The sequence below is a fragment of the Thalassophryne amazonica genome, chromosome 6 (assembly GCF_902500255.1).
Source record: "Thalassophryne amazonica chromosome 6, fThaAma1.1, whole genome shotgun sequence".
NCBI lineage: Eukaryota > Metazoa > Chordata > Actinopteri > Batrachoidiformes > Batrachoididae > Thalassophryne > Thalassophryne amazonica.
The window spans coordinates 43,494,060-43,556,736 of record NC_047108.1 but is presented as its reverse complement, the minus strand read 5'-3'; the positions used below and the strand labels follow the sequence as shown (position 1 = coordinate 43,556,736).

Sequence of the window (62,677 nt, the reverse complement as noted above, 5' to 3'; positions counted from 1 at the left end):
TCTCTCAAGATTATGGCAACTCAAATAAAAAGTCAATTAACTCCTGCTTTTTAGGGGAGACCGTTCGGACTGTGACACCGGATTAGGTGTCCAATATAAAATTACCAATTGGTTACACATATTTACCTCCGCCAGGTTATGTTTTCGGTCACGTTTGTTTGTTTGTCTGTTTGTCAGCAGGATAATTCAAAAAGTTTTGAACGGATTTTGATGAAATTTTGTGGAGTGGTTGGAAATGACAAGAGGAACAAGTGATTAAATTTTAGTGGTGATCCGGATCATGATCCGGATCCAGGAATTTTTTAAAGGATTCTTCACCATTGCGGGATAGGGGGAATTTTGACATTCTAGTTTCTAACTCCACAAAAACAAGGCAGAAAGGTTTAAAAAAAATTAGGGTGTAACATAGTCAAATAGCACATGCAATATCAATATCAGTGCTCAGATGACAGTAGCTTCTGGGAAAGATGCAAGTTGCAATGAACTGTGATGCCAAGCGCTAAGGATACATGCTATCCAGTCACAGCAGATGAAACTTTTTTACTACTGAGCAAACATCATTGTTAGACTTTTTTAGGTTTAATGATTCCACAGCGTGTAGATGTTATGGCGTCAGTGACCCCATGGCCTTGGCGGAGGTTTGCACTCTATGAGTGCTTCTAGTTTAAAATGAAGTGCATTGCAAAGTGCTTGTGGACTGACCAGAATGTTTGTTAATGTTGCCCCTGCAGAGGAATCAGTGTCACTCATGAAGCTTCATGTGCTGCTGGGACTGACTGAAACATCGGCTGTGATGCTGTGTCACCAAGCAGAAAGCCTATCTCGGCTTTCAATGCTTACCAGCCCAGTGAGTATAAGAGAAATTGTGGAGAGCTGGGCATGTCCCAACTTGTCCCCTGGCACTCTGAAACGGAGGTGTTCCTTTGTCTCGCTTGATCAGCGAATCGGTCCTGATGCGCGAAGTCTCCGCGCGGCTTTCCATGACAAAATCTCTTGTTAAAAGTGAAATCTGCTGGAAAATGGCTGATGTCCAGCTCTTGTGATAACCAAAGAAATTGCTCACGATGGTCCCAGCTCCACACAGCCATCCGTTTAGAATTGATGTGGTGGTTTCTGCCTCTCGATGGCGGCTTGGAGCGCGGCGCGCCGTGCGCCATTGTGGGGTGTCCTTAAAGCTATAGTAACACTCCTTATTCTCTGTGAAGCCCATAAAATTTTCACCGAAAGCCAGATAAATTTTTCGAATGGTTTCCAGCTGCTTGTCTCTAACAGTTTCTGAAAAAATTCTGATGGAAAAAAAGCCCAAATCATTCTGCCATTTCCTGACAATGAAAATCCGATGAGGGGGCTGGACCACTCCTCCCACAAGGCGTGCTCACAGGCGAATGACGCAACCGACAGTCGTGGAAAAACTCACGCATGCACACAAAGGTTCAAGCTTGGCTGATGTAAAAACATATGAATCAAATCCATATGGTTTTTGAAAAAAATAATAAGGTTGGATACTTTTCTAATAGACCTTGTATTATGTCCAAAGTTTAAGGATCCAGTTACCAATTTCATATTTATTTACATAAGAAAGAGAACAAAAATGGGCTTTAAGTCTTGACTTAAAAATGTCCACAGACTCCAACTGCCTCACGGTCGCAGGAAGACCGTTCCACAGAGCGGGTGCACTTTAAGAAAAAGCTCTTTGACCTGCAGACACAGAAAACCTGTAAAGCCTATTTTTAGTACACAAAAAAATCACAAGAGGTATAGATAAGGGAACTGATAAGGAATCGGATCGATAAGCGGAATCGATAATGGTATCTATTGCTAAATCTTATCTTATCGATACCCTAATAAACACAGGGGCAAAGTCAAGGTTTCATCGACATGCCTGTCTGCAACATCGGCACTGGCGAGGCAATTTTTGATACACTTGATGAAGTTCTGAGGTATGTTTTATTTTGTTCATTATATTCGATTTATTTTTCGTGATTTTAATAATGCACTTCCATGAGTGACATACAGTTCTTGTTTCTGTAAAAAAATAACAAAAGTTGACGCATTCAGTTCTATAAAATTCAGCTTGACGCATGAATACTAGATCTCCATTGTTTGAAATTCAACTGTGGAGGAAATACTAATGATCCTGACTTTAATGTCATTGTGGCAACTCATAATATGTGGACAAAAACCCAGTTATGTGATACCACTATGCGGTTGTGTGTACTGTAATAAAACTGATTTTGGTGTGATTTGGAGCAGGTTATAAGGCTTTTTTGTTGATTTTATGGATTTTCTCACTTGGTTATATAGGTGGACCCTCAAAGGGGTTGACATGTATGTGAAAAAAGTCGTGTTTTCATCCAGAGACACCACTGATTACTAGTGACTGCAACAAAGTCAGGCCGATTTGTCATGAGGCATGTCCGGTAGGCTTTTTTGCAGTTGCGCACTTGGGGGGTGTTTGTCAGGAAAATTATAATTTCTCTACATTGATTACAAACCTGCAGCGGGTCTGTAATCAACTTTTCTGCAGCGCAGCTTTGCTTTGAACCTTGAACCAATCGAAGCAGTGCTTCGATCTACGATTCGTGGAGTCATTGTTTTTCCCCGATAAACCCTGAAGAGCATATGTCTGTGAGTAATATTTAATATTTTTATGTTAAACCGACCTGTTATGGTCTTCTGAAACAGTTGATAGATGTACACTCAACAAAAATATAAACGCAACACTTTTGGTTTTTCTCCCATTTTGTATGAGATGAACTCAAAGATCTAAAACTTTTTCCACATACACAATGTCACCATTTCCCTCAAATATTGTTCACAAACCAGTCTAAATCTGTGATAGTGAGCACTTCTCCTTTGCTGAGATAATCCATCCCACCTCACAGGTGCGCCATACCAAGATGCTGATTAGACACCATGATTAGTGCACAGGTGTGCCTTAGACTGTCCACAATAAAAGGCCACTCTGAAAGGTGCAGTTTTTTTTTTTTGGGTGGGGATACCAGTCAGTATCTGGTGTGACCACCATTTGCCTCATGCAGTGCAACACATCTCCTTCGCATAGAGTTGATCAGGTTGTCAATTGTGGCCTGTGGAATGTTGGTCCACTCCTCTTCAATGGCTGTGCGAAGTTGCTGGATATTGGCAGTAACTGGTACACGCTGTCGTATACGCCGGTCCAGAGCATCCCAAACATGCTCAATGGGTGACATGTCCGGTGAGTATGCCGGCCATGCAAGAACTGGGACATTGTCAGCTTCCAAGAATTGTGTACAGATCCTTGCAACATGGGGCCGTCAACATGCCATCAATAAAATGCACCTGTGTTCTTCGTCCATAACAGATGCCTGCCCATACCATAACCCCACCGCCACCATGGGCCACTCGATCCACAACATTGACATCAGAAAACCGCTCACCCACACGACGCCACACATGCTGTCTGCCATCTGCCCTGAACAGTGTGAACCGGGATTCATCTGTGAAGAGAACACCTCTCCAACATGCCAAACGCCAGCGAATGTGAGCATTTGCCCACTCAAGTCGGTTACGATGACGAACTGGAGTGAGGTCGAGACCCCGATGAGGACGACGAGCATGCAGATGAGCCTCCCTGAGACAGTTTCTGACAGTTTGTGCAGAAATTCTTTGGTTCTGCAAACCGATTGTTTCAGCAGCTGTCCGAGTGGCTGGTCTCAGATGATCTTGGAGGTGAACATGCTGGATGTGGAGGTCCTGGGCTGGTGTGGTTACACATGGTCTGCGGTTGTGAGGCTGGTTGGATGTACTGCCAAATTCTCTGAAACGCCTTTGGAGACGGCTTATGGTAGAGAAATGAACATTCAATACACGAGCAACAGCTCTGGTTGACATTCCTGCTGTCAGCATGCCAATTGCACGCTCCCTCAAATCTTGCGACATCTGTGGCATTGTGCTGTGTGATAAAACTGCACCTTTCAGAGTGGCCTTTTATTGTGGACAGTCTAAGGCACACCTGTGCACTAATCATGGTGTCTAATCAGCATCTTGATATGGCACACCTGTGAGGTGGGATGGATTATCTCAGCAAAGGAGAAGTGCTCACTATCACAGATTTAGACTGGTTTGTGAACAATATTTGAGGGAAATGGTGATATTGTGTATGTGGAAAAAGTTTTAGATCTTTGAGTTCATCTCATACAAAATGGGAACAAAACCAAAAGTGTTGCGTTTATATTTTTGTTGAGTGTATTTTATAACTTAAAAACAGGACCGATGCTAACGAGTTAGCATGTCTATGGCGTTTTCAATGTTAAAGTTAGCATTAAGCTGTTCACATCAGCATGTTTGTGTTGATTTGTTTTCTGTATAATTAATGGCTCAGCGTTTGTTGTCGTAAAAGAGTCAAATTGTAATTTTTTTAATTTATTTTATTCATATACGAGGTCTGTTAGAAAAGCATCGGACCTTTTTATTTTTTGCAAAAACCTGATGGATTTGAATCATGTGTGCTTGCATGAGCCAACCTTGAATGTTCGTGCATATGCGTGAACTTTTTCACGCCTGTTGATTGCGTCATTTGCTGGTAAGCAGCTTTTGTGTGGAACATGTGTTGTGCTCTCGGCGGATTTTCATTGCAAGGAAAATGGCGGAACGACTGGAGCAGCACTGCATCAGATTTTGCCAGAAACTGGGCGACAGCCAGGTGGAAACCATTCGGAAGATTCAGACGGCTTTCGGTGACGATGCTATGGGCATCACACAGATTAAGGAGTGGTACAACCAGTTTAAAGACGTCCGCACAACGGTGGAGAGCGAGCCACGCTCCGGTCGGCCATCAACATGCTGAAATGACCAGATCATTTCCAAAGTGAACACTGTGGTGATGCGGGACCATCGTGTGACTATCCGAGAAATTGCGGAAGAGGTGGACATCAGCAATTTTTCGGCACATTCCACTGCGACAGAAGATTTGGCCATGAAAAGAGTGGCGGTGAAATTCGTGCCGAAGCTGACGGCGGAGCAAAGGCACCTTCGTGTTGAAGTCTCACAGGACATGCTGGACTCCAAAAAATGATGCCCACCTCTTCCACAATTTCTCGGATAGTCACACGACTGAAAACCCACCGAAAGCCGTCTGAATCTTCCGAATGGTTTCCACCTGGCTGTTGCCCAGTTTCTGGCAAAATTTGATTCAGTAGCGCTGCTCCAGTTCCGCCATTTTCCTTGTAATGAAAATCCGACAAGAGCGCTACACATGTCCTCACACAAAGGCTGCTTACCAGTACATGATGCAATCGTCAGGCGTGAAAAAGTTCACGCATGCGCACGAAGGTTCAAGGTTTGCTCATGCAAGCACACGTGATTCAAATCCATCAGGGTTTTGCAAAAAATAAAAAGGTCCGATACTTTTCTAACAGACCTCGTATTAATAATAATAGCAAAAACAATAATAGTCTACATAATAGACAATAATAGTCAATAATAATAGACTAATAATGTTACAATACAATTTTAGAGAAAGAGACAAAAAGAACCTAATGAAACAAAACACAACAGAAAAGATAAAACCATGTAACAATGAAAATAACTACAAATAACTGTTTCCTGTGAACACCTAGTGAGGAGTATACTCTCATTTAGGTTTTGAAAACTTGGTTCTGAAGTGTTTTTGTGTGATGTGCACAATTTTCAGTATTTTGACTAACACTACCAGTCATTTACAAGCCTAGATGAACTTTGTAATATAAAAAAATCAGTCCGTTTTTGATTATTAACATTTACTTGTACTTTTACTTTCAATACTTGAGTACATTTAGTTGTACGTTACTTGTCATACTTAAGTATAATAAATACTAGATACTTTAAGACTTTTACTTGAGTAGCATTTCAGTCAGTGACTTGAACTTCAACCAAAGTAATTTTTTAAATGGGTATCTGTACTTTTACTTAAGTGTGATTTTCCGGTACTTTATACAACACTGGTCCTGGAAGGATGCACAGACCTCTACAGGCTAGACAATGGCATCCTGACTGCTATTAGGTATCGGGATGAAATCCTTGGAGCCATTGTCAGACCCTACACTGGCGCAGTGTCTCCTGTGTTCATCCAGATGGAGCAGATGCGCGCCTTGCAGTGAAGTTGAAGATTTCAGAGGCCGGTGAATATTCTTAATTCATAATTGGGAATATTCTTAATTCATAATTGGGATTTGGTTGCTCAAGTGGAACTGTTAAAAGTGTTTTTCACTGCTCAAAAGACAAGCCTGAAGGTCAAATTGCCCGACTGTTTTCCTCCAGAGGAATATCTTTGGTCTGGGGAACATTTGGCTGTTTCTTATCTCAACTCACAAAGACAATAAACTGTTTTCATAGGAGTGCAGCATGCTCCATTCCCTCCCCCCACACCCCTCCTACCCCCATCAAACACCCCCCACTCCAGCTTCTGCTCACGTCATTTCTTCCCCCTTCTGCGGGGGCGGTGCATTTTTAGCTGCAGCTGGTGTTATGTGTCGGACGCAGTCGGAGATCCGACCAGCGTTTGAAGGACGCAGCATAAAATAAGCAGAGCACGGTTCAAAGGATAACAGAATTTAATAACATAACAGTGAGTGCTAAACAAATAAGTGCACGGTCTGGCGAGGTGGAAGAACGGTGCGCTCCCAGCAGCACAAACGGTCCAGAGCCAGAACAGTTCGGACCCAAGGACCCCGCCGACACCCCCCAGGTGGCCGCGACAAACCGAGTCTGTGAAAGAAGAAACCATCATGTGAGTCCACCACTCCACACACAGAGAGACCACTCAAAGGTGTACATAAACAGCAAACACTTCCTGGCTTAATCACCAATCAGCTTCCCACCCTGCAGGCATGGAACACCCAGTTCAATTCTCCACTGCAGTGGAAGCTGATTAAACGACTAACATAACAGCTCAATATAATAAGGTGTGAGGGACACCACATCTACTGACTGTACTCATGTTAGTCACAAAACCTAAAGTACCTCAGGAAGTGTGCTGACGAGCGTGAGACCTCACCCCCTCCTCTTTCACAGACCATGGCATCAAACCTGATACGGTCTCTGCATCCATGATGATGAGATGGTTCTCTAGACGTCGATCTCACCCGTCTGGTCACAAGGTCGAGTCTCTGGCAAATACACACTGTGTACTCCAGACTTAAATGCAACCATGCCCCAATCCATATAGATGCACCACAGCTGTGAGTCCTGACGAGCTGCACATGACCAGCCTCAGGTGATCAGGGTGAGGTCCTAATAACTCAGCCACAGAGCCACTCAGTCCTGAATGCATGCCACCTGGAAGGAAAAACAAAAGACAGAAAACAGAAGACAGAAACAAAAGCCAGCCAGGCACCCCAGCCACAACAGCACCCCACCCTCACGGGAAGCCTCCCGGCGACCACACAAACCTGGCCCAGGAAAAACACCCCCCTCCAGGGACCATGGCTGGAAACAGTATCTGCATTCATCTTCCAACTGAATCTTCATTTAACAGAACTGTTGACGTCTTCACCTCTGACTGCATCTTTGCCTTTGTTTCTGTCATTCAATTTGCACAGGTGTGGCCAGGAGTTCTTGAACCTGTGCGGTCAGCCTTTGTCCGACCATGTTTAAAGTCTGTGTAGTCATAAAACAAAAAAGACAAACACAAACAACCAAACCACCCCCCCCTCCCCAGAGGACCGTCCCATCAAACCCCGGGAAGAGGAGAAAAGAAAAACACAACCCAAACTTAAGCTTGCAAACAAAAGAAAAACGCTAACACCCCCCCCCCCCCCGGACGACATGTAGGGACCAACACCCCCCAGAGGACATCCCGCCAGCTCCAGGAGTAATAACCACAGCCGAGGTCCCTCTGGGATCCAAAGTCACCCACGGGGACTCCCAGCGCCTCCCAGAGGACCGTTCCATCAAACCCCAGGAGACGCCCCCCCTCATGACTAACAGACCCAGCACCGGCCGTCCATGGCTAGATGGACCCACAGCCCTTTCCCCCCCAGAGGACACCACAGTCACACCCTGAGGGTGGAAACTGGGGGGAAAAACGAAAAAAAACAAACAAAACAACCCCAACCCCACCCCCTCGGCGCAGTGGAAACTGGAAGTACGTCCAGTGTCACCAACCACGACTATACCCCAGAAGTCAACCGGGAGGAGTGGAACAGCGGTAATGGCAGACGGCATAAAACGGCGCCACCCCTCCGACTTCCAAACCAGCCACCAGCTGCGGGTATATTCCACTGCCCCAAACCTCAGCTACGCCGATGGCATACGGCTCAAAGGCGCGCTGAAGCCGGAGGTGGAACAGGGAATCAACAAAAAAAAAAACAACTGCTGTCTGAGGTAACTGGAGTGTAAACATAATTTCTCCACTGTGAGATCAATAAAGTACGAGGTCTGTTAGTATCGGACCTTTTTATTTTTTGCAAAAACCTGATGGATTTGAATCACGTGTGCTTGCATCAGCCAACATTGAGCCTTTGTGCGCATGCGTGAATTTTTTCACGCCTGTCGATTGCGTCATTTGCTGGTAAGCAGCCTTTGTGTGCGGACATGTGTAGTGCGCTCGGCGAATTTTCATTGCAAGGAAAAAGACGGAACGACTGGAGCAGCGCCGCATCAAATTTTGCCACAAACTGGGCGACAGCCAGGTGGAAACCATTCGGATAATTCAGACGGCTTTTGGTGACTTTTCAGTCGAGTGACTATCCGAGAAATTGTGGAAGATGTGGGCATGACACAGCATGTCCTGTGAGAGTTCAACATGAAGGTGCTTTTGCTCCACCATCAGCAGCTTCGTGCTGAAGCCTTCGGCAGGAATTTCACCTCCACTCTTTTCATGGCCAAATCTTCTGTCACAGTGGAATGTGCCGGAAAAGTGCTGATGTCCACCTCTTCATGAAAAAATTCACGCATGCGCACGAAGGTTCAAGTTTGGCTGATGCAAGCACACGTGATTAAAATCCATCAGGTTTTTGCAAAAAATAAAAAGGTCCAATACTCTTTTAACAGACCTTGTATATCTCATTTCAACTTTCTACACGTAAGCGGCAAGGCCGAAAACCAACATTGAATGCCCGTGACCTTCGATCCCTCAGGTAGCACTGCATTAAAAACCGACATCATTGTCTAAAGGATGTTACTGCTACTTACTTACTAGTCAACACATGCTGCCATCCAAGCAAAGTCTTTTTCAGGGACGTTCCTGCTTATTTCAGCAAGACAATGCCAAGCCACATTCTGCATGTGTTACAACAGCGTGACTTCGTAGTAAAAGAGTGTGGGTATTAGACTGGCCTGCCTGCAGTCCAGACCTGTAGGACACTGACAATGTGTGGCACATCATGAAGCGCAAAATACGACAACAGAGACCCCGGACTGTTGAACAATTGAAGTCGTACATCAAGCAAGAATGGGAAAAAAATTCCACCTACAAAGCTTCAACAATTAGTATCCTCAGTTCCTAAATAGACCACCAAAATATAGCTTGATGTTTGCCTTGCACTCCTTTTAATCTGAGCACAATGAGTAGGTGACTGACCAGGTGGAGAGGCTCTGGACCAGATTTCAGAAGAAGATGAAGACGCAACTGAAGTTGAACCAGAGGTAGAGGAGGATGTCTCGGAAGTGGAGTACAACACCGATTTTGATCCAGAATTTGATGAGACTGACCAGTCAACAGATGGAGAGGAAAAGGAACCTGAAGAACAGGCACCTGAGGTCCAGTCCAACAGTGGAGACTTGCTCTGGTCTTCATCACCCCAGGACAGAGGAGGTAGAGCAAGAGTGGAAAACATCATAAAGATGACACCAGGGCCAACACAGTATGTAAGATCTCGTGTGGATGACATCAAGTCCAGCTTTCAGTTCTTTTTTTTTACCAGAGTCCACTGAGGGAATTATACTGGAGATGACAAACCTGGAGGGGAGGCGTGTGTTTGGGACACCTGCAGACAATTAGACCTGGTAGACCTCCAAGCCTACATGGTTCTGTTGATTCTAGCAGGAGTATATCGCTCAAACGAGTCAAACAAGTTTCAAATGCCACTCATGTGCATGAATTCACACACACACACACACACACACACACACACACACACACACACACACACACACACACACACACACACACACACACACACACACACACACACACACACACACACACACACACACACACACACACACACAAACGCACATGCTGAGTCAATAATTGTTCTGACGGTTTGTTTCACTACAGTTACAAATGTTCAGGCACAGGAGAACAAAAGACGGTTAAAGCCTCCATTCTTCCAAATGCATGCACCCATCTGTTAGCCAGAAATGTCTCTTGTGTCAGTACATTGTGTTGCCATCACACTGTTCTTGGTTTATCTGTTAAAGGAAATACAGAGCATCTGGAAAGTATTCACAGCACTTCACTTTTTCTACATTTTGTTACAGCCTTATTCCAAAATGGAGTAAATTAATTTCTTTCCCTCAAAATTCTACACACAATACCCCATAATGACAATGTGAAAAGGTTTTTTTTTTTTTTTTTTTTTTACTTTTGCAAATGTATTTAAAAAAAATCTAAAAAATCACATGTACAGTTGTTGGTAAAGGTTTGGGCACCCCTGATGATTTCCATAATTTTCCTTTGTAAATCATTGGTTGTTTGGATCAGCAATTTTAGTTAAATATATCATATAGCAGACAAACACAGTGATAGCTGAGAAGTGAAATGAAGTTTATAGGATTTACAGAAAGTGTGCAATCATTCTTTAAACACAATTAGGCAGGTGCATAAATTTGGACACCCCAACAGAAAAAAATACATTAATATTTAGTAGATCCTCCTTTTGCAGAAATAACAGCCTCTAAATGCTTCCTATAGCTTCCAATTAGAGTCTGGAATCTGGTTGAAGCTATTTTGGACCATTCTTCTTTAGGTTGTTGGTTTCCGAGCATGGACATCCCGCTTAAAATCACACCACAGATTTTCAATAATATTCAGGTCTGGGGACTGAGATAGCCATTCCAGAACATTAATCATCTATATATTAAAAGTGTGCATTTATGCTTTTATTTAGTAAGGTCAATGTAAATACATAATATAATTGTAACTACGTTAAAAATACATGGATGACACAAGAAACTGAAAACATTTATTTTCATTGTGGTCCATTTACACAACCCCAGTTCCAATGAAGTTGGGATGTTGTGTAAAATGTAAATAAAAACAGAATGCAATGATTTGCAAATCCTATCCGACCTATATTCAATTGAATACACAACAAAGACAAGATATTTAATGTTCAAAATGATAGACTTTTTGTTTTTGTGCAAATATTTGCTCATTTTGAAATGGATGCCTGCAACACATTTCAACAAAAGACTGGGAAAGTTAATGAATGTTCAAAGAACACGTTTGGAACATTCCACAGGTGAACAGGTTAATTGGAAATAGGTGAGTGTCATGATTGGGTATAAAAGGAGCATCTCCAAAAGGCTCAGCCATTCACAATCAAAGATGGGGTGAGGATCACCACTTTGTGAACAACTATGTGAAAAATAGTCCAACAGTTTAAGAACAATGTTTCTCAACATTCAGTTACAAGGAATCTAGGGATTCCATCATCTACATTCCATAATAATCAGAAGATTCAGAGAATCTGGAGAACTTTCTACATATAAGTGGCAAGACCGAAAACCAGCATTGAGTGCCCATGACCTTCGATCCCTCAGGCGGCACTGCATTAAAAACCGGCATCATTGTGTAAAGGATCTTACCGAGTGGGCTCAGGAACACTTCAGAAAACCGTTGTCAGTTAACACAGTTCATCGCTACATCTACAAGTGCAAGTTAAAACTCTACCATGCAAAGCGAAAGCCATACATCAACAACATCTAGAAATGCCGCAGCCTTCTCTGGGCCCGAGCTCATTTGATGCAAAGTGGAAAAGTGTGCTGTGGTCTGATGACTCCAAATTTCAAATTGTTTTTGGAAATCATGGATGTCGTGTCCTCTGGACAAAACCATCCAGATTGTTACCAGCACAAAGTTCAAAAGCCAGCATCTGTGATGGTATGGGGGTGTGTCAGTACCCATGGCATGGGCAACTTACACATCTGTGATGGCACCATCAATGCTGACAGGTACATCCAGGTATTTCAGCAAGACAATGCCAAGCCACATTCTACACATGTTACAACAGCGTGGCTTCTTAGTAAAAGAGTGCGGGTACTAGACTGGCCTGCCTGCAGTCCAGACCTGTTGTCCATTGAAAATATGTGGCACATTATGAAGTGCAAAATACGACAACAGAGACCCCGGACTGTTGAACAACTGAAGCAACAACGTCAAGCAAGAATGGGAAAGAATTCCACCAACAAAGCTTCAACAATTAGTGTCCTCAGTTCCCAAACACTTAGAGTGTTGTTAGAAGGAAAGGTGATGCAGGCATCCATTTCAAAATGAGCAAATGTTTGCACAAAACCAATAAAATTTATGTTTGAACATTAAATATCTTATCTTGTATTCAATTAAATATAGGTTGAAGAGGATTTTCAAATCATTGTATTCTGCTTTTATTTACATTTTACACAACGTCCCAACTTCATTGGAATTGGGGTTGTAAAAATCAAACACTTCCTGGATTGTTGATGAGATCTTGTGGAATCTCGAGGGAACTCAGTGGAAAGTTCACACTGAAACAGGAAGTGCCAAATTTTGAGTCCACAGTGAAACAGGAAATCTCATTGCACACAGATGATTGACAGTGAGAATTCCCATGGGATAAAAAAGCTTTTTAACCTACCATCCCTGGTTCTCAAGACCAGACACCTGAGTGGCTCTACTCTACTCTTTTCTACTCTTCCTTTTTAGATATTTAGATATACCTTTGTATACTGGCATAGTTCCACCTTAGAATTGGAATACAATATATAAGATATACCTTACTGAATTTTCATGTCACGTCACCGTGCGTCTGGCTGAACAGAGCTGCATTTTGAAATCAGTGACACATATTGACTGCTAGCTTCCTCCTAAAATTTCTAAAATTATCTTCCTTAAATTCAAACTGAAAGTAAATCTCTCCAACTTGACATAAATTAATTAAAAATATAAAATCCAGCTTCCTGATGAAGTGGTGTAGAGGAAGATTTTCTTAAAAAAAAGACCTGAAAGTTCACCTACAATTTGCCAGAAAGTACATCTGAGATGAAATCCTAGTTTTGGTGAAAGAAACTTTTGTATTTCTTCATAATTGATGTAAATAAACTCCAAGACATATTAATTGACTGGGAAATGTTCATGTTTCCATCCCCAGACTTGTCTAAAGACAACCGGCAATACAACTGATTATTATTTACAGGTTTTATCAAGTTTTAGAGATTTTTCAGTTTGAGTTTGAGAAAGATAATTTTAGACATTTTTATTCTTTATTTATATTTTTGTATTTCTTGTATTTGAAATGGCATTAACAAATTAAAATGTGTGAAATACCAAGTATTCCAATACTTTTGGAGGGCACAGCATCATAACCTTATGATGAATGCAAAATGAGTGTGGTATTATTAATGTTTTGTTTTAGAATGTTTAATTTTCACTGTTGATGCACTTTGTGTGAAATCATAGTCATATTGTATATCATATTGATATGACAATATTGATAACAATAACAATAATTTGGCCATATTGTACAGCCCTACTGTCAACTAGCTGAAAGCTTGAAAATTAATTCACATCAACATTTAAAAAATGCTTAAAGTGGCAGGGGGTTAAGAGGGCTGTAATTAGGGGGTGGAGCTCCCCCCCAACCCCTGAAGCTGAAAGGTTTTAGCCAGGCTAATGCTCTCCTGACGCATTTGCTCAAAAAGGTCAAAAGGACCTAAATGAGATGGTGAGATGCTGAAGAGCTTCGCTCGTTCATGTTTGCGACATATACATATTAAATACGTTCAGACAGTAAGCTAACATTAAAAAAAACTGCTAAATTAACAGGAAACAAAAGGGTTGAGTTCTTCTTCTAAAACTGTTGAGGTCTAAGGTTCTAAAACTTTCTCGACTCACAGACCTTTCCAACTCATTATAGAAGAAACTGCATAGTTTCTTACCACCCTTGAGAAATGTCAGTTACCCATTTTATCAACACGACCAAGCTAATTATATATATATATATATATATATATATTATTTGATCCACTGTCTAAGTTTTCCCACCTACAAAAAATGGGGAGGTCTGTAATTTTTATCGTCGGTACATTTTAACTGTAAGAGACAGAATCTAAAAAAATAAAATAAAATAATAATAATAAAAAAAAAATTCAGAAAATCACACTGTATGATTTTTAAACAAATAATCTATATTATAATAGTGAAGTGGCCTCTGTGTGCATGTATGGCTTCAATCATGCAAAAACAGGGGAGAGAGCTGACATTTGCCGCTTGATACACTTATGTATTTTATATCAAGGATGAACGCTGCAAAAACAGAAAGTTGACAGAAAGCTGAAAGTTGATAATTTTAGCTAACCACTACACAGTGGACATTGTGCTGTAATGCACCATGGGAGTTTGGGGTTTTGAGGTTTTAAATGTTGTTTTTGTGGTTTATGTAATTTTAACAGTGTTGTTAGTGTTATTGATTTATTGTGTTTTTGTAGTTCAATTGGTTTAGTCAGTTTAGTTCAGTCTTGCGTTCCTAGTGAGTTAAGTCTCATGTTGATACTATCAGTGAAAACTGCAATGATTTAAATGCCTTCTGCCACTGTCTTTTTTGTCAAATTAAAAGCACTTGATACAGCAGCTGTACACGCATGCGTGCCAATCACAGAAAAACCAAGCACAGCTGACATTTGCCATTTGGTGTCTATATTATAATAGCCAAGTCTCTGTGCGTGTGCATCTGTATGGCTTTGGTCATGTAAAACCCCGTAAGAGCTGACATTTGCCGTTTGGTGTGCTTATATATTCTGGGTCAGAGATGAACACTGCAAAAACGAAAAGTTGATAGGACAAATATTTTTTTGAGAATTTAGCAATTTTAGCTAACCAGCAAACAATGGTCATTGTGCTGCAATGCACCATGAGAGTTCGAGGTTTTGTGGTTTAAATGTTGTTATTGTGGTTCATGTTAGTTTAACAGTGTTGTTAATATTATTGATTTATTGTATTTTTGTACGATTTTGTCATTTTAGATAGGTTTTATGTTGCTGTTACCATAACTGACATAAGTGTCATGTTGGTACCATAAGTGGAATGTGTAGTGGTTTTAATGTCTTCCGCCACAGTGCCTGTTTGTCCATTTCAAAGGACCTGCTTACAGCAGATTGCAGAAAGACAAAAAGCTGTGCCTGCAGTTTTCATCACACACAAACTGTGGAGAGCTGACATTTGCCGTTTGGTATGTTTATGTATTTTGGGTGAAGGATGAATGTCACCAAAACTGAACATTGATACAATTAATATTTTTCCAGAAGCTACATATATTAGCTGACAACATCGAACAACGGACATTAATATTTCCATTCTGGACTCACATGCCATTCCAGCACGGGCAGTAAATCACCTACACATTAAATGCGTGAGTGCATGTGCGTGCATGCTTTTATTTAGTAAGTTCAATGTAAGTACAAAATACAATTGTAAATATGTTAAAAATACATGGCAAGAAAGTGATAACACTTATTTCCATTGTGGTCCATTTACAAATCAAATGACAAAAGAGGTAAAAATAAAAATACTACTACTACTACTACTACTACTACTACTACTACTAATAATAATGATAATAATAGTGTGTATATAGCAAGAACCTAAACATTTTATAAATACATTAAGACAGTCAATTACCATAAAAAACATAATTAACAGGAAATAAAACGGTTGAGTTCCTCTTCTACAAATTGTTGAAGTTGAATGTTCTGTTTCATTCCAACTCATTGCTTAATTTATTACCACCTAGTGCAGCAGATATCTCAAATAATCTTTCACTTGGTGATACAAGCACTAAATTTGGAACAGAGGTGCTTCAATCAATCAATCAATCAATCAATCAATCAATCAATCAATCAATCAATCAATCAATCAATCAATCAATCAATCAATTTTTTTATATAGCGCCAAATCACAACAAACAGTTGCCCCAAGGCGCTTTATATTGTAAGGCAAGGCCATACAATAATTATGTAAAACCCCAACGGTCAAAACGACCCCCTGTGAGCAAGCACTTGGCTACAGTGGGAAGGAAAAACTCCCTTTTAACAGGAAGAAACCTCCAGCAGAACCAGGCTCAGGGAGGGGCAGTCTTCTGCTGGGACTGGTTGGGGCTGAGGGAGAGAACCAGGAAAAAGACATGCTGTGGAGGGGAGCAGAGATCGATCACTAATGATTAAATGCAGAGTGGTGCATACAGAGCAAAAAGAGAAAGAAACAGTGCATCATGGGAACCCCCCAGCAGTCTACGTCTATAGCAGCATAACTAAGGGATGGTTCAGGGTCACCTGATCCAGCCCTAACTATAAGCTTTAGCAAAAAGGAAAGTTTTAAGCCTAATCTTAAAAGTAGAGAGGGTGTCTGTCTCCCTGATCTGAATTGGGAGCTGGTTCCACAGGAGAGGAGCCTGAAAGCTGAAGGCTCTGCCTCCCATTCTACTCTTACAAACCCTAGGAACTACAAGTAAGCCTGCAGTCTGAGAGCGAAGCGCTCTATTGGGGTGATATGGTACTACGAGGTCCCTAAGATAAGATGGGACCTGATTATTCAAAACCTTATAAGTAAGAAGAAGAATTTTAAATTCTATTCTAGAATTAACAGGAAGCCAATGAAGAGAGGCCAATATGGGTGAGATATGCTCTCTCCTTCTAGTCCCCGTCAGTACTCTAGCTGCAGCATTTTGAATTAACTGAAGGCTTTTTAGGGAACTTTTAGGACAACCTGATAATAATGAATTACAATAGTCCAGCCTAGAGGAAATAAATGCATGAATTAGTTTTTCAGCATCACTCTGAGACAAGACCTTTCTGATTTTAGAGATATTGCGTAAATGCAAAAAAGCAGTCCTACATATTTGTTTAATATGCGCTTTGAATGACATATCCTGATCAAAAATGACTCCAAGATTTCTCACAGTATTACTAGAGGTCAGGGTAATGCCATCCACAGTAAGGATCTGGTTAGACACCATGTTTCTAAGATTTGTGGGGCCAAGTACAATAACTTCAGTTTTATCTGAGTTTAAAAGCAGGAAATTAGAGGTCATCCATGTCTTTATGTCTGTAAGACAATCCTGCAGTTTAGCTAATTGGTGTGTGTCCTCTGGCTTCATGGATAGATAAAGCTGGGTATCATCTGCGTAACAATGAAAATTTAAGCAATACCGTCTAATAATACTGCCTAAGGGAAGCATGTATAAAGTGAATAAAATTGGTCCTAGCACAGAACCTTGTGGAACTCCATAATTAACTTTAGTCTGTGAAGAAGATTCCCCATTTACATGAACAAATTGTAATCTATTAGACAAATATGATTCAAACCACCGCAGCGCAGTGCCTTTAATACCTATGGCATGCTCTAATCTCTGTAATAAAATTTTATGGTCAACAGTATCAAAAGCAGCACTGAGGTCTAACAGAACAAGCACAGAGATGAGTCCACTGTCCGAGGCCATAAGAAGATCATTTGTAACCTTCACTAATGCTGTTTCTGTACTATGATGAATTCTAAAACCTGACTGAAACTCTTCAAATAGACCATTCCTCTGCAGATGATCAGTTAGCTGTTTTACAACTACCCTTTCAAGAATTTTTGAGAGAAAAGGAAGGTTGGAGATTGGCCTATAATTAGCTAAGATAGCTGGGTCAAGTGATGGCTTTTTAAGTAATGGTTTAATTACTGCCACCTTAAAAGCCTGTGGTACATAGCCAACTAACAAAGATAGATTGATCATATTTAAGATCGAAGCATTAAATAATGGTAGGGCTTCCTTGAGCAGCCTGGTAGGAATGGGGTCTAATAAACATGTTGATGGTTTGGATGAAGTAACTAATGAAAATAACTCAGATAGAACAATCGGAGAGAAAGAGTCTAACCAAATACCGGCATCACTGAAAGCAGCCAAAGATAACGATACGTCTTTGGGATGGTTATGAGTAATTTTTTCTCTAATAGTTAAAATTTTGTTAGCAAAGAAAGTCATGAAGTCATTACTAGTTAAAGTTAATGGAATACTCAGCTCAATAGAGCTCTGACTCTTTGTCAGCCTGGCTACAGTGCTGAAAAGAAACCTGGGGTTGTTCTTATTTTCTTCAATTAGTGATGAGTAGAAAGATGTCATAGCTTTACGGAGGGCTTTTTTTATAGAGCAACAGACTCTTTTTCCAGGCTAAGTGAAGATCTTCTAAATTAGTGAGACGCCATTTCCTCTCCAACTTACGGGTTATCTGCTTTAAGCTACAAGTTTGTGAGTTATACCACGGAGTCAGGCACTTCTGATTTAAAGCTCTCTTTTTTAGAGGAGCTACAGCATCCAAAGTTGTCTTCAATGAGGATGTAAAACTATTGACGAGATACTCTATCTCACTTACAGAGTTTAGGTAGCTACTCTGCACTGTGTTGGTATATGGCATTAGAGAACATAAAGAAGGAATTATATCCTTAAACCTAGTTACAGCGCTTTCTGAAAGACTTCTAGTGTAATGAAACTTATTCCCCACTGCTGGGTAGTCCATCAGAGTAAATGTAAATGTTATTAAGAAATGATCAGACAGAAGGGAGTTTTCAGGGAATACTGTTAAGTCTTCTATTTCCATACCATAAGTCAGAACAAGATCTAAGATATGATTAAAGTGGTGGGTGGACTCATTTACTTTTTGAGCAAAGCCAATAGAGTCTAATAATAGATTAAATGCAGTGTTGAGGCTGTCATTCTCAGCATCTGTGTGGATGTTAAAATCGCCCACTATAATTAACTTCAGGACCTACTCTCTTAGAAAAGGTCGCTATCCAGGTAAAAAAACAAAATGGCCACCATTTCCCAAGATGGCCACCAATCGAACTGTTTTTAAGCTTGTTTTACCTATATTTTAATTGAATAACCATATCTGGAAGATGTAGCAATGGAAACATATGATTTGGAGCCTAGAAAATCCAATTATGCAGTCAAAAAAACAAAAAATATTGAAAAATCAGGCAATTTTATGTGAATTATGTAAATGAACACTCGTTCAATGATGTTTGCAATCTGCTAAATTTTCAAAAACATAACACCAATGATTACATGTTTGTTGCTTTGGTATGAAACAAAGTCTCTGTTGATGTACAGTTTGCATAAGTTCTTTTCAGTCATCACATTTGGAACATAACTGTGTACACTTGAGGCTGAAGCGATAGCATATGCATCTTCCTCGGCAATCAGTCTTGCATCCACATTTTGTCAATTGCTGGCAACTCTCTGCAATTGCAGGAAGCTTTGACCACAGAACCTTCCAGATCTCACCATCTTTTATCCAACCCCAGCTGGCAGGGCTTTCAATTTGCATTTCACACACAGTAGCCTGGCCCCATATACAGGCATCTTGGAAGACAGACCGTTTTACATGCTAGAAGAGGGATGCACTTGTCGGTGGAATGGCATCATACGGTCTCTGTTTCTGAGCAAACAAGTCCAGTCTTGCCTCATCAACCTTGTTTGCAGTGCTGTTCTTGTTATACATAATGATGACAAACTTCTCAAGAATGTTCAAGTCAACATCTTCTATGACTGCTGGATATTTACTGAGCTTAATGAAGACATGGGTCACTTCAGGACAAAAGTCCCATGCTTGCCATGTTGTTTTCTTGCCTTTGCCACGGAAAGATGGTACAACATCGCAATCAGTGAAGGCATGGAAGAACAGCATACCATTGGACTTCTCTGGGCCAAGATTCAACACAATGTCATGGATTGGCAACCACCTGATGGAATGACCATGGCCAACCTCAGTCCACAGCATTTCCAATCCTGCATCCTGGAGAGTTGCAAAATTGCTGACTGCAACAACAAGAATATCTGTATCACTTGCCTTAACTAACACAGACTTTGCCTTTTGCTTGGCTGCATCAAGAGCATGTGTGAAGATTCTGGTGTCAGCTTCTTCATGGTTGCATGGGCTCAAACTCTCCAGACTGATGGGTTTGTTGGACAGAGCCTCTTTGCCTTTGGTCACAATTACATTTTCAGCACACAGGGATACTATCTTGTCAGCCAGGAATTCAAAAAGCTCAGTCTTGTTGTCATTGTCTCGCAGAAAACATTTCCAGTTAGGTGGAAGCTTGGTTTTGTCAGTCACTCTACGTTGATCTCCTTTACCCCTTCTTGACCTTGTCTCAGCCTTTAAGCTTGAAGTCCAGTAAACATCAAAAACTATGTCTGTCCTCTCATATTTTGATGAGTATGTTTGAATTTTGGGCTATCCTTTTACCACCCAACCGTATGAAATATCAAAGCACATTGAGGTATGGGATACAACAAGGTTCAGGCATCTTGTGCCCTACACCTAGCCCGATCGTTCATCCAGTGCCATTTAAGTCCCGTGCGATCTGTACACCATCCGGGTAACTGATGCCCCATTACCCTTGGCTCGGCTCTCCCGCGCTGGCACATCCTGTCGATTCAGGTGTGGCTATCTGATTGAAGCAGCAGGACCTTCGTGGCCGGGACGACGGTGGGGATTGAACCCACGCGGCTCGCACAAAAAAAACGTTCCTCTACCAGGTCAGCCAAAGGGGAACTCCCCGTTAGCCAAGCTAGCGGGAACGTCTTTTCAATTGGGACCTGGGACTTTCATCCCGCTACACATCTCCCCACCATTTCTGACTTCGTCCCGAAGTCACAGATGCATGTTAGCATACTCTGTGACCAACATCCTGTTCGTGACGCCAGATTTAAGCAGCAGGACCTTCGTGGCCGGGACAACGGTGGGGATCGAACCCACGCGGCTCACACAAAAGACCGTTCCTCTACCAGGTCAGCCAAAGGGGAACTCCCCGTTAGCCAAGCTAGCGGGAACGTCTTTTCAATTGGGACCCGGGACTTTCATCCCGCTACATAACTATTATTCTACAAACAAAATTTCTACTTAAGCTATATACAGGGGCTTATTAGATAGCATTTGGGACACTGAAATACTGAAAACTGTAGTGAGTATACTACTACAATAGTTAGTAAACTACAACTACAGCTACTGTACTACAAGCCGACACTGAACCCCATGCTGAGTCTCACAGCAATGATACCACCAGTGTGCCCTGGTTGTGCTATGGCATCACTCTGATTCATAATATTGAAAACAAGAGCTAGTTAACATTGTATTACAACAATGATGGCAAGGTTTTGTATGTAATATGCAATAACGTGATCGGACAGCTGGATGTGTCATAAATATGCATTTTCAGTCATGAAATGGCTGCCATTTTTAAAAATGGCCATTTTGGAATGACATTGATACTATTAAGTTCTCCTGGTCAGAATACATACATTTTGATATTTGCATTACTCAGATGGTTTGATTCCTTGACATTCTGAGCTGAAAACACCCTTTTTCACCTTTAACGTGGCGGCCATCTTGAAATATGTCAGCCATTTTGTTTTTTCACCTGGATGGTGACCTTTTCTAAGAGAGTAGGTCCTGAAGTACTTATGTACCAAATTTGGTGCTTGTATCACCAAGTTAAAGATTCTTATGTTATATTGACTTAAGCTGCCTCACTAACCCTTGAAAAATGTCATCTACCTATTTTATAAACACTACCCAAACTAGAGTCCATGGATCCCCACCGCCAACATGCTTGTCTACAATTTATTGCATGAAATAAGTATTTGATACAATAGAAAAACAGACCTTAAGGGCCCCTTCACATATAACACGATTGAAGCCAACTGGTGTACAAAGGAGGAATCGTATACCACTCGTGAAAAATCGGAACCACCTTGAACGCCTCGTATAGCAGTCGCCACAACCATTTGGGGACAGCGCATGCACTCTACATTCGCATGCCACGTGCCGTTGAAACCCATTCAAACAGCGGGGAATGAGGTCACACTGCCATCTGATCGTGTTTGCAGCATTCACATGGTGTGTCAAACGCAGGTCGGACATATCGTGCCGCAGCCCCCACAACACAAATGGTGTGTGGAGTGTGTCGTTCCCCCCCCCACACACACACACCATGATCCAACATTGTCAGGTGCAGCTGAGATGGGTGGAGTGTGATCTCTGTCCACCGCAGTGCGCATCTGGATGGCTGTCATGTCCAGCTGGAACAGCTGACCGCTGTGTACTCACAACTCAGCTGGAGAACACATATTGTGCCATGAACACATGAACAACACTCCATGCAACGCGCGTGTGGGCGGTCTCTCATGCTGTCATGACATGCTGATAATTACGTACAGACCAGATCACATGGAGACCGCCCAGCCACATGTCAGCACGCACGTCACGGTGTGAACTTTGTTATGAGCCAGCCGCCCAGCCTAATGTCCTTTCCATCACTTAAATTGTAGTCCACATGACAGAGAAAGTGTGGAAAATAAATAAAAACATATGTTAAGGGGCAAGGCGTAAACTCATTCATGTGTGATTGCTTTGTTCATAGCACTGTGGACACATTGGGTTTTTCAGCTGATCACCGACCAGTGACTCACTGTCAGTTCCAGCTGACAGTGAGTCAGTGCACATGATGTGTTAAATTAAAAACACAGAGAACAGACAGATGAAGGACAAATAAATAAATACAATAACTATACTCAACAAAAATATAAACGCAACACTTTTGGTTTTGCTCCCATTTTGTATGAGATGAACTCAAAGATCTAAAACTTTTTCCACATACACAATATCACCATTTCCCTCAAATATTGTTCACAAACCAGTCTAAATCTGTGATAGTGAACACTTCTCCTTTGCTGAGATAATCCATCCCACCTCACAGGTGTGCCATACCAAGATGCTGATTAGACACCATGAGTAGTGCACAGGTGTGCCTTAGACTGCCCACAATAAAAGGCCACTCTGAAAGGTGCAGTTTTATCACACAGCACAATGCCACAGATGTCGCAAGATTTGAGAGAGTGTGCAATTGGCATGCTGACAGCAGGAATGTCAACCAGAGCTGTTGCTCGTGTATTGAATGTTCATGTCTCTACCATAAGCCATCTCCAAAGGCGTTTCAGAGAATTTGGCAGTACATCCAACCAGCCTCACAACCGCAGACCACGTGTAACCACACCAGCCCAGGACCTCCACATCCAGCATGTTCACCTCCAAGATCGTCTGAGACCAGCCACTCGGACAGCTGCTGGAACAATCGGTTTGCATAACCAAAGAATTTCTGCACAAACTGTCAGAAACCATCTCAGGGAAGCTCATCTGCATGCTCGTCATCCTCATCAGGGTCTCGACCTGACTCCAGTTCGTCGTCATAACCGACTTGAGTGGGCAAATGCTCACATTCGCTGGCGTTTGGCACGTTGGAGAGGTGTTCTCTTCACAGATGATGCGAAGGAGATGTGTTGCACTGCATGACACAAATGGTGGTCACACCAGATACTGACTGGTATCCCCCCCAATAAAACAAAACTGCACCTTTCAGACTGGCCTTTTATTGTGGGCAGTCTAAGGCACACCTGTGAGGTGGGATGGATTATCTCAGCAAAGGAGAAGTGCTCACTATCACAGATTTAGACTGGTTTGTGAACAATATTTGAGGGAAATGGTGATATTGTGTATGTGGAAAAAGTTTTAGATCTTTGAGTTCATCTCATACAAAATGGGAGCAAAACCAAAAGTGTTGCGTTTATATTTTTGTTGAGTATACATACATATTAACAAATACATAAAATAAATAATCACAGAAGAAAGGAACAGGGAGTTGAGACTGTTTTTCTGTGAGCTGTCAGTTGGCCCGCAGAGGTGGGCGTGTCACTGCAAGCAGCAGCTGTTCATGTCTGTGGACTTGCAAGTCACAGCTGGAGAACACATATCGTGCCATGCAGGATATCACATCATAACACTCCACCATGAAGCGCATGCATCGGCATGCTGTCCTCACAAGGAAATACATAAAAACACAAATTGCCTTCGCCACGGCAGTACCTCAAGGCACACATCATCAGGCAGGCTGTCCCATGTGAAAAGATCATCTGATGATCATGTGAACACTCAGCTGGCAATCCGGTGTCACGTCCGCCACATGAGTTATGGTCCACATGACGTGGTGTCCTTCAGTGCCCCGCTCTCTGGACACCTGATGCTGACTGATGTGGACATGATATGAGTGCATAACTTCATTCATGTCAGTCCATTACTGTGTTTACGTGCATGACTATGGGTCATTTACAGAGTAACAGGATGATACTTGTACTGTCCGCTCTTTATAACATGATTTAAATATTAGAAACTGCAGTGCTTTCTGTTTTGTTTTTTTTACAGTGACAACAGATTCATGACCAGTAACATGATTGTATTACATTTAAACAGTACATTCATTGTATCTATAATGTTCTGAATCTGTGCTCTCACAGTATTTTGTGCTTCCATAGTTTTGTTGATTTCTGTACATATGTACAGCATGTAATTGCGCCGCTGCTGTGGGAGCACGATGTGGTGTCACACTTTCTATGTGCTCGCACTGTGTTTGTGTGCACACAAGCTTGCACGACACGGCTGCCGCCGGGTCGTTCAGAAGGTGGAATTCTTCACAGTTCGCCAAATCGTTTTTTTCTGCTGTTTTTCCAGCCATGGTTCTTCCTTCTTTTGCCCAACTTCATGCTATGTGTGAAGGGGCCATAATATTTGGTACAAAAACATTTGTTTGAAATTACAGAGGTCAGACATTTCCTGCAGTTCTTGACCAAGTTTGCAGACTGCAGCAGGGATTTTGGCTCGCTCGTCCATACAGATCTTTCAGGTTTAGAGTTTCAGCTCCCTCCAAAGATTTTATATTGAGTTCAGGTCTGGAGATTGGCCAGGCCACTCCAGGACCTTGAAATGCTTCTTACTGAGCCACTCCTTAGTTGCCCTGGTTGTGTGTTTCGGGTCACTGTCCTGCTGGAAGACCCAGCCACAACCCATCTTCAATGCTCTTACTGAGAGGAGGCTGTTTGCCAAAATTTCACAATACATGACCCCATCCATCCTCCCTTCAATACGGTACAGTCGTCCTGTTCCCTTTGCAGAAAAGCACCCCCAAAAATGATGTTTCCACCCCCATGCTTCATGGTTGAGACGGTGTTCTTGGGGTTGTTCTCATCCTCCAAACACAGTGAGTGGAGCTGATACCAAAAAGCTCTATTTTGGTCTTGTCTGAGCACATGACCTTCTCCCATGCCTCCTCTGGAACATCCAGATGGTCACTGGCGAACTTCAAAAGGGCCTGCACATGTGCTCTCTTGAGCATGGGAACCTTGTGTACCCTGCAGGATTTTAAACCATGACGGTGTAGTGTGTTACTAATGTAATCTTTGCGACTGTGGTCTCAGCTCTCTTCAGGTCATTGACCAGGTCCAATGTAGTTCTGGGCTTTCTCAGAATCATCCTGACTCCACAAGACTAGATCCTGCATGGAGCTCCAGACCAAAGACGACTGACAAGTCATCTTGTGTTTCTTCCATTTTCTAATAATTACGCCAACAGCTATTGTCTTCTCACCAAGTTGCTTGCCTGTTGTCCTGTACCCCCATCCCAGCCTTGTGCAGGTCTACAGTTTTGTCCCTGGTGTCCTTAGACAGCTCTTTGGTCTTGCCCATGGTGGACAGGTTGGAGTGTGATTGATTGTGTGGACATGTGTCTTTTATACAGGCAACGAGTTCAAACAGGTGCAATTAATACAGGTAAAGAGTGCAGAATAGGAGGGCTTCTTAAAGAAAAACAGGTCTGTGAGAGCCAAAATTCTTGCTCGTTGGTAGGTGGTCAAATACTTAGTGCATGCAATGAAATGCTAATTATCTAGAAATCAAAGTGATTTTCTGAATTTTTCTTTTAGATTCCGTCTCTCACAGTTGAAGTGTACCTACGATAAAAAAGACAAGACCTCTCCATTCTTAGTAGGTGGGAAAACTTGCAAAATCGACAGTGGATCAAATACTTATTTGTCTCACTGTATATATGTATACCAAATAGTTGTCCAGAGGCACTCATCAGAGCAGAAGCAGATGCCAGTTTTAGAGCAAAACCCTTATAATAATAATAACACAGCCTTTCATCCTTTGTATCTCATGAGGCGCTCATAAGGAGACACCTGAGTGTCAACATGTATATTTATTGAACTTGGCATTTTACAGTTGGCAGTTTGATTGGAAACTCTCAAAACACTGAATACACATACAAAATTTTGTAAGAATTTTTTTTGGGGGGGGGGGGGGGTGTAGATAGTTGGTTAAACAACTATCTTTTTTAAATTTTTTGGATAGTAATAGATCCCACTACTTGTAGACCCCAAATAAGAACATTTTGGTACTCTCGGACTCACATAATGGCATTTACTGCTGCTTCAATAAGTTGCAGATCTTGCCCTGAAAAGGGAAGGTTTCCTCCAGGACCGCAATTAATTCTTTAGTGACGAGAACCTGTTGGGAGACTTCAGGCCACCAACAGCTGTCTTCATGGCTCTTTGCACTGCAGAGCCAAACCGGCAGTCTAACCCTGCACCATCAGATGTGTATGTGCTCTCCACCTTGGCCTTTTTTGCTACTCGGACAAGGGGGTCAGTGTTTCGTGGATGGAATAAACCACACAATATATGAAATTCCCAAATACAGCAGAACAAACAGTTCTACGATTGTATTCTACAGCATGTCTACCCAACACCACTGGAACAATACACTGCGTACACAACCGCATTAAAAAGGCACCTTCTCCAGATTTTTTCCTGTATCCCAACAGCAAGCAAAACCACTTCTTAAATGTCTGTCTTATCTATGAGTCCTAGAATGTGGCCTCTCACATCAATAATCTTAACAGAATGGGAGGAGACTGAACATTTAAGTCTTAGCCAAATATTTGTATAATGAACTTTATTACAGCAGTCAACAATACAGCTCAGTCTGAAAAACAAGCATCACCCTCAACCAAAGTGGCTAAAATACACATGATCATATACATTCAGCAGAGAATCACAACTACACAACAATCAAACATGAAAGTATTAAATTCAAATGAAGGAATGGTCGTACATACAGTAGTACTCAGTAGATCCAGCAGCAGTGGAAATGGGACAACTCTGCACAATGAGCAGGAATTAGTACAAATTATCTCAGCCCCGGAGTGATGGATGTCTGCTGTTTAGCATTCAAAGATTGGATACGTTTTCAATATCCAATACACAAACTGTCCATCTCATTGGGATTACCGAGCTGTTCCACAGAGATTAATCATCCATAGAGATCAATCTACAGATCAAAGCTTTCAAATTAGAATGAAATTAAGGCTTCAGAATTCAAATTAATTACAACAATACATACAAGTGTAGTGCTGGTTTTCTTTCTCCATGTCGGCTTCTCTTCAAAAAAAGTGATTTTCTCTGCTGTGCAAGGAGTTTCCTCTGTAGTCAGGTTTGGCACAGAAGAGAGCAGAGGGTTTGGTGCAAAAGAAAAAAGTACAAAGGAATAATGCCCATCTAACTACGATGCAGGAAAACGCCTGGAAGATGCTTCCTTCAGCATCTAAATGTCTTTATCACACAAAACGTACAACAGATTCAAAGTTACTCACCACTTCAAGTCTTGTAAAACTCAGACACCAAAATACTACAAGAACACGAGCACGTGGCAACAGAATGTGGCCAGAAGGAAAAATCTACACTCTGTCCACCATCAAAGATGCTAGTTAAGTGTTTTTAAACATGCTGGTTTATTGAAGGAAATTGGACCATTTGTCACCGTGATCTTTTATGGTCATTCTCTGCATTCTAGGAGAAGAATGTGATGTGGAGGAAAAACAAAGAGGCTGTCCTTTGGATACACAAGTCAGGTTTAGATTCACCTTCGTACAACAACAGCCATGAAACAAATTTGCACAATAAAACATTATGCATAGAAAAGAGGGAAAACGTTCAGCCTAGTTGACTAAAAATGCTTGAAATTATAAACGAGCCTTTATTGTTGCCTCAGAAGCAGTCGTCAGCTCCATGGAAGAGGGGGAAGGGAAAAGAAAAGAAAAGAAAACAAAAAAGCATCAGATAATTAAGTAAAATTATCTCACAGACTGAAGCTTCCAGGCAAAGCTGTCATTCTGTTTGGAAATCACTGGGAAAAACAAAAACAAAAACACTAAACCTCCACGCCCATTTGGTCAATGCGCTGCAGCTCACACTCACTCATCTTCAACCGCTTACACCAATCAAGGGTCACAGGGGGCTGGAGCCCATCCTAGCAGTCATAGGGCGTGAGGCGGGGTACACCCTGGACAGGACGCCAGTCTGTCACAGGAACACATTTACACCCGCACGCACACCTACAAATAATTTAAAGTTTCCAATCCACCTAACCTGCATGTTTTTGGATGTGGCAGGAAACCAGAGCATCCGGAGGGAACCCCCACAAACACGGGGAGAACATGCAAGCTTCCCACAGAAAGACCACAGGTGGGAATCGATTCCATGACCTTCTTGCTGTGAGGCAACAGTGCTAACCACCAAGCCTGCGCTGCAGCTACGCCCCACTATTTACACACGAAACAATGAGTGTATTTTATCAGATCAGACGTCCTCACATCAGTCATTTGATGCACTCACAGAGCAGAGCTTGGGCCAAACGCCCGATACAGGCCGGTTTGTCTGCTCATGTCTCACACTTCCACCTACACTATTCTTCTGGCACAACAGCCGGCATTATTTATTTCTATTTCAAAAGCACTTTCTCTCACTCTCTCTCCATCCCCTTTCACTGCAGCAGGTTCAGTCTGCTGAAAAGACGGCTCTCTTTCTGAGTTGTGTAGTAAGAGCTGAGAACAGCCCGGCAGCCGTTAAGACAACAGCTGAGTTAGCAGCAGGCTGTGTGTGAGCGTTTTATGCAAACAGTTTCTAAGCGGTTGCACCTTACATACAATAATGAGTGTCTGCATCAAATGCAGATGTAAATAAGGGCTACAGTGACTGTTGGAACCTGTAAGTCCCCCCCAGAACAAACTGACACTTTATAGCATCAGGACACACAAATCAAGTATAAAGGAGGGAAGCAGAGTGAGGTGATGGAGAGGACATGTCAGAGAGAGCCAGATTGTTGGTGGTGGTCAGTCCAGAAGAAAAGTCCTGCCTTATAGGTGGGTGGTGGGGTCGAAACAGAGGCTTCAGCCTCGGCAGGTTGTTGGTTTCAGCTCTGATTCAGAATGTAGATCCGCACCACTCATTTCTCTCTGTAGTACAGCAGGTACATCTTCAGAGGCTCCGGCAGTGGCAGACACAGTACCCTCTCCCTCAGGATGTTCACATTCGGCTGCGGTCGCAGCAGCTCCCCGGTCTCCTTCTCCTCCTCCTCCTCCTGCTCCTCCTCTTCATCCTCTTCCTCTACAGTTTCCTCTTCGATCATCCCTCCTGCTGCTCTTTCCATTTTCCTGCTCCCTCTCATCTGGTGTCTCGTCTCCCTCTCGCCCACTTCTGCAACCTCCTCCTCCTCCACTGCCGCTGCTCTTGCTCCCTGGTTGTTGTTGCTGTCCAGAGGAGCAGAAGTGCTGATGCCGCCACTCGTCACCACCTGACGGGTGGCGAGGACAAGGGTGTTGCAGTGGCGGCGGTGGACACGCCGCCGTTTGAAGCGAGGGCCGTACTTATGGAGCCCAGCGACAGCAAGACCCCGACCCACACTGAAGGAGGAACCTCGGCCACGTGACTGCGTGTCCGTCCCATTCGTGGTCACCCTGAGCGTGTGGCGGATGCAGATACGAGTTAGCTCCTGCAATGTCCTAACCTCGAATTTGGCTGCAAAGGTAAAATTCATAAAGAAATGGTCGAAACAGAGAACAACATTAAAATCTGAGAAATGGAATTTAAGTTTGTGCTTTGAAATAACACTAAATCTGGAGATGTGACTCACGCAGAGGGGTGGTCTTAGGTTTGCCATTTGTGTTGTGTTTAGGAAGCACCAGAGGTGCAAAGGACACAGAGATGATCTTTTTTGTCTCCCAGCTGTTCGGTCCTGTACGTGTGATCTTTGTCAACTGGAGAAAACACAGCAGGATGTAAGTGATTTCTGGAATATTAATGTAACCATGAGATGTACTCTGTGTGAAAGTATGTGCATACTTACTATGCTACACCCCATACTAAGTGATTTAATCCAGTATGGTTTAATTCAAAATACTAGATTTCAAATGAGAAACAAGGCACTTGTTGTAATCAGTCATACTGATCTGGCTAACACATACAGCACTGTGCAAAATTTTAGGCAACATCTGAGGTAATTACATCTCATCTCATCTTCAACCGCTTATCCAGGATCGGGTCACAGGGGCAACAGCTCTAGCAGGGGACCCCAGACTTCCCTTTTCCCTGCCACATTGACCAACTCTGACTGGTGGATCCCGAGGTGTTCTCAGGCCAGTGTGGAGATATAATCTCTCCACCTAGTCCTGGGTCTTCCCCGGGGTCTCCTCTCAGATGGACATGCCTGGAACACCTCCCTAGGGAGGTGCCCAGGGGGCATCCTTACCAGATGCCCAAACCACCTCAGCCGGCTCCTTTAAATCCGAAGGAGCAGCGACTCTACCCCAACTCCCCATGGTTGACCGAACTTCTCACCCTATCTCTAAGGGAGACACCAGCCACCCTCCTAAGGAAGCCTATTTTAGCCGCTTGTACCGCGATCTAGTTCTTTGGTCATGACCCAACCCTCATGACCATAGGTCAGAGTAGGAACTAAGATTAACCAGTAAATCGAGAGCTTCGCCTTTTGGCTGAGCTCCCTTTTTATCACAACAGTACGGTAGAGTGAATGCAATACCGCCCCCTGCTGCACTGATTCTCCGGCCAATCTCACACTCCATTGTCCCCTCACTCGTGAACAAGACCCCGAGGTACTTGAACTTCTTCACTTGGGACAAGACCACATTCCCTACCTGTAGTAAGCAATCCATCAGTTTCCTGCTGAGAACCATGGCCTCAGATTTTGAGGTGCTGATCCTCATCCCAGCCGCTTCACACTCGGCTGCGAACCGAACCAGTGAGTGTTGGAGGTCACAGGCCGATGAAGCAGGACTACATCATCTGCAAAAAGCAGTGCTGAGACCCTGAGCTCACCAAACGGGAAACCCTCCTCCCCCAACTACGCCTTGATATCCTGTCCATGAATATCACAAACAGGATTGGTGACAAGGCACAGCCCTGGTGGAGGCCAACCCCGACCACAAACGAGTCTGACTTACTGCCGAGCACCCGAACACGGCTCTCGCTTTGTGAATACAGAGATTGGATGTTCCTGAGAAGGGGGGACGCCCCCCCCCCCCCCCACACACACACACACACTCTATACTCCCACAGTATCTCCCGGGGTACCAGAGCATACACCTTCTCCAAGTCCACAAAACACATGTAGACTGGATGGGCATACTCCCAGGCACCCTCCAGGATCCTTGTGAGAGTGAAGAGCTTGTTAGTTGTTCCACAGCCAGGACAGAACCCACATTGTTCCTCTTCAATCCAAGGTTCAACAATCAGCCGAACCCTCCTTTCCAGCACTCTGGAGTAGACTTTATCAGGGAGGCTGAGTACTGTGATGCCCCTGTAATTGGCACACACTCTCTGGTCCCCCTTTTTAAATATGGGGACCACCACCTCAGTTTTCCACTCCTTAGGCACTGTCCCAGACATCAACGCAATGTTTAAGAGACGTCTCAACATTTCTGAAAAATAATGAAAGTAGGGATGTGAATCGTACAACAACTCACGATTAAATTCGATTCTGATTCTTGGGGTGACGATTCGATTCAGAATCGATTTTCAATTCAAAGAGCTCTGAGAAATAGTTATATTACTTAAAAAATGTTTGTTTAAGAAAATGCAGCTTTACACGGTTAATCAAGTGATTCTAGATGTAAATTTACTTATCTGCTTTGCTCGTTCGGAGTTGCCTGGCAGTTTAGCGAAGCGCTGGTCAGTAGTCGGCAGATACCGCTCCGGGTGATAGCGTAGCATGTGGGCTTGCGGATTTGAAATGTTTCCAAAGTACTTGACTTTCATTTTGCAGATTGTGCACACTGCATAAGTCATGTCAAGCTCCTTCTTATGCAGCAAATAATAAAATCCAAAATGTGCCCAAACATTTGCCTTCAGCAAAGACGGTGCTGGGTGAATTAGCTCTTCGTCCGCCATGCTAAGCTGCAGCTCACGAATGTTTGAAGCACGCCAGACACCCCCCCCCCTTCGCGGGGACGCTGTAGTACGGAAGCTGCTGCCTGACAAACAATACACGCAGCGAGTAAGCAAGAAAATGTTTTAAAAATGCTTTTTAAAAATCGATTCTTGGACATTTTGGATCGATTCAGAATCGTAATAAATAAGAATCGCAATTCCGACGTGAATCGATTTTTTCCGACACCCCTAAATGAAAGACTTCTAAATATGTAACACTTACTATAAATTACTCACATATGTGCTTGTGTTTATGTGAGTGATAATGTCACACATGCCTCCCTTCCTGATCATACTCTACACCTCAGACTTCAGGTTCTGGTCAAGGTCCTGCTACCTGCAGACGTTTTTGGACGGTTCTGCGTTGCGGACTGCACCAGCAGTGACCAGGAGGCTGAGTACAGGAGTGTCGTGAACAGGTTTGTGGAGTGGTGTAGACTCAACTACCTGCAACTCAACGTATCTAAGACGAAGGGGCTGGTGGTGGACTTCAGAAGATGGAAGACCCGTCCAAACCCAGTTACCATCAATGGAACAGAGGTGGACATTGTGGACGACTACACAAGTGCCTGGGTGTCCACATAGACAACAAACTGGGCTGGACTGTAAACATAGATGTTAAGAAAGGTCAGAGCCAACTCAGGAGACTCAGATCCTTCAATGTCTGCAGCATGGTGGCTTAGTGGTTCTCGCTGTTGCCTCACAGTGAGAAGGTCATGGGTTCAATTCCCACCTGTGGCCTTTCTGTATGGAATTTGCATGTACTCCCCGTGTTTGCGTGGGTTCTCTCCTGGTGCTCTGGCTTCCTCCCACATTCAAAGACACGCGGGTTAGGTGGACTGGAAACTTTAAATTGTCTGTAGGTGTGTGTGGGTGTGAATGTGTTTGTCTGTCTATGTGTGGCCCTGCGACAGACTAGCACCCTGTCCAGGGTGCACCCCGCCTCGTGCTCTATGATAGCCTCCAACCCACAATGAACCTTAATTGGACTAAGTGGTTGAAGATGAGTGAGTGAGTGAGTGTTTTATCACTCGGTGGTCTCCAGTGTCATCTTCTATGCCATAGTGTGCTGGGGCAGCAAGCTCATCAGGAGAGCTGGCCCTGTGGGTGGAGCTGGAGTCTGTGGTGGAGGTGTCAGAGAGGAGGATGGTGAGCAAGCTGTTCAGCATCCTGGAGAACACCTCCCACCCCCTGCATGTAACACTGACGTCCTGTCAGAGCACCTTCAGCCACAGACAGACCATCGAGGTGCATCATAGAACGCCACAGGAGGTCTTTCCTACCAGTGGCAATCACACTGTATAATTCCTCCCCCTTCTGCAGGATGAATACATAATGAACAGAGTTATTCAGCGTTATTCCGGTACTCAGAGTTATGCCCAATATTGTCGAACATCTTCTGCAATTGTCTTCCAGTCATTCCACTCTTTACTGTTTGGGTACTGTGGCAAAATAATTTCCTGTGGGATAAATAAAACTGATCTTATATTTAGAAGTTTTTCATTATATTTAAGAGATGGAATTACCTTAAATGTCACCTAAAGTTTTGCGCAGTACTGTATGTGTTGGCCAGTAACAATTAGTAGCATCCCAATGATAATCAAAATGTCAACCACTGAAAGGGTGCGATTTAAAACAACTTCAAGCACTGCAACATGAAAAGAGTTTCTCCACCAGATGCTGTAGATTTTGTGCATGTTTGGTTAACATGTGAACGATGAAGGATTGCATCTCCAATTATTTCTGTTCTGCTGCACTGTGCATGTTCCACAAATGCCTGCTGATGACTTTTCTCACAGATGCACATCATGATAGAATCATTTTCACATGAAGACAGAAGTTTCATGGAAATATGGCTTTAAATGTGATTCTGTTGTGTGAACTACAGACATCTGCGCTCAAACATCCACACTTGTTTAAGTACTGGAGTCTGTCAAGGCCTTGTTAACATAGCCATGTATTTGTTCAATATGTTAAATTGTTAAAAAATTAAAAAAAATAAATCACAGATTTTTTTTTTTTAATTCAGGTTTTAACATGGAAGGAGCAAATTTGAAAATGAAAATAGTCCATAATAAACTCTTGATCAAATACAATAATTATTAAAATGGTCATAATGTGCTAAGAAATTTTTTATCTACCTTGTACATTTTCATATGATTGAGGTTTCATGTTAAACATCCTCAAACTCACAAAATTCTCAGTGTTTTCATTTATGTCATTTTAACTCTGTACAATACCACAGTGGGGATGAAATGAAACAATCAAAATGTGCTTATAGTGTTTCATTCAAAAAAATTATTGCAGCTCTATGCACACTTTCTCCAATCACAGCCATGGAAGCCTGTACCACCTTCAAAGTCATCATTGGTGTCTTCCCTCACTCGACTCCTAGTTGCCAGTGACTTAGTTTTTGAGAATTGCCAATTCCAAATATTTACTATCGAGTACCAGATTTTTTTGTATGAATGACTGAGGTAAATGAAGTCCAAGACATATTCACCGACTTGGAAATGTTCATTTATCCATCCCATCTAAAGCGAATTACCTGTTTTAACAATAATTAGTTTGTCCAATTATTTATAGGCTCTGAAAATGGGCCATGTGTGTATGTATATAAATGGCTGCAATTCCTAAATTGTTAGTTATTTTTCTTACAAGCCTTGAATTTAAAGTTAAATCTACAAGCACATGATTGTTTCATTTGAACTCCAAAAGTCAATGTTCCTAATCCATTTCACACCCAAATGAATTCTAGTAGTCTGAAAGAGTTTGATCATTGAGGAAATAAAATGAGCCTTATTTATAAAACTTACCTTTCTCTCTCTCTCTCTCTCTCTCTCTCTCTCTCTCATCTCTCTCTCTCTCTCTCACACACACACACACACACACACACACACACACACACACACACACACACACACACACACACACACACACACACACACACACACACACACACTATTGGTTCTGTCACTTAATCTACATCTGCCTCAACATTTAAAGTGTAGGTGACACAATATGCATTGATTTTTTTTTTTGTACTTAACACTAAAATTAAACAACAGTTTGAAATGAATGCTTTCCCAGTGTATGGTTACTGAAGAGACAAATAATCAGATTTTGAACTGCGCACCACTAAAAACCAGGAGTCATGATATTGGAGAAGAAGGAGGAAGTGATCACAGCGGGAGAACCATTTACTTAACAGCCCCATTTGTTTGGTTAGTGATTGGACGTATTTCTGTGTTTAAGTGCTTCATTTCTGGAGTTATGCCACTGGATGAGTTTGCTGCAAGTTTTTATTGAAACACTTGCAGATGGAGTCAGCTGGTTTCAGTTTCCTAAGGATCACATGTGTGAATTGTGGACCAGTGGCACTTTTGTTTCCACACTCTTTGAACACTGCGACTTAAACAATGATGCGTCAAATTTCTGGATCTTTACAGGCTACTAACAGCCCCGTCTGCACCGAGTGGTTCTGGTCAGTGCTGCGCGGTATTATACATGACAGAACAGTTAAGTCTGGCAGGCAGAACCCTTCTCATTGGCAGGTGAACATTTATATTGATGAGCGTGTGCACAGTGTCGTGCATCATCTCCACTCCACATGGAGGCAAAACTATTTTAACTAAGTATTTTCACATTATTTAATCTTTTGTGGATCATGGGATAATTTCATCGTGTGCAGCAGATAAGGTGCTGTGAGTCTTTCAACTTGCAGTGCAAAGTGGTCTGGTGGAAGAAGAGGAGGCTCCGTTCACAGCAGAGACTCGAAACATCAGCCGCAGACGCAATTTATGGATTACACCTGTGCTAGCACTGTAACCTGGCACTAAACTGCTGGTGTGACAAAGGGACTTTTCTTCAGCCAGGACAAGGAATTAAATTATTTTTGTCGTTTTCCAAAATCAGCTGATATTTTCAGTCTCTCACAGGTGCTGTGTCATTTTTCAGATTTGAAATGTATGTACCTGTTTCTAAGGGGAAAAAACAAATAAAAAAATCCACACTTTTGCATCACTCTTTTCTGATGTCAAGGATAGTAAAACAAAGTTTCTGTGTAGGCTCTCAGTTGTCCATGTGGTTTCCATAGTAGAGAAGCTTGAATCTTCGACTGGACTGGGTTGCTTGACACAAGGACGTTTCGCTTCAAATCGCAGAAGCTTCCTCAGCTAAAATTCTTGCTCTGGTAGTCTGACTTCTGTCTTGACTCTTGTAGAGAAGAATAAACAGAAGCCAACAAAAGCTGGAGTTTTTTTTAAACCTAACCAGACCCCTCCTATCGAGAGGCTGACTGCTATAGGCTAGTGACTAAACAATAGCTCTAATTAGCACCTATTGTGCTCTAGTTAGCACCCTCCTAATGACAGGGCAGCTGTCCCTCCTAATGATGGGACGGAAGCCTCTCCTGATGGCTCCCTTGACGACTCTCCTGATGACGTGAATGACTCATTACCATGAACAAAAGACTAAAACTGCTTTGACCTGAGTACCCCATTGTAAACAGGGGACAAAGCGTGTCTCAGACCCCCTCCCTGGTTAAGGCTGGGTGTCAACTGTTTCACATAGAATGCTTCCTTGACACCTCTCTCAAACCATTTCTTCTCTCTGGCTAAGATTTTAACTTCCTTGTCCTCAAATGTGTGGTTAGTGTCTTTTGTTTTGTTCATGGTAGTGAGTCATTCACGTCAGCAGGAGAGTCATCAAGGGAGCCATCAGGAGAGGCTTCCGTCCCATCATTAGGAGGGACAGCTGCCCTGTCATTAGGAGGGTGCTAACTAGAGCACAATAGGAGCTAATTAGAGCTATTGTTTAGTCACTAGCCTATAGCAGTCAGCCTCTCGATAGGAGGGGTCTGGTTAGGTTTAAAAAAACTCCAGCTTTTGTTGGCTTGTTTATTCTTCTCTACAAGAGTCAAGACAGAAGTCAGACTACCAGAGCAAGAATTTTAGCTGAGGAAGCTTCTGCAATTTGAAGCGAAACGTCCTCGCGTCAAGCAACCCAGTCCAGTTGAAGATTCAAGCTTCTCTACTATAGTAAAACAAGCTTTTAAACTTTTTTTTATTAGTCGATTATGAACACAGAGCTGGGGAAAAAAACAACAACAAAAAAAAAAAAAAACAGTTTATCATCTCCACCCGCATGCTGAAATCATTCTGAACTCTGCCAATATCGTCATTGTTATCAGACTGAAGCTCTTACTCCAAGGTTTCATCTCCTTGATTGTCATCTAAATAAGGCTCACAACCATAAGGTTGTGTCCCCCACAGCTTCTTCAGAATAACCTTCAGACTAGACTTAAAAAAGCTGAACACGACAAAAAAAAAAAAAAAAAAAAAAATCGTCAGAAAACAGCTCAACCTCTGCCATGTTTACAATTGATTTGGGCTTAAATTAGCACGTCCTGTTGTCCCGATGACGTAGCAGCAGTATGGCCGTGGCTGAGAGCTGAAATAGAGCACAGACTTCAGACAGCTGTTGTTTATCCTTCACCCGCGCACTTATCGACTTTTATTGTTCAAAATTTTTTTAAATATCAACATTTTAGGTGATTATCTGTGCAAATTTTTGGTGTCACCTACACTTTAATGGTACAAATTCCACTGCAAGTCCAACAGTGAAAGTAAAAGTGTCTATCTTGCAGCATTAAGAAAAAGAAAAGAAAAAGGTTGAAGATGTCTGGTTCCATACCTTCACCAAGATCCAACTAAAAAAAGACTTTTAGAACTCCTGTTCATAAAAAGCAGTTTTATAAAGGATGTTATATCTCAAAAATAAAATAAAAATGATTACAATAACACAAAATTTAAGGGTTTGTATTTCAGACCTGACACAATTTTGCCCCTGACCTCTGTGAAAACTGGTTAATATTTGATTAATCCTGATAAAATACCAGCAAACAGACATGGGTAACACCAACAGTTTAAGGGAGGAAAACAGCTCATCTAAACACTAATATATAAGAGAAAATATGGGGCTGGAACCAGTCTGATATTCTCAGACAGAACACCAACCTTTTCCTCAAGAGGCATCACCAGGATGCCTCCCATTTTGAGAAGGTTCTTCATATAATCCTCATGCTCCTTCTGCACCCCGGCCCCACAGTACACCCTGTCATACAGACGGCTCTCTGGAGGAATCTCCAGGCAATTTCCCGCAACAAAGGATGGCTCACAGAACTCAAATCTGCAGGGAAATACAAAAACAGTACAGACTCTACTGTGCACTATGGAACACTATTAAAAATTAAAACAAAATAAAAACTACAGACACATTCAGACACCTACTTGTCAAAGCTGTCACTGGTTTTGATGAAGGAGTCAAGCTTCTGGTAGGCATACTCAATCACATCTGTGTGTAACTCTATCCCGTGATTCACCCCAAATGGTCCTGGAACAATTAGTGTATCACACAAATGCATGAAGACAGAAAGGTGACTGTCAAGACAGGAGGAAAGCAGGAACAAACTTAGACTACAAATATAAAAATGTGAAGAACTGTCACATTAACCTTTTTAACTACAACCACAATCAGATCACCTTAAACATGATCATGTGTACAGCATGTACTTGTAATTATTACCTCTATCAAGGGAAATTGGTGCACAATAGGTGTAATAGGTGTAGGTTTGTTTGAAGAATTATGAAGACACCCGTCGCATATAGTACGAATGAGGTCGAATGAAGAATCGGCCCACATTTGAAAAGTGTCGAGCTGCAGTCTGAAAACGTTGGACAGCTGTCTCCCAGCAGTCAACACAGCCTGGCCAATTCGCGCAGCTGCCTCAAATGTTTCCACATGTCCAAAACACTTGTGGTGCAATGCAGGTGGAGCACCAACAAACCGTAGTCTCTGTGCAGTCCAAGTGCAAACTCACTGCAATGTACATACGAGGGCTGTTAATAAAGTAAGGGTCCTTTTTATTTTTTTCAAAAACTATATGGCTTTCATTCATATGTTTTTACATCAGACATGCTTGAACCCTCGTGCGCATGCGTGAGTTTTTCCATGCCTGTCGGTGACGTCATTCGCCTGTGAGCACTCCTTGTGGGAGGAGTCGTCCAGCCCCTCGTCGGAATTCCTTTGTCTGAGAAGTTGTTGAGAGACTGGCGCGTTGTTTGATCAAAATTTTTTCTAAACCTGTGAGACACATTGAAGTGGACACGGTTCGAAAAATTAAGCTGGTTTTCAGTGAAAATTTTAACGGCTGATGAGAGATTTTGAGGTGATTCTGTCGCTTTAAGGACTTCCCACGGTGTGAGACGTCGCTCAGCGCTCTCAGCCGCCGTCATCAGCCTGTTCAAGCTGAAAACCTCCACATTTCAGGCTCTATTGATCCAGGACGTCGTGAGAGAACAGAGAAGTTTCAGAAGAAGTCGGTTTCAGCATTTTATCCGGATATTCCACTGTTAAAGGAGATTTTTTTAATGAAAGACGTGCGGACGGGTCCGCGCGTCGGCTCACACCCGACGCAACGCTCCGCCACAGGAAAAACACCTCTGTTGAAAGCCTTAAGGACAAGTTGGAACATGTCCTGCTGTTAAACAATTTCTCATATACTCACTCCACTGAAAGCCATCAAAAGCCGCCTGGATTTTACAAATGGTTATCAACACGGAGGTGTTTTTCCTGTGCCGCCGCACCGCGTCGGCTGCGTCCCGACGCGCGGACCCGTCCGCACGTCTTTCATTAAAAAAATCTCCTTTAACAGTGGAATATCCAGATAAAATGCTGAAACCGACTTCTTCTGAAACTTCTCTGTTCTCTCACGACGTCCTGGATCAATAGAGCCTGAAATGTGGACGTTTTCAGCTTGAACAGGCTGACGATGGCGGCTGAGAGCGCAGCGCGACGTCTCGCACCGTGGGAAGTCCTTAAAGCGACAGAATCACCTCAAAATCTCTCATCAGCCGTTAAAATTTTCAATGAAAACCAGCTTAATTTTTCGAACCATGTCCACTTCGATGTGTTTCACAGGTTTAGAAAAAATTTTGATCAAACAACGCGCCAGTCTCTCAGCAACTTCTCAGACAAAGGAATTCCGACGAGGGGCTGGACGACTCCTCCCACAAGGAGTGCTCACAGGCGAATGACGTCACCGACAGGCGTGGAAAAACTCACGCATGCGCACGAGGGTTCAAGCATGTCTGACGTAAAAACATATGAATGAAATCCATATAGTTTTTCAAAAAAATAAAAAGGACCGTTGCTTTATTGACAGACCTCGTATTTGTACGGTGTCATAACAGCATTCGGGGGGAACCCCAAAATGGATCGGGCACGTCAAATCCTGCCGGCATGTCCAGCTTGTGCCATGTACAGTAGTGTTCAGAATATTAGTAGTGCTATGTGACTAAAAAGATTAATCCAGGTTTTGAGTATATTTCTTATTGTTACATGGGAAACAAGGTACCAGTAGATTCAGTAGATTCTCACAAATCCAACAAGACCAAGCATTCATGATATGCACACTCTTAAGGCTATGAAATTGGACTATTGGTAAAAAAAGTAGAAAAGGGGGTGTTCACAATAATAGTAGCATCTGCTGTTGATGCTACAAACTCAAAACTATTATGTTCAAACTGCTTTTTTAGCAATCCTGTGAATCACTAAACTAGTATTTAGTTGAATAACCACAGTTTTTCATGATTTCTTCACATCTGCGAGGCATTAATTTTGTTGGTTTGGAACCAAGATTTTGCTTGTTTACTAGTGTGCTTGGGGTTATTGTCTTGTTGAAACACCCATTTCAAGGGCATGTCCTCTTCAGCATAAGGCAACATGACCTCTTCAAGTATTTTGACATATCCAAACTGATCCATGATACCTGGTATGCGATATATAGGCACAACACCATAGTAGGAGAAACATGCCCGTATCATGATGCTTGCACCACCATGCTTCACTGTCTTCACTGTGAACTGTGGCTTGAATTCAGAGTTTTGGGTCATCTCACAAACTGTCTGTTCTAACTGTCACAGCACTTACAGGTAACTCCAAACTGTCTTTGATCATCCTGGAGCTGATCAATGAGTGAGCCTTTGCCATTCTGGTTATTCTTCTATCCATTTTGATGGTTGTTTTCCATTTTCTTCCACGCGTCTCTGTTTTTTTTGTCCATTTTAAAGCATTGGAGATCATTGTAGATGAACAGCCTATAATTTTTTGCACCTGCGTATATGTTTTCCCCTCTCCAATCAACTTTTTAATCAAACTACGCTGTTCTTCTGAACAATGTCCTGAACGTCCCATTTTCCTCAGGCTTTCAAAGAGAAAAGCATGTTCAACAGGTGCTGGTTTCATCCTTAAATAGGGGACAATTGATTCACACCTGTTTGTTCCACAAAATTGACGAACTCACTGACTGAATGCCACAATACCATTATTGTGAACACCCCCTTTTCTACTTTTTTTTTTTTTACCAATAGCCCAATTTCATAGCCTTAAGAATGTGCATATCATGAATGCTTGGTCTTGTTGGATTTGTGAGAATCTGCTGAATCTACTGGTACCTTGTTTCCCATGTAACAATAAGAAATATACTCAGAACCTGGATTAATCTTTTTAGTCACATAGCACTACTATTATTCTGAACACTACTGTACATGTACCACCACTAGATCCTGTTCAGGGAGCGCAAAGGATATACTGATATCCAACATGTATGTAGCACGCATCCATCATATGCAGTGGACGTGAACATTGCGCAATCAAACTGAAAGCACAGTCTGTCACTGCGAGTCAATGCATCATAGTGTGTGTCAGAGGCTTGGTGCAGTGCCCGCAATGCAGCTGAACAGGATGTCACCCCTGTAATACACAGATTATGACATATTCACCATCTAACTCTGTTGGAGGAATGACGGTGGAACTGTTTCGCCAGCCCATGACACCATATATATACATGTGAACTCAGCTCCGGTACAGCCTCAGATGCATGTCACCGCGCAGGGCGGCCAATGGCCAGGGGCTGCAGCCTGTGGTGAAGTCCCTCTTGTCCCGCCTGCACCGTGTGCTGACAACATCAGCTCACAAATGCCTCACCCACCATGGCATAAATATATCCCATGCTAGGTGCTGTCCCACGGCGCACTGATGATCTGACCGTACAGTGCAGCGCACAGCCCCTCCGTGCACTCTGTGTGCTCATCACATCGCCATTGCTGTGCTGTGTCCATGAGCACAGTGCTGACAGTCTGTCATGTGTGGGACACATATGTCCATCCTGCCGGCGCAATGTCCTGCTTAAGCGTGGTTCACACGGCAAGATATTTAGGCTGATATCGGACCCAGTCTTCCCCTTATGACAAGTTTAAGGATGCCCCGACAATTGTGATGACGCTAAAGATAATCTTATCAAATATTTCTGCCATGTGTGGTGTGTTAAGAGTGCTCTGATCTGCTCGGAAGGACGTCAGGAGTGCTCCGATCGCAAAATGGGGATATTCAACATGTTGGATTGTCTTGGCCCGATATCGCAGTGTGTGTTGTGTCCCCCAACCACAAACAAGCACGCAGCCTGCTGAATGTGATGTGCAGCCAATCAGAAAGCAAGGTGATGGACGTACAGAGCGGAAAATAAAATCAAAACAGCTGTTCTGACTCACCAGAAAGTCCGGTGGTCGCGCTGTCTCCACTCCTTTAAAGAACACCTTTTCTTTTTGTATTGTTTTTTTCCCCTCTGTTTTAAGTAGTCCCCAAACTATTTCTGTCTGTTTATTCTGAAATCACGTTTAATCTCGAGAAATTTTGCGAGATTTCCTGTCTGACCTGGGAATATTCGTGTGTGAAATTTGTTTGTGTGTGGTGTGTTGAATTCACCGTGTGGCTGAACACCACACACTGGACGACCAAATCTGTTAGAGCTATGATTTTTTTTAATCTCCACGTGTGTGGTCTCTCAGATTTTGGAAACCTACAGATAATTTTAAAATCCTGCCATGTGAACCAGGCATTAGAGGTGAGTGTGCACGAGGGAGAGAGCGGACGAGTGAATCAGTGAGTGAGTGGGTGAGTGAGTGACAGCACTTGAACGCATCTGTCCGGCAGTTTAGATGCTTTATTTATGATTCTGATGCAGTCTGACAGCAGTCTGTGTCTCCGTGTTGTTGTCCAACAACATTTGGGCTGCGATTGCGCGGGTGTGCATGACTCAGTAGTAGTAGAAGTAGTAGTTTATTTGTCATCTCAACCATGCACAGCAATGTACAGTACGCAGCGAAGCGAAACACCAGTCCGGACTGGATCCACCAGTAGGCAGATCCAGTCCACATTCTACGTGGTCGTTTGGCAGTCATATATGGTTGTCCGACTGTCTGTCCCTCCCGAATGCATTTCGATTATTGCCATTTTTGTCTCGGTCGGCCTGGTTTGTGTGCATTCGTACTGTGTATGACAGGGGTCTAAACAACTATTGAACAGATTTTCCAAAACCTTGGTCAAAAAGGTGGAAACTGGCCAGGAATATGACCTATTAAATTTTAGGGAAGCAACATGAAATTCCAAAAACTTTCACCCAGTTCCTTTTCCCTGATTGCCCTCTGCACCTTATTAAAATGAGTAAATTCAATTTAATTCAATTAATTTAGTTTAAATAGGACCAAATCACAACAAAGTTGTCTCAAGGCGCTTCACACAAGTAAGGTCTAACCTTACCAACCCCTAGAGCAAGCACACAGGTGACAGTGGTAAAGAAAAACTCAGATGATACTGAGGAAGAAACCTCATGCAGACCAGAATGAGTAGTGTATCAAGGTTTAATGCTGTCTAAAAAGACATTATTAAAAGACACATTATTTTGCAAAAAAGAAAAAAAAAACAAACCTCTGCAATGTATTTAAAAAAAAAAATGCAGATTTTATATAAACATCGCATACTGGGGATGCAGAATGAACAGCATGCAAAGACCACTGATATGGATTCTGTTTAAAATAGACTGTTGCCCCTGCAAGAGCACTGCACAGAGCATTTACAATTAGCTACATCATGGGAGTTTGCCTGCATTTTTTTTTTTTTTTTTTTTTTTTTTTTTACAGAGAATGGAAGTTATGCCCAGCAGAAAAGAAAACATGACAGTCTTCACATAAGGAGTTAACCTACTTATCATGATTACAAAAATGACAGTAATCAGGACACACTTTGCAACACAAAATGTCCCCTGTGTGTCGGGGCACATGGTTTGTCTTACATACACACCCACAACAAGCCCTCTGCGGCATCACTTCATTGTAGCTGTGGCCAGAATTTACAGACACATTTTCATCCGTTAAAAAAAAAAAAAAAAAAAAAAAAAAAAATACACACACACACACACACACACACACACACACACACACACACACACACACACACACACACACACACACACACACACACACACACACACACACACACACACACACACACACACACACACACACACACACACGTGTGTCTGTGCATCATTTGGATTTGGACAGAGATCATGTGGTGGACCTACAGTTTCAACATTGTCATGGACACAGCCTCTCTCTCATACACAGACCTATTTCATTGTCAATTTCAATTGTTTTTAACTACATACAGAGTTGTGGACTATTTTGCTTGCCCTCACATAGGTGAGGGCACAAAACAAAGGTGCAGTGTGTTTTTCAACTGCCTCCAAGGTAGACATAAACAGCAGAAAACTCTTTTTACGCAAGCGCTTGGGTTCACACTATATTAATATTGCTCAAGTAATTTCTATGGATCATCTTACAGAAGGTAAAATGCCCAGCTGCATGCATCTGCATAATGCATTTGGATGCCACAAAATTCTGATTTCACCCATTTTGACATACAAAGCCATACATAGCCTGTCCCACCTGAATGAATAAGAACTGAAAACTTCTTACTGCTCCTTTTTGAACATATAATTTGTAATATTTGAACTTTGCTATAATTTTTTTTGTATGTGTTTTGGTAATTTTTCTCATAAATTTGTATTTTTTCTTTTCAATTTTTTAAATGTGTTCAAAATAGGCTAGGCTAAATATATCCCAGCAGTCATAGGGAGTGAGGCAGGGTGTACCCTAGACAGGATGACAGTCTATCACAGGGCCACATATAGACAGACAAACACACCTATGGACAGTTTAATGTTCCCAGTTCACCTCACCCTGCATGTCTTTTGAAGTGGAGGGAGTCCATGAAAACACCAGGAGAACGTGCAAACTCCACCCAGAAAGGACCAGGTGGGACGCGATGCCAGGACCTTCTTGCTGTGAGGCAACAGTGTTAACCACTAAGCTACTGTACTCTCATGAATATCTTTCCAGACGGTAAAAGGTACAGACAGCATGGATGTGTGTAGTCCATAGAGAATTCCAATACAGCAAAATAATAATGATTTCTGGTAATAATTACTTCACTCCACCTCACTATATAAATTCAAACATGCTTCCTTGCCAAGGAGAAAATTTTTAAATTTGTAACTTGAAATGGTAATGTTTGGTGCTTTCAATCACAAAATTAATTGAAATGTAAATTTGGAATATGGTAAATTTTCACTTTAATATTAATAAATGAATCCCAACATATAACAGAATAAATTATACAGTGAAAACAGCCTTTTAATTTCTGCTGCAGATTTGTATTATGTTTGTGGGCTGTTATTATGTTGGTGGGTGTTACACTCTGACTGGTATATCTGTAGTCCCCAAAAGACACCCCTGGCTCATTAAGAGGATAACTCCAACCCCAATGGTCATCAAGACAGGGCCCTTTGTATCAGTTCCCTGGTCCACACTTGTAATCTTCATGCTTTTATCCTGAATTGCTGCAGATCCCACTTACCCAATATGAGCCCCACCATGGTGCTGAGGTAGCCAGTCCCACTTCCAAGGTTTAGGAACGAGAGACCAGGATGGAGATCCAAAGCCTCCATAACCTCAGAATATATACAAGGAGCAGATAGGTGGATGTTTCCATGGCGCCATGCCAAGTCCTAACACCACCAAAGGTATAACTTCAACAACTTTGCTCATATCCAACAATATCATCCTCCATAATAAAACTCCAAAAATTTAAGGTCACATCTGTTGCTATACAAAACAACATCTGAGCTGAAGTACACACAATTTTATGTTGCTCACCTTATAAGCGTTGTCCCGATATTCATCTAGATAATAGTCGGCCCGATCAATAGCTCGAAAAGCCCGCTCCACCAGGTCTGAGCGGATGTAATAAGCCTCCTTCAGGTTGTCAATCAAGTCGTCATTGTCCTCACCAGCGCTCACAGCTCCACCCATCGTGACTGAGGACAGAGAAACAGGTAGATTTCCAGTCAAAAGTGGCCATTCCACTTAATGTGAACATACAGTCATCAGAGTTCTCCCCAGAAAATTTTAGTATAGCGGTGCTGTTGGCAATTATCACCCAAGGCGGCGTGCGTTGCAAGTCATTTTGACTGGTTTTAGATGGATTGAAAGCAAGAATAGACAAAAAATGACACTTATGTTATAATATCAAAGTTCTTTTTTGCATGTTTCTGTCTAAGTTAATAAAATAAATGACACTGAAAAGTTTAAAAACCCATTAATGTTTGATCAATCAATTCAATCAATTTTATTTATATAGTGCCAAATCACAACAAACAGTTGCCCCAAGGCGCTTTATATTGTAAGGCAAGGCCATACAATAATTATGTAAAAACCCCAACGGTCAAAACGACCCCCTGTGAGCAAGCACTTGGCGACAGTGGAAAGGAAAAACTCCCTTTTAACAGGAAGAAACCTCCAGCAGAACCAGGCTCAGGGAGGGGCAGTCTTCTGCTGGGACTGGTTGGGGCTGAGGGAGAGAACCAGGAAAAAGACATGCTGTGGAGGGGAGCAGAGATCAATCACTAATGATTAAATGCAGAGTGGTGCATACAGAGCAAAAGGAGAAACACTCAGTGCATCATGGGAACCCCCCAGCAGTCTAAGTCTATAGCAGCATAACTAAGGGATGGTTCAGGGTCACCTGATCCAGCCCTAACTATAAGCTTTAGCAAAAAGGAAAGTTTTAAGCTTAATCTTAAAAGTAGAGAGGGTGTCTGTCACCTTGATCTGAATTGGGAGCTGGTTCCACAGGAGAGGAGCCTGAAAGCTGAAGGCTCTGCCTCCCATTCTACTCTTACAAACCCTAGGAACTACAAGTAAGCCTGCAGTCTGAGAGCGAAGCGCTCTATTGGGGTGATATGGTACTATGAGGTCCCTAAGATAAGATGGGACCTGATTATTCAAAACCTTATAAGTAAGAAGAAGAATTTTAAATTCTATTCTAGAATTAACAGGAAGCCAATGAAGAGAGGCCAATATGGGTAAGATATGCTCTCTCCTTCTAGTCCCCATTAGTACTCTAGCTGCAGCATTTTGAATTAACTGAAGGCTTTTCAGGGAACTTTTAGGACAACCTGATAATAATGAATTACAATAGTCCAGCCTAGAGGAAATAAATGCATGAATTAGTTTTTCAGCATCACTCTGAGACAAGACCTTTCTAATTTTAGAGATATTGCGTAAATGCAAAAAAGCAGTCCTACATTTTGTTTAATATGCGCATTGAATGACATATCCTGATGAAAAATGACTCCAAGATTTCTCACAGTATTACTAGAGGTCAGGGTAATGCCATCCAGAGTAAGGATCTGGTTAGACACCATGTTTCTAAGATTTGTGGGGCCAAGTACAATAACTTCAGTTTTATCTGAGTTTAAAAGCAGGAAATTAGAGGTCATCCATGTCTTTATGTCTGTAAGACAATCCTGCAGTTTAGCTAATTGGTGTGTGTCCTCTGGCTTCATGGATAGATAAAGCTGGATATCATCTACGTAACAATGAAAATTTAAGCAATGCCGTCTAATAATACTGCCTAGGGGAAGCATGTATAAAGTGAATAAAATTGGTCCTAGCACAGAACCTTGTGGAACTCCATAATTAACCTTAGTCTGTGAAGAAGATTCCCCATTTACATGAACAAATTGTAATCTATTAGATAAATATGATTCAAACCACCGCAGCACAGTGCCTTTAATACCTATGGCATGCTCTAATCTCTGTAATAAAATTTTATGGTCAACAGTATCAAAAGCAGCACTGAGGTCTAACAGAACAAGCACAGAGATGAGTCCACTGTCTGAGGCCATAAGAAGATCATTTGTAACCTTCACTAATGCTGTTTCTGTACTATGATGAATTCTAAAACATGACTGAAACTCTTCAAATAGACCATTCCTCTGCAGATGATCAGTTAGCTGTTTTACAACTACCCTTTAAAGAATTTTTGAGAGAGAAGGAAGGTTGGAGATTGGCCTATAATTAGCTAAGATAGCTGGGTCAAGTGATGGCTTTTTAAGTAATGGTTTAATTACTGCCACCTTAAAAGCCTGTGGTACATAGCCAACTAATAAAGATAGATTGATCATATTTAAGATCGAAGCGTTAAATAATGGTAGGGCTTCCTTGAGCAGCCTGGTAGGAATGGGATGGTTATGAGTAATTTTTTCTCTAATAGTTAAAATTTTATTAGCAAAGAAAGTCATGAAGTCATTACTAGTTAACGTTAAAGGAATACTCGGCTCAAAAGAGCTCTGACTCTTTGTCAGCCTGGCTACAGTGCTGAAAAGAAACCTGGGGTTGTTCTTATTTTCTTCAATTAGTGATGAGTAGTAAGATGTCCTAGCTTTACGGAGGGCTTTTTTTTATAGAGCAACAGACTCTTTTTCCAGGCTAAGTGAAGATCTTCACTGCACTGTCACCACTGTCACCTGTGTGAAGCACTGTGTTGGTATATGGCATTAGAGAACATAAAGAAGGAATCATATCCTTAAACCTGGTTACAGCGCTTTCTGAAAGACTTCTAGTGTAATGAAACTTAATCCCCACTGCTGGGTAGTCCATCAGAGTAAATGTAAATGTTATTAAGAAATGATCAGACAGAAGGGAGTTTTCAGGGAATACTGTTAAGTCTTCAATTTCCATACCATAAGTCAGAACAAGATCTAAGATATGATTAAAGTGGTGGGTGGACTCATTTACATTTTGAGCAAAGCCAATTGAGTCTAATAATAGATTAAATGCAGTGTTGAGGCTGTCATTCTCAGCATCTGTGTGGATGTTAAAATCCATTGATGTACATAACATTTGCTCTCCTCTTCAAAAATGACACACTGTACCTTTAATCCAGTAAGACAGGCAGTGTTTTTCTGTCATGTTGAGAGTTTAGTTTTTCTTTTTAACATTTCTGAGTGGGATTGCATACTTTAAAAAAAAAACAATATAACCTCTAATTGTCTTGTTTGAACAACAGCTAAACCTGGACTGATTTGATTGTCATATCAGAATACAATTTATTGCAAAGTAAGTTCTCACATACAAATAATTTGATCTGGTATCATTAGTGTATAAAACAACAATAACAAAAAGAAAACGAAAAAATACTTCTGCAAGAAGTAAATTTACTCTTTTAAAGATGAAGCCCTGGATAGAAAAACTTTCTGAATCAGTTTTTCACACTTTACTGTTTCACTGAAGCTGTGTGGTGAAGATGATCATTGATTAAAATTGCTTCACTGCTTTTTTACAGTATGTAGCGTCTGCTGTTCACACCTCTCTCTCTTGCTAAATAAATAACTGGTCAAATACTATTTTGAAAAACTTGTCAATGAATCCCCTAGACGCCAGTCAGTTGAGTCTGTAGAAACACCTCTTCGAATGCTTGCATTATTGTTCTCTTTTACAGCATATGGTAATTCACACTTGGAAACTAGAACTGAAGTGACATTCACTGAAAGATGATTGGTTAAAACATTTCAAAATGCACCTGTATTGCTTTGCATTTTGACTTTCAGTCGAATAAAATACAAATTTTTCCCGTCATATATTTCATCATTGAAGTTTTCTTAAGAATAGTATTAAAATGAGGAGTCCTCACTTCTTCTCATTACTCGCACTAAATTGCCCCATCCCAACTTTTTGGAATGTGTTGCAGGCTTGAAATGCAGGAATGGATGGATATTAACAAATTAAATTAAGTTGCCCACACAAAACATGACATATTTTGGGTTCATACAGTCTGCAATGAAATAGAACTCAAAGTCAATGTTGGAATCACTGTGGATTTTTGTTTGCATTTTCCATATCATCCCAACTTTTTTCTGATCTAGTGTTGTATCATGGCAGTTTTGTGGACTAGTGTACCTGCCAAGATGAGGCAGTATAGTTGTGTGGACATTTTCCAGGTCACACATCGTTGGCTGTACCATAATTGATGTATGCATATCTGACTGCACAAAGAAGGTACCAAAAAGTATTGTTTCCAGGCCCCTGGCAAGTTTCCTTTTTCATCCTTTGTTCAAAACAAAAGCAATGTCCTAGAGTTGATAAAGTAGAATTTGTGTGTGTGTGTGCTACTCTGAACTGAATGGTTATAAAGGAGAGTCTCTTTCATCTGGATTCAGGATCTGATCACCACTATGGACAGCTGGGTTTCAGAAAGTCATAATGATGTGTGTGCCTGTACTTACTCTTGATTTGTAAACTGGACAGATAATCAACTCCAGATCATTCTTCGGAAATGCATCCCAAAAATTCACAGCCTTCAGAGGTAAGATTATCTAAATACAAACTACTGACCAAGCAGGTCACATTAGGCATCTGAACAAAAAGGACATTGAATGTTTGGAGGAGCAGGACATCACAATTATTAACTCAACTGATAAACTGAACACATTTTCAAACAGGAATACATACTTTATACAATCCCTACCTCTGTAACTCTGATCTTTGTAATTACTGTGTAATGTGGTGATTGTTTTATTTACAGTATTACTTGTACTGTGATCACAAAGGATAATGTAATCATGCCTTATCTATCTGTGCATGATAACCCTGAAATTGGGAACAGATTTTGACTACATTTGGTGAAGATACAGCCCATGGGTCAGGCAAATACAACCCCAATTCCAATGAAGTTGGGACGTTGTGTAAAATGAAAATAAAAACAGAATACAATGATTTGTAAATCCTCTTCAACCTATATTCAATTGAATACACCACAAAGACAAGATATTTAATGTTCAAATAAACTTTGTTTTTGTGCAAATATTTGCTCATTTTGAAATGGATGCCTGCAACACATTTCAAAAAGTTGGAACGGGGCAACAAAAGACTGGGAGAGTTGATGAATGCTCAAAGAACACCTGTTTGGAAACAGGTGAGTGTCATGATTGGGTATTAAAGGAGTACCCCCCCCCCCCTTCAAAAAGAAAAAAACAAAAAACAGGGACAGTGGTATGTTTACCACTGTGTTACATCACCTTTCCTTCTAACAACACTCAATAAGCATTTGGGAACTGAGGACACTAATCAGGGGTTGAAATACATTTTTTATACTACTTGCACTGGTGCTAGTAACAAAAAAATTACTTGCACCAAAAAAGTTACTTGCACAACCAAAAGTCAGTCTTATATCAACCTTAAAACTCCTCCTCTGATGTGTCAGACTCTTCCTCTCTGGAGAGAGTTTGAGGGGAAAGCAGAAGCAGCGGCAGACATTTTTCTTTTCATGCGCGCGCGCGAGCGAATCGTCCATGAAGATTATTTTATTTATTAACTACACAGATGTATAATAAAACAAATGGTGACTGGTTTATAACACAATTATGACAGAGTTTGAGGAGAGAGCGAGCGAAGAACCGCAGCAGCAGCCAGTTTTTTTTTCCACATGCGTGCGCGAACTAATCGTCCGTGAAGATAATTTTATTAACTACACAGATGTATAATAAAACAAATGGTGACTGGTTTATAACACAATGATGACAGAGTTTGAGGGGAGAGAGAGCGAGGAACCGTAGCAGCAGCCAGTTTTTTCTTTTCTTTTCTTTGTTTACATGTGCGCACGCAAATGGGACAGGAGGCCCTCAAACTGGAGCTCCTGCAGCTCCAGTTATTTGTAAGGCTGCCACAAATGACTATTTTGATAGTCGACTAGTCAACGATTATTTTTGCGATTAGTCGACTAGTTGGATCATACCTAATTTCCTAAATTAAGGCCTGCAGCATTTTCAGAGAAACGTCAGGGGATGAAAACATGAACACTTCATTTACATCAATCATTGAGAAATACAAACAGTGTGGTACTTTATAGTAAATCTGTGTCAGGTAGGCAGTTCTCAAAAACTAAACGTCCATGCTGGAAGGAGACAAGTGAGAGAAGCCACCAAGACACAACTCTGGAAGAACGTTTGGCTTCTGTGAGTGGAGAAAATGGGAATAGTGCAACATTTTTATTTTTATTTTCATCTTCATTTTACATATAGTCCCAATTTTTTCTGATTTGTGGTTGTTTCTGTTGCATTTCTGAAATTACAAAACTGCTATAATGAAAAGTGTGAACATTTTATTGTGTTTTAAAACTTTGTGGAGCAAATGCAAACACCAAACTCTTATAAAGAAGGAAAAAAAAATACACGGACAAGTGCAGGAAAACTTTGATATAAACTGAACAAAACAATGCAGGCTGATTTGGCTCCCCATATTTTTTGTATAAATAAATCAGAATAAAATAAGAGGTAACTCACTTTGAAATGAATAAAACATATAGCTGCAGCTCATAATAACTGTGAAAAATAAAAATCAGCAGCTTGTATTTTTATTCTGACTCAAGTTCATTTTAGTGTGATGAAGTCATTTTTAAAAGTCATTTTTCTTTCTCCTTGTCAGTCACATTTTGTGCTTAAACACTACATTAAGCTTAAGATTGAATAAATACATACCTTTGGAAAATAACAGCTGTTAAAGTTCAGAGTTCTCACCTGCTTTATGTGATCTGTGCCTCTGGACATCACTGCACAGCTTCTCCACATCAGGGTTTTTTAAGCCCGTATATGTGTAATTTTTGCTCAGTTCATTTAGTATTCTCATTTTTTAAGAATGCTTTAAAGATATTTGACCGTTTGTTTCCTCTCATGATCTCATAAATTCAGTATATGACACGCACATGGTGTGAACAGGTCGGTGCCATCAGAACCGCGCGGGTAGAGAAAGTGGAAGGAGAAGTAAAGGCAGCTCCACGGTTTGGTTTTGTTGTGTTTTTTTTTTTTTAACATGTTCTCTCGGGTTAAAATCCTCTCTCTGTTCCGCGCTCGCTGTGTCAAGTGCACTGATGGTTGTCAGCAGAATAACGTCTCGTGCCTCCGTTCAGGAATCTCCCTCCCTCCCTCGCTCGCAGTCTGCAGCCAGTTGACTCCGCACACACGCACGCACGCACACACACAGCTTTGGTGGTAAACTGCGCATTTCAGGCGGCTTTGGACAAGACAGCCAGTTTTCATCGGCCGACTTTCCCAAAATTTGAACGTCCAAATGATGGCAGGACGGCTCACTGCCTAAAACTATGAATTGAGAGAATAAATTTGTTGTCAACGGCTCCAACAGTCGACGTAATCGTGATCAGTCGACTAGTCGTGGCAGCCCGAGTTATTTGCAGCTCCTGCAGCAAATAATGAAACTCCCCGAATTGGGAACGTCTCATGAGGATGTTGTGAACCCAGGGATGGCGCCGCTGGCGACGTTTGTCAGCTTTCCACAACAAATAGAGCACAGCAACTCACTCCGTGTGTGAGAGTCATAAAATGCAGGGAAGACGAAGACAACACACTGGAAATTTTTTTCCTTATTTATTCCTTTATTGGTTCCTTCTACTGGTGCTTATAGTTGATAAAACTTGGATAAAGTTACTTGCACCAGTGCTAGTGCAGTATAAAATTACGTGCACTGCTCGAATATACGTGCACAAACTAGCACGTGCACATACTAATTCAACCACTGCTAATTGTTGAAGCTTTGTAGGTGGAATTCTTTCCCATTCTTGCTTGATGTCCAACTTCTGTTGTTCAACAGACTGGGGTCTCCGTTGTCTTCATAATGTGCCACACATTTTCAATGGGTGACAGGTCTGGACCGCAGGCAGACCAGTTTAGTACCTGTCCTCTTTTACTACAAAGCCACGCTGTTGTATCATGTTCAGGATGTGGCTTGGCATTGTTTTGCTGAAATAAGCAGGGATGTCCCTGAAAAAGACGGTGCTTGCACCGTGTCGAACTCAAAGTTCTTGTTCGACACGGTGGCAACACTTATTCATGGACAACCACCTGTAGTTCGCTCTCCTTTTACAGCACAAGATTTCCTGGATTACTTTGAGAAGAAAATAGAAGACATTAGGTTAAACATATCCCAGCATGCCTTAACCCAGCCACTACACCATGCTATTGAGGTGGGTGCCACTACTGAGGTATTACATAGATTTACAGAATTTGATAGTATCTCACTAGACATGCTGACATCAACAAAAAGCACAACCTGTTTATTTGATCCTATACCAACAAAACTGTTTAAGGACCTGTGGCCCACTCTTGGGCCGACTGTGCTGGAAATTATTAATCTTTCTTTAACTTCTGGATCTGTTCCTAAACGTTTCAAATCTGCAGTGATTAAACCATTACTTAAGAAACCTAATCTTGACCCTAGTCTATTGAAAAACTATCGGCCGATATCAAATCTATCATCATAAAACAGTCAGATTCTGTGGAGACTTTCAAGTCCAGACTTAAGACGCACTTCTTTTCCCTTTCATATGGCTAGCATACTGGTACAGTTTTGTTTTACACTTTTTACTCTTTTAATTCATTTTATTAGTAATTGGAGCGGGCCGCGGCCTCAATGTTACCTAAATTCTGGGTCTTTTAGTGAAGCTTATGACTAGTGGCCGGCGATCACCTTAGTATTTCTTCTGTTTTTCTTGTTGATTAATGCTGTCAAATTATACAGTATTTTTTGTCTTTCTGATGCCTGATTCTGTTTTTTTTTTCCTGTTTAAGGTGCAACTCCATCCAGAGATGGGAGTTGTATTTGCATTGGCGACCCTCCTGTCCTGTGCACCAACAGCATTTCTTGTATATTCGTCCATGAATTGTTCTGTAATTTATGTCTGTAGCATGGCCCAAGCAGAGTGTTACCCCTTTGAGTCTGGTCTGCTTGAGGTTTCTTCCTCAGAGGGAGTTTTTCCTTACCACTGTTGCTCTGGGGGTTGGTAAGGTTAGACCTTACCTGTGTGAAGCACCTTGAGGCAACTCTGTTGTGATTTGGCGCTATATAAATGAAAATAAATTGAAATTGAAAACCGAAAATTGCTTGTATGGCAGCATGTGTTGCTCCAAAACCTGGATGTACCTTTCAGCATTGATGGTGCCATCACAGATGTGTAAGTTGCCCATGCCATGGGCACTAACACACCCCTATACCATGACAGATGCTGGCTTTTGAACTTTGCTCTGGTAACCATCTGGATGCTCTTTTTCCTCTTTTGTACAGAGGACACAATGTCCATGATTTCCAAAAACAATCTGAAATGTGGACTCATCAGACCACAGCACACGTTTCCACTTTGCGTCTGTCCATTTCAAATGAGCTTGGGCCCAGAGAAGGCGGCAGCGTTTCTGGATGTTGCTGATGCATGGCTTTCGCTTTGCATGGTAGAGTTTTAACTTGCACTTGTAGATGTAGCGACAAACTATGCTAACTGACAATGGTTTTCTGAAGTGTTCCTGAGCCCACGCGGTAAGATCCTTTACACAATGATGGTGGTTTTAATGCAGTGCCACCTGAGGGATCGAAGGTCACGGGCATTCAATGGTGGTTTTCGGCCTTGCCGCTTACTTGTAGAAAGTTCTCCAGATTCTCTGAATCTTCTGAATATATTATTGACTGTAGATGATGGAATCCCTAAATTCCTTGCAACTGAACGTTGAGAAATATTGTTCTTAAACTGTTTTATTATTTTTTTATTACTATTTTTTCATGCAGTTGTTCACAAAGTGGTGATCCTCGCCCCATCTTTGCTTGTGAACAGCTGAGCCTTTTGGAACACACACCTGTTTCCAATTAACCTGTTCACCTGTGGAATTTTCCAAACAGGTGTTCTCTGAGCATTCATCAACTTTCCCAGTCTTTTGATGTCCCTGTCCCAGCTTTTTTGAAACATGTTGCAGGCATCCATTTCAAAATGAGCAAATATTTACACAAAAACAATAAAGTTTATCAGTTTGAACATTAAATATCTTGTCTTTGTGGAGTATTCAATTGAATATGGGTTGAAAAGGATTTGCAAGTCATTATATTCTGTTTTTATTCACATTTTACACAACATCCCAACTTCACTGCAATTGGGGTTGTAGATCCTTATCTCATGATATTACAAAGATAAATACATATGCTATTAATCTCAGCTCACATAATGTTTTATCTTTAAAAACTCTCTGATATGGCTTGGCCATTATTGCCCCAGTTGGATGTATGTGGTGTCTGAATGCACTTTATACTCATAATCATGCAGACTAAGTTTTTCTTAATTTGTTATGCATCGTGATTAATACTATCCTCACTATTAGAGCTCTACCAATATATCAACTGGCCGATAATATCAACTGTTATATAACGGCTGAGTGGATTCTTGTCATTTGATTGGTGCTTTGTATGTCACACGACATGGATTAATTCATCCCATTTGTGTTGCATTGCATTCAGAGTGCGGCTTGGTTCCATTTTGAGTGCAAATTTGGTTCCATATGTTTGGTACCATTGCACTCTCACGTGTCTCACACATGTGCGCACATCCTCGTGCACGCGCACGCATACTCGTGCACGCCGCGCACACACATACTCGTGCACGAGTATGTGCGCGCCCACGCATGCTCGTGCACATGCACCCACACATGCGCGCGCACGCACACACAAAACCAATCCACTGTGCTGCCTGGAGGTTGTTAGCAGGAAGAGAGAACAAAAGCTGGACTCATTTCTGACATTACTTTTTTTTTCGCTGCACTGAGAACGTATATTTTTGTTGTTCATGCACGCACAAGTGCCGACCAGGTTGCGTGTGTGTGCGCGCGTGGGGGGGGGACACGACTCTCCTGAGACATAATTTGAGCTAATTGACACTGTTAATTCTTGTAAGACACACAAACACACAAAACAAATCCACTGTGCTGTCTGTTAGCAGGAAGAGAAAGAAAACCTGGACTCATTTCTGATGTGACTTTTTTTTTTTTGCGGCACTGAGGAGGTCCACAGCTTGACCGAGCCGGTTGCGTGTGCGCGCGCATGCACGAGACAGCGGCATGATGATTTGATTGAGTTAACTGACGCTGCCACACACACACACACACACACACACACACTAAATCCAAAGTCGTCTGGATGCATGAAGAGCTGCTAACATGAAACGCTGATGTGATTTTTGGCTGGACTGAAGAACTACACAAAGTCTTTTTTAATTTTTTTTTTTATGGAAGTCCGAAGTCAGTACACAGCATCACTGGACTACACGTCACAGTGTAACACCAAAATGTAAGTCCCTTTTCTGTTGTTTACAAATTAATAAAATATAAAATGACAAGGATCTATTTTAGCCATTATATAAAACAAATAATGAATGTTTTTACATTCTTTCAATGGTACGAATATTTAATTCGATGAAAGCTGGAACATACCATTCAACGATTATAGGTTTTTCACAAACATATCAGTATCAGCATTAATTCTGCAGATATGAAAACTTTTATTTTACTGAATAAATGATGCAGAAAAACAATTTGGCTTTCGGAAATTGTGCCATTACATAGTTGTCCAGCAGAGGCTACTGTGACAGCATTGTGTGCCATGCTTTCAAGCATGGCTAAAACCCCCATCACCCCTTGGTCACATTAGCTACAACAAACAGAGGAAACACGACCAGCTGCCGTTCATTTTAGTGGGTGTTTTCCAGTAACAACAGACAAGTGGTAGCTATACCACCAGTTAGGTAGGTCCAAAACAGATGAGAAGTCTATTTTATGCTGAGTGATGTGACACAGCGACTGCCAGTCCAAGTGTTGGTAGTGTGATGTATTTTGGTCGGATGTTGGTTATACTTATAGTTATATAATAAAGTTCATGTTTAAAGTGTAAAACCTCACGTCTCGATTACAGTTCTTTGTCATAAGAGTTTGATCATGAAGTGTTAGGAATCACTGCTATTTTATGTATATACTGGACATGGTTCAAGTACTGAGTTACATTTTACTGACATAGAAGCCAAAAAAAATAAACGTTCTTATAACACAATAAAAATACTGTTTCTAGCTGAACAAAATACTTAGCAATATATAATCGAAAGAATTAATACAAAATCTTTATCCAAGAAAAGGTTATGTGAACTTATGAGACAGACCTATGAGACAGCAGTCTCACCATAGGTTACTTAAACTAAATTCGTCAAAACATATGAACTTATTTTCTTGAAATTCTACAATATTCTTAACATTTTAGTCCTGTCTCAGCTCAGACAGTGCCATATGGTAGAGATGCAATGTATTTCATTGCGAGAAGCCATGCTTGCATCAACTCTATTCGAAGCTAAATTTTGTAGTGATTTTCAACTTTGCTTGTTTGTTATTTGGTAATGATTTTCTTAGACAAATTGTAATGGAATGCCTAAAAACTGGAGTTTTGAAATTTCAAATATGGTTTGTGAGTTCCATGCAAACCTTTTGGGTGCCTATATAAATAGAAGATGTATAACGGCAAAATAGGTGGCACTGTCCAAAATTTTTAACTCAAAAAAAAAAAAACCCCCAGCAATTTCATGCGATTTTCACCATATATCAGTACTTTTTTGAATAACAACATATTTTCAAGACTACAGAAAGGTTATAGATCGAAAGCCTACTATTTTCTGCTAATAATCCCACAAAAATGAAGCAGATATCTAAAAAATTGGTTTCCTGAGATTTTTTTCACGCCCATGTCAATAAAATGTAACTCAATGCTTGAAGCTTGTCAATGGCAGGTACGTCAGTATCCTAAATTTTTAAGCCCCAATACTGATATCGGTATCAGCTACAGACGGTTGCCCAGTTCCGGATTTTTAAAGTCCCGCTATATGGAGTCATAATGCAACTGAATGTCCTTTAATTGTGTATTGCTGTATTGGGTATTTGGGTGTTATTTAGCTGAAAAAGTCTGGGTGGAGTAGCGCTTCTACTTAAAGTGTGAAGCCACATTATGTGTGGTGCAAACATTTGCCAGAAATGGATCACTTTTGCCGGTTCTGGATCACGACACTCTGGGGGCATTCCTGGCATCTGCCTCGAGCCCTTCTAATGCAGAATGATACACACTGTGCCCGAGAATGTGTTTTGGACACAAAATAGAAATTATACTTATTAAATGAGAATTTACTTAGTTTCAATAGGCGCCGTTATACGTTTTTACAAGCAAAAAAAGAAGTGTGGAGGTGAGATTTCTTCCGAATTAAAAAGTAAAAGCCCCCACATTCATGCCCATTTGTGATGTTGAGATGACCCCCAAAGTCCACATGACTCACAAGTACTGACACGAGGCTGCTGCTTCAGTGATCCGCAACTGGCAAATTTTCGCATCGGAGATAGATGCGTGAAGCAATTAAACAGCAAGACATAACACACTGACATTTTCTACCCAAGTAAGTAAGTATTTTCCCACTCTAGAACCAAAAACACTGAATGGCTAACTCACCTTTGCTACGTTTTAGAGATCGTTATTTTCAAACTTGCAGGAATGAGTGAGTGAGAAAATGTGCGCACACTGCAGACACCGGGATGTTTTGATTCCTCTGCTGATCACAAGGATGGCTGGATCCGGTCGAGCTTGTCGCCGTTTGTAGACAAAACATCAGTCTTTCCATTGGTACCAAGTATTAGCTTATTCGTGCTGATTACGAGAAACGGCGGTGCAACTACTACAGCAGTGATCCGGAACTGGGCAAGTGACTGTACTCCCCCAAAAAATCCTTATCTGTGGGGCTCTACTCCCCAGCATGATGCATCAGATTAAAAAGATGTCAACACTATCACACATCGCTATTGCGCTTCTGGGCAAGCCAAAACAACACTACAGAACCTGAGCAGTGGTCAGGAGGAACAGAGGTGACAGGGTGCACTGTGGGCCAACTGCTGGCCAGACCCACTGGGGCCCCGTAAAAGAACAAAGAAAACAAATTTCAGTGTCTGTGTTCTGTTACTGCTTCGTGTGGTGACACAGACTATCTGTAATGTTGTTAAGGGGGGGACTGTCTTTGGATGAACTTAAGAATGACTTTCAGGAAAGAGAATCATTGTAATATGTTGACATATTGTGATAAAGCTGTTGTTGATCCTAACCCGACGGTGGCGCTGCAGTCAAACCTGCAACAAAACTATTTGGTTCAGTAGTCGAGTTAGGCTGCACACTTACCGCAAAACAGTGGTGTTTACAGTTTGCAATTAATTAAATTAGTCAATAACTGTTTTGATATAATTTGACTTTTACGTATTATGTTTAATCTTGAACGGGCCCGCAGTGACGTCAAAATTTAGCGTTAATATTGCGCCTGGTGTTTGCGCCACTCAGCCACGATCAAACAACACTCACCGTCACCCTTGTTGAGTATTAACGACAACATATTCAGATATTAAACCTCCAACGTGCTGACAGGGCCAAAACGGACACATTAGCCGTCTTTTAAATAACAAACAATCGAGACAACAGCCACGTAGTTAGCTTAAAGCTAGCCGTCCTCGTGCGTCCGAACTGAGCTGTGATAAATCTGCTGCTTTACCTGTGAAAGTGATTGATGCTGTTCTTTGTTTAGTGGGAGTTTTCCTTTCTGTCCAGCTTTATGTGGTAGAGGATCCAGCATCCAGAAACACACTGCTGAATGTAAACATTCGGCCAGCTGACGTTCTGACGTCATACGTAACGTACGCTAAGCCAGGAGCAGAGTTTGGCCTACTTTCTGTCCCAACTTAAACTCTGCTTTGTCTTATTAAGGAAGACAGCACAAGGAATTCCGTTTGTGTGGCTTTGTTTTTTTTTAATTTGCACAAAAGTCATGAAGTTACAGTGCAGTTACAGTATTCACAGCGCTTCACTTTTTCCACATTTTGTTATGAAATTCATTTCCCCCTCAAAATTCTACACACAGTACCCCATAATGACAATGTGGAAAAAAAGTTTTTTTTTTAAGATTTTTGCTAATTTATTAAAAATGAAAAAAACTAAGAAATCACATGTACATAAGGAGTCATATAAACGCAACACTGTTTTTTTCTCCGATTTTTCATGAGCTGAACTTAAAGATTTCTATTTAAGACCTATTTCTCTCAAATATTGTTGACAAATCTGTCTAAATCTGTTTTAGTGATCACTTCTCCTTTGCTGAGATAATCCATCCCACCTCACAGTGGTGTGACATATCAAGATGCTGATTAGACAGCATGGTTATGCACAGGTGTGCCTTAGACTGGCCCCAATGAAAGGCCATTCTGAAATGTGCAGTTTTGCTTCAATGGGGGAGTCTGGGGGGGAGTGTGTATGTCAGAAAACCAGTCAGTATGTGGTGTGACCACCATATGTCTCACGCAGTGCAACACATCCCCTTCGCATAGAGTTGATCAGCAGCCAGATGCAATCAACTGTGAGCATTTGCCCACTCAAGTCGGTTACGACGACGAACTGCAGTCAGGTCGAGACCCTGATGAGGATGATGAGCATGCAGATGAGCTTCCCTGAGACGGTTTCTAACAGTTTGTGCAGAAATTATGTGCTTCTGCAAACCCATTGTTGCAGCAGCTGTCCAGGTGTCCAGTCTCAGATGATCTTGGAGGTGAACATGCTGGATGTGGAGGTCCGGTGTTGCCAACCGAACGGCACCCCCCTAAACATTGGTCCACCCTGCCTTCACTGCGCTTAAAATGAATACTTTCTGGATGCATTGTATGCCATTATTCGAAACACTCTAACACTCTGTGTTGTAGGACATAAAATCAGATCTATGCTGTTGATATCACAAACACTAAGGGCCCCTTCACACATAACATGACATTAGGCAAAAAACAGAAACCGGGAGAAAATCCAGGAACAAAAAGACAAAATGGGGAAATGCAAAACTTTCCACCTGGTGTTCGGAGGGACACATGGTTGGACAGGTGTGCACGATACAGCGGCAATGATTTCGTACACAGTTGTGCACATGCATGAACACAGTGTGAGCAGCTGCAGCATGTGGCACCACATCACGCAGCTGCTGTGGAGAAAAAACAAACAAACAAAAAAAACGCACACCAATACAAGTATGAATCTTCTGTTCCTCTGACAGACATACAGTCATGAAATGACATGATGAAACAGAGCACACTTATTATGTCCACATCTGCTGGCTCCGTGTGTCCAGCCCGCCCTGTGTGTGTGCCCA

At 41.8% G+C, this 62,677-nt stretch overlaps 1 protein-coding gene across 1 annotated transcript; it reads right to left on the bottom strand.

Annotated features, from left to right (window-relative positions):
* Positions 1–29,285: 29,285 nt before the first annotated feature.
* On the bottom strand, positions 29,286–61,197 carry LOC117512125 (protein-L-isoaspartate O-methyltransferase domain-containing protein 2). The gene is made up of 7 exons (XM_034172100.1): positions 61,043–61,197; positions 46,480–46,640; positions 46,181–46,331; positions 38,656–38,758; positions 38,383–38,554; positions 30,054–30,177; positions 29,286–29,938 (listed from the first exon to the last, which is right to left on the bottom strand). Exons 2-7 carry the CDS (start codon positions 46,633–46,635, stop codon positions 29,367–29,369), a joined length of 1,278 nt encoding a protein of 425 aa, XP_034027991.1. The 5' UTR covers positions 46,636–46,640; positions 61,043–61,197; the 3' UTR covers positions 29,286–29,366.
* Between the last annotated feature and the right edge of the window lie 1,480 nt (positions 61,198–62,677).

Bases quoted from the DNA above. Each gene is read 5' to 3' on its own strand.
- LOC117512125 (XM_034172100.1), bottom strand. From the start codon at position 46,635: ATGGGTGGAGCTGTGAGCGCTGGTGAGGACAATGACGACTTGATTGAC. The intron at 38,759-46,180 runs GTAAGTGGGATC...TAATTGTTCCAG, and splicing joins CATGGTGGGGCTCATATTGG to GACCATTTGGGGTGAATCAC. The intron at 29,939-30,053 runs GTGAGTCACATC...TTACCTTTGCAG, and splicing joins ACCTAAGACCACCCCTCTGC to CCAAATTCGAGGTTAGGACA.